Below are 72,089 nucleotides of genomic sequence, written 5' to 3'. Positions count from 1 at the left end.
TGATTTTACCGAGCATAAGTTGCGGTCTAACCCTGGCCTCAAGTTCTCTAGACTGGCCCAACACCAAAACACAAAATATTCATCTCGTACCTCGTTCATGAAATCATAAGGTAGCGATGCATAACTGATACAGAGTGCTCCATTGCGCACATGAATGCGTGGAAGGAATTCAAATAGTTATATTTCAAGCTTAATTAATTTCGCATGATAAGGAGATAGAGATGTAAAGTGTATCCTAAAATGCCTTGTAGCCTCTCGAAGATAAGTATGGACGTCATCATACCGATCCGCAAGACTTTACTAGACACTTACTCATGACTCGTGCGACCAAATATGAAGACCCGGTCGGTCGTTTTGAGTATTACAGCAGTGTTCCCTCATTTACTTATCAATTTATGCTTTACAGTTGTTATGTGACTTGTCGAGGAAATTGGTTTGGGTCCGGTGAGGATTTGAAATGAATTGATACACTTATAGCATGTTTGGCCAAGCTTTTAAAATCAGCTTATTTTGAGAAGTGCTTTTCTCAAAAGTACTTTTCAAAAAAGTGTTTTTGGTGAGAAGTTGTTTGTGTTTGGATAATTAATTTGAAAAGAACTTTTGATCAGTAATTAGTATTTGGCCAAGCTTTTGAAACTGCTTCTAAGTGTATTTTTCTCAAAAGTGTTTCTTAGAAAAGTGCTTTGGGAGAGAAGCTACTTTTTTCTGCTTCTCAAAAACTGCTTCTGCTTCTTCTCAAAAGCACTTTTTCCATCTAAAAGTTTGGCCAAACACCTCAATTTTTGGCCAAAAGTGCTTTTGGCCAAAAAAAAGCATTTTTGGCAAATACGCTTGGCCAAACATGCTATTAGTCTCCAAGATGAAAACATAAGTTGAAAAGATTGACCAGATATTGACTTAAGTGTAAATGACCCCATAATAGAATTTTGATGATTCCAATAGCTGTGTATGGTGATTTTGGACATAGGAGCATGTCCGGAAAATTATTTGGAGGTTCGTAGTTAAATTGGGCTTGAAATGGCTAAAATGGAAATTTAAGTTGGGAAGTTTTATCGGGAAGTTGACTTTTTGATATCGGAGTTGGAATCCGATTATGGAAATTTTCATAGGCCTGTTAAGTCATTTATGACTTATGTGCCAAAATTTTAGGTCAATCAGACTTGATTTAATAGGTTTCGGTATCGAATGTAGAAGTTAGAATTTCTTAGTTTCATTAGGCTTGAATTGGGGTATGATTCATGTTTTTAAGACTTGTTGGTGTATTTGGTTGAGGTCCCGGGGGCCTCGGGTGAGTTTCAAAGGGTTAACGGATCATTGTTTGTACTTGGAGCTTTGCTGGAATTTTTCTGATGCACTATCTGGTTTCCTTTATCTCGTTTACGAGAGGAGTCTCGTGTTCGCGAAGAGGAACTAAGGGGCAGGCAAGTTTTGCACTTCGGGTTCGCGAAGGAGAGGATGCATTCGCGAAGGGTTGGCCAGGTTGTGCATCGCGAACGTGAGACGGTGGTAACGTTTGCGAAGAAGAGATGGATCTGGGGTTGGACCAAACGCATTGGCCTACGCGTTCGCGTGTGAGGCTTCGCGTTCACAAAGGCCTGAGGTCGTTAATCATCGCATTCGTGAGTAGGATCTCACGTTCGTGAAGAAGAAATTGGGGCAGCAGATTTGTGTGCTTCGCGAACGTGAGGCAAGGGCCTCGTTCGCGAAGGAGGAATTCTGGGCAGCCCAAAATGTGCTTCGCGAACGCGAGGCAGAGGCCGCGTTCGCGAACAAGAAAAAACCTAGACAGAATGTTTAAGTTCTGTTGTCGCATTTTCCATTTTTGACGATTTGGAGATCGGGAATAGGCAATTTTCGGGAGATTTTCAAGAAAAACAATAGGGTAAGTGTTCTTAACTCAATTTTGGTCAAATTACCAAATCCTTGGTTGTTTTCAACATTTAATTGGTGATTTAAGTTGGAAAATTGTGAAAATCCTCTTGGGATAATTTGAGGATTTGAGGGTTGAGTTATTATCGGAAATTAGTAATTTTGGTATGGTTAGACTTGTGGTTGAAAGGGCGTTCATATTTTGTAACTTTTGTCGGGTTCTGAAATGTGGGCCCCACAGGAAATTTTTGGGTACAAATTTCGAATTTTGTTGAAAATTTAGTATTTTCATATGGTATTAATTCCTATAATTTGTATTGACTGAATCGGATTAATTATGACTAGATTCGAGGCTTTTGGAGACCAATTCGCGAGGCAAGGGAATAGCGGAGTAAGAAATTACACGATTTGAGGTAAGTAACACTTTTAAACTTGGTTTTGAGGGTATAATCCCCGAATTTGGTGTTATATAAATTGTTTGGAGGTGACGCACACGATAGGTAAGGAGCGCATGGACGTGCACCATAGAAATTGTGACTTGAATAAATCTTGTGAAGTTTTAAAATTTAAGAATCATGTTATTATTCGCATATTCTCCACGTGTTAGGAAATTGAGCTGCGACTCGTATTAAATATCATGATTAGGCTACGTGCCGGTATTTTGGGACCCATAGGGCTGTGTTGCTTTTAAATTTAATTTTTTTTAAAATGTATATTTCATAGTCGGTCATGTTCATCCATTGTGAGGACCGCCTACAGCACACCATATCGGCTTTATATATATTATTATTCTATGGAACGCGGCTACCCGCCTAAGCAGGCCTTATAGGCTTTATCATTATATGAATCAGGGTTGCCCGCCTTCAGCAGGCCATATCGGCTTTATATCACGCTTGGGCTGAAGGAGCCCCTCCGGAGTCTGCACCACCCACAGTGAGTGTAGATGATTTATATACGGGATGGACTTCCTAGGGCATGAACTTGTCGTACTTAGATGATTTATATTCAGGATGGATTTCCCAGGGCATGAACTTGCCTTACTGAGATGATTTATATTCGGGATGGACTTCCCAGGGCATGGACTTGCCTTACTTATTTATATATGGTCGGGGTGGACTTCCCAAGGCATGGACTTGCCTTACTTATTTATATATGTTCGGGATGGACTTCCCACGGAAGGGACTTGCCATATTTATATTTGTGATGAATTTCCCTTGACATAGATCTTGTCCGAATAATTTACATTTGGGGATAAATTACCCTAGTGCTGGATTGGCCTTATACGGTACTGAGTGACTGATTGTCAGTCAAGGTATATATATATATATATATATATATATATATATATATATATATATATATATATATATATATATACAGGATGGAATGTCCCTGGTCTGGATTGGCCATAAATCGTACCGAGTGACCGAGCGATAAGTGATCAGGAGTACACGAGGTTTTCCACTGAGAGGTCATATCCCTCATATCATGCAGTGTTGATATATCTTATTTGTACTAATTTTAACTGTTGAACTTGAAAAAATGCTTACATATTGGTACCGTTATTTATATATTGGATTGTACCTGCGGAGCTCGTCACTACTTTCACCCCAGAGGTTATTCTTATTACTTATTGAGTTGGTTGTACTCATACTACACTCTGCATCTCGTGTGCATATCCAGATGCTTCCAGAGACGGCGACTGTTAAATCTCAAAGTGTTATCAGTTGGTGACTATCAAGGTAGATGCCTAGCGTCTGCTGACCTTGACTCTCTCTTCCTTTCAATTATTGTACTGTTCTATATTTTCAGACAGTGTTTTTATCAATGAGACTTTGTTATCATTTAGATGCTCGTGTACTCAGTGACACCAGGTTTTGGGAGTGTTTTGTATCTGAAATCGTGAGGTTTTTCTATAGAATTTAAATATTATGTTTTCAAACGTGAAAGAAATTGAGTTTTTATGGATATTGTCTTGCCTAGTATTGAGATAGGCGCCATCACGACAGGTTGGGATTTTTGGTCGTGACAAGTTGGTATTAGAGCCTAGGTTACATAGGTCTCACGAGTCATGAGCAAGTGTCTAGTAGAGTCTTGCGGATCGGTATGCTGACGTCCATACTTATCTTCGAGAGGCTACAGGGCATTTAAGGATAAACTCCACATCTTTCTCTCCTTATTGTGCGGAATTGATTAATATTGAAATATAACTCTTTGAATTCCTTCCACGCATTCATGTGCGCATGTGAGCGCTCGGTATCAGTTATGCATCGCTCGCTTATGATTTCATGAACGAGGTACGAGATGAGTATTCTATGTTTTGGTGTTGGGATAGTCTGGAGGACTTGAGGCAAGGGTTAGACCGCAGCTTAAGGTCGGTAACATCAGTTGTAACTGGTACATTTGGACTCATATGTTCGGTAATGTCCTTACGAGTGGAATTTATGGCTCGATGAGCGGTGGAATGGCTTGGTGATGAGTATGATGTGACTGCGGGATGTGATAAGACGATTTGAATGTGACGAGAAGTGTTTCCTTGAAATGTAAATAGAGGGCCATTGGGTGCTTGATTTTCATTTTGATGTGACGTACAGTCTCGAGTATGAATATTTTGAAGGATCTTTCACGTTGTTAAATTTTGGGACAAATTAAATTCTCATGTCTTATTAATGAGTTTGGACTCAGAAAGATTAAGTAATTGCATAGTAATTGTGACTGTGAAAGGGTATAACAAGATGCCAATTTGAGGCTAAGCAGGTGGGTTATCCCCTGCGTTGTAATCTACGTAGGCGTGTTCTTTATAATTTTGAGTGAAGAGTTTCTTTTCTGCCAGCGAGGCATATATGTTGAGATTTGAATTTGAATCTGATTGAGAAAGTTGACTTGAGTGTCAAGAGAATCAATGCGAGCTTAGCGGATGATTGAGGTATTTTTATGGTTGGCATTGCATGGGCTTGAGAAAAATTTTCATTAAACTGACTGCAGTATTATGGCAGTAATAGAGTATGGGTATTGTGAGTTATCGAGTGTTTTAATCTATGCCTTTGAGCAAGTGGGGGAGCCTGCTATTGATAATTCAATTCATGGTTATATGTTAAATTTTAGTTTTGGTCTGAGGCATACTTGTGGATTAGTTATGACTTGCAGAGGTTGAGATCAAGGATGACTCGAGTACTGAAATTCCTAAATACGGGTAATATTGCGCTTTATGAGTATATGAAAATCATGTGATGAGTGAGTTATTATTTATGAATGATGTAGTGCTCACGAAGTATGAATTTGATCGGTGGTGTTAAGGAAAATTTACCTCTTTGAGTGTTGTTGTGCTAATGGGGCACCTGTCTTTCAGCTCGTTTGGGCGGTGAAATTTATATTTGAGCAAGTGGGTGACTCCCAAAAAGGTTCTAATGGGTTCGAGATTTATATATAGCAATCGAGAGTTTTTTCGGATTTGTTTATGTATAGAATCTGAGATTTACATTTAATGGTACCGGACTTGAGGTAATTTTGTTTGACTATGGATTCTACATTTTAGTATAAGAAAGGTAAGATGAACAATTTTAAATTCACATAAGGTATTTTCAGAGTGGGTGTTATGGTTGTGGTATTTGTGGAGGTGCTTAAGAAGAATACAATGGATTATGGGCCTTAAGGCGGTGTGGTTTTATGTTAGAATGTCTTGTAGTGAGCTTTGGGTAAGGATCGTGGAATTTTGATAGGGACAAGTGTCAACTTGAGGGTAATTCAGAAGCAACTCGGAGAAGATAGAATGACTGGGTAGTACGCTGGACCAGTATGGTTTGATCGGTTCTTTGGGTACCTATTAAGTGGTGAAGCTCTACGGATGTTTTAGTGGAAATATTCTTAGGTTGGTGACCTACGTGGCTTGGTCGAGTTAGAAGAATTTAGTTCTGATATCTTGGTTATGTGCATATGGATTTCAAAGTGTTCTTGATGGTTTCTACCATGGTTCGAACCAGATATTGTCTACTGGTGTGGGGGACATGTTGTGTATTGTGATTTCCTCCTACATAAAATCAAATAGAAGGTTTCTAACTAACCGGGTATGCAATTTGTTGGTGACTTAGAGTTGATAATGAAATTCTCGTTCTTCTCACATGATTGCATGATAGATGCGGCGTGTTGTTGTCACGACCCAATTAAAACCACAACAATATTTAAATAGAATCTCTTAAAATTCCCAAAACCGGTAGTAGAAGTCATAAGCTCTACGGAGTGTTTGCTAGAAAACTTCTAAATACAACTCTCCAGAAATAAGAATAAACAGTGCAAAACGAAAACTGGAAGGTGACTCCAAAGCCTGCGAACGAAGCAGCAGGTTTACCTTGAGTCTCTACAGCAACAGTCCACACAGCTAGCTAAAGAACAAGTACCTAGATATGCACAAAAATGTGCAGAAGAGACACCCACTGGTCTAATATACCGAACAGATATAAGTACATGAATAACATAAGTATGATGTCTACATAAAGACTATGCAATATGGCTCACAATACAAGTAATGGCATTAAAGTAAGAAACAACAAGTATCAGCGGAATATCATGAAAATGACGCAGACAAAGTGAATGGAACACATCCTAAATCTGGAATCACGAATACAGCAAGGACAAGTAATAACTCAGTAATTACAACCGTTTTTACATCAGGTTTTAGTCAACAACTCCACGAGGTACCGAACCTCGGACAATTCACAACTCTCGGGTCTCAATACCAGAACCCTAACACTTGGCATCCTGTGCCCTCATAATACCTCATAACCACACTGACGACTCACGTGCCAATAGAGCTATTCTCACATAAAAGACAAGTAAACAAGGGTGAGCATCTATACTCAACAATATCAAGAACACCTCTTATCCGATAACAGTGCTTAACTACGTGTATACTTGTGCAAGTGTCCTAACATAGTCCATACCAGCAAATAAGCATAAGGAAGAAGAAGAACGGACAACACGTAGAATATTTTCTCACAACTTTCACAAGATAAAACTCACACAGGTATGTATACCACTTCACAAATATCAACAACAAGAATGCCCCCAGGCCACAAATCATCACAAATCAATCCTTGACACAGCCCACCTTGTCTCGCCACGTTGCAATAGTAACATAAATGCCCGCCTTGTTTCGCCACACGTGCATAATAATGTTCCCACCTTGTCTCACCACATGCGCAACCCCACACACACACACACACACACACACACACACACACACACACACACATATATATATATATATATATATATATATATATATATATATATATATATATCCCACCTTGTCACGACGCATGTGCAAATATCAATAGTAATAATAGCACAGCAGAAACCTCGTGCAACCCCATAATAATAACCGCATGGCAGAAACCTCATGCAACCCCATAACAACAACCTCACGGCAGAAACCTCGTGCATCACAATAATAACAACCGCACGGCAGAAACCTCGTGCCTCACCACAACAAATACAACAACAACAATAGCAATAATACAAAGTACGACAAGTAAGTCATCTCTAGAACTTTTAAATCACAAGAAAATGTGGGACCAAATCACAAGGAATAACCACAGTAAAGAATGCTAGGCGTAAAGAGAACAACTCAACAAAGGGAAACTAATGTGTATCAACTATCCCACAATATACATTGCAACAACAGGGAAACTAACACGAGTCAAATAATTCCAAATAAAACAAGTCGACTAAGATATAGAATATCTAAAACTTCTTTTAAGGTTGAGGAATTTCTAAGGATTTTCAACAATTTAACTAAGGATAAGCAGCGGAAAAATAATCCTAACCTCAATTTAAGACTGAACAAATTATAAGATGATACAATAATAATTTCAAATAAATATGAGCAGTTATGAAAAGATAGCATGACAATAGAGGAGGTAAAATCTTCAGTTAAGTCAAATAAGAGTCAAATACGCAATAAGAGCGAATCCTGAAAGCAATAAATTATAATTAAAGCATGTAGAGGCGAAACTAGTAATAAGGAACTTAATCATATCAAGAACAACTTCATACTCAGTGAATATATATCCTAAAAGGCCAAGTTTCCACAAATACGTTCGTGCACGCATTCCCTTTCAATATGAACACCCATTCACTGACGAGTCCAACTATATAAGAATTACTCAAATCCGACCACAAATTCCCTTTCAAAACTCAAAATCTTATTGAAGAAGTTCTTCCAATATTTCCCAATTTCAACCCCAAAAATCCGAAACTAAATGGAGAAGACAACTATAGATTAATACAATACAACCAAAAACGAGTTAGGAATCGTTACCCCAAAGCTTCCTCTGAAAATCCCTTGAAATATCGCCAAATTTCGAGCTCTCAAGTCCAAAAACGAAGAATGAAACGAAACCCTCGAATTTCTCTTTTCTGCCCAAGCGTGACCGCACCTGCGCATAATTAGCCGCATATGTGCAACCGCAGGTGCGCACGTCCAAACCGCACCTGCACTTCCTCTCACTTTTGCTCGCCAAAATCCGCTTCTGCGGAGCCGCTGATGCGCACAAATTCTTGCACCTGCGGAGACTGTCAAGTCCATCACTTCTCGCACATGCGCCTCAATCTTCACATCTGTGGGCATCGCATATGCGTAATTTTCCTCGCACCTGCAACCCCTGGCACTCCTCCACTTTGCCGCTTATGCGCTTGCTTCTCCGCACGTGTGCTCCCGCACCTGCAGTCTCTTCACCGCATGTGAGAAAATACCATAAGCCTGAAGACTTAGCAGTAACACAAATCAAACATTTAATCTGTTAAGCAATCGAAACTCACCCGAGGCCCCCGGGACCTCAACCAAACATACCAACCAATCCAAAAAAACCATACGAACTTAGTCGAGCCCACATATCACATCAACTAATGTTGGAATTACGCATCGCACCATGAATCAAACTTATAAATTTTTAAATCTTTCGACTTCTAAAACTCGTGCCGAAACCTATCAAATCAACCCGCAATGACGTCAAATTTTGTAGGCAAGTCCCAAATAACATAACGGAGTAGTTCCAACTCTCGGAATCGCATTCCGACCCCGATATAAAAAAGTCCACTTCGGGTTCAAATCTCCAAAAATTCGACTTTCGCCATTTCAAGCCTAAATCAGCTATAGACCTCGGATTTACAGTTCGGACACGCTCCTAAGTCCAAAATCACCCAACTGAGCTAATGGAACCAACAGAACTCCATTCCGGAGTTGTCTTCACATAGCTCCAACTACGGTCAAAATCCTAAGACTTAAGCTTCCGTTTTAGGGACTAAGTGTCCCAAATCACTATGAAATATCTGATAACCGAATTCAACCACGCACGCAGGTCAATACACATAATATAAAGTTGTTCAGGGCCTTATGACACTGAACGAGACTTAAATTCTCAAAACGACCGGCCGAGTTGTTACATCCTTCCTCTCTTAAACAAACGTTTGTCCTCAAACGTGCTAAGCATCGCCTCGAAGTCTTGAAATCACTTAAAGTACATACCCAACACACACCCGTGGGTGACCCCACGTCACCCCAAATCCGCATAATCCTGACGACACCATCTCAACTATAATTTATCCTTTCTGCCAACACCGATAAGCTTTAGAGTCAAAAAAAATTCTCACCTTTCATTTATCTTCAAAAGACCCGATTCTAAATCCATAACCGGTATCAGTCTCAACCATCTGTAACAACTCATGCCTACATCCACAAGGTACGACCACACAACAAGACACACTACATATAGGCCCATATCCATTAGCAACCCGTTTCAAACCACCACAACGCTGACAATGATGCAAGAAACACGAAGACCTCATAACTATACACCCGAATCAACAAGTCACTACTAACACCACCGGGCACACACCCAGCAAGCCAAAACTTAAGAAGCACATAACGAAAATGACTGAATATGTAAAGAGAAACACATAAGAGAAATATCAAATAAGTTCGACAGGCACAATTCTCTAACAGTACCATACTACGAATCAATTTAAAAAGAAAAACTCAAAGTACATGAACAAATCATAAGGATCTCATCATGGTATAACCTCCATCACGGCACGCAGCCTGGCTCAAACATATCAAATCATGTGGAATCACGAGGGTCTCGCCTTTAACTCTGAATCACAAGTCTAATACACATCATACCAATGGAAATCCTCCACTAACTCAATTCTGCCAATAAAATCTCAACACTTGTTAAATTCTCACCCCGGTAGAGTATCAAACCACAAATTATAACCAATTTACCCAGGAATCACATCAACCTGCCATAATGGACAACATGAATTCACTTCTAGTCTCGTAATAATGAATAGAAATAAATGATAGACACGGGCTACCACTCATAGAGTCTCCCAATAAGGGTAAACACCTAAACATAATACTAAGTCATAAAGTCACCCATAGGTGGGACAACAAGTAGCGGAACTCGCCCCAATAAGCAGGACCGAATAAAAATACGAATGGTGCCCCTCTGTAACAAATCAAAAGAATACATGTATGACATCATCTGGCGCAGTGGCCTCAAGCCTACTATGTGAAACATATCAACGGGCTGAGCCTTCAGCTCTTGGGCACCCTCTACTCGCCTGAATACTCCGCTGTGACACGCATGTCGAGAGTCTAGGACAATCTCTCACCTTGTGGCTAGTATCTCCACACTTGAAGCAACCTCTCTGCTGACGTGGCTGTCGAAACTGTGCGGTACGGGTACTCTGAGACCCATGAGCAATTGAAACACTGTGTGAAGCCTAAAGTGCAAACTGAACTGGCTGACCCACAAAACCTCTACCATGTTGTACCCTGCCTCCAAAATAATGACCAGTAGATCTCTCCGGTCTACGAGGCCTCCTCACCTCCCTGTCCTTTCTATCCTGATCTCGCTTATACTCTCTCTCATGGCCTCGCCTATCTTCTCTCTCCTGGTCCCACATTCCCTCTACTCGGCGGGCAATCCCTACCACCTGCTGAAATGAAACATCTGACTCTAGGTCACGATCCATGCTGAACCGAATATCATGTTTGAGTCCCACAATGAACCTACGGACACGCTCTCTAACTGTGGCGACCAAAGCAGGTGCATGCCTGGCCAAATCATCGAATCTCACGGCATACTCTGACACTGACATAGTGCCCTAGCACAGCTGCTCAAACTCTGCATGCCATGCATCTCGAAGCGACTGAGCTACAAACTCTCACAGGAATATCTCTGAAAACTGAACCCATGTAAGTGAAGCTAACTCGGCTGGGCTACCCAACTCATATGCCCGCCACCACTGGTAAGCCGCTCCCCTGAGCTCGAACGTAGTAAAAGCAACCCCGCTCATCTCCACAATACCCATAGTACGGAGAATGCGGTGACACTTCTCCAGAAAACCATGTGCTCTCTTTGAAGCCAAACCACTAAATGTAGGAGGGCCATATTTCTTGATCCTTGCAAGTCTAAGCTGCTCTTCCTCAGATGCTGCTGCCCTGACCATGGGTTGAACTGGGACCACAGGATGTGTCGCCATGACACCTGGAACCTGACCTGAACTCGTTGCTCTGGGGTGTGGGCGACGGGAGTCAGGGCTCCTCCCCCGGTCTGTGAAATAGTTGGTGCAACCGGAATTAACCCCACCTGAGCCAATGTACCAAATAGTCTCAGGAACTGTGCTAAGGTCTCCTAAAGTCCGGGGGTAACAGCAGGCACCTCCGGTACCTGCTCCCCAACTAGAACTACTGGCGGCTCCTCAACTGCTGCCTTGGTAGATGCTCTGGTTGTGGCACTTACTCCTCGTTGGCTTCTGCCTCTAGCGATACCTGCTCCGGGAGCAACGTCGTCGATAACTGCAGCTCGTGTCCTCACTATCTGTGAGAGAATGGAATGATAAAAGTTCAAACTCCAAGATCAATAAGCTCGCATGATAGGAATGAAAGAAGTGAGTTTGTCCTAATAGTTCTGTAGCCTCTCGAAGATAAGTACAGACGTCTCCGTACTTATCCGCAAGACTCTACCAAACTCGCTTATGACTTGTAGCACCTATGAACCTAGAGCTCTGATACCAACTTGTCACGACCCAATTTTTCCTTCGTTGGGCATCGTGATGGCACCTAGTCTTAGGGACTAGGTAAGCCTAACAATAATTAAAACAACAACATTATTTAAATAGAATCTCTTAAAATTTCCAAAACCGGTAGTACAAGTCATACGTTCTATAGAGTGTTTGCTAGAAAACTTCTAAATACAACTGTCCAGAAATAAGAATAAACTGTGCAAAACAAAAATTGGAAGGTGACTCCGAAGCCTGCGAAAGCAGTAGCAGATTTACCTTGAATCTCCACAGCAACAGTCCACACAGCTAGCTAACGAACAAGTACCTAGATCTGCACAAAAATGTGCAGAAGAGACACCCACTGGTCTAATAAACTGAACAGATATAAGTACATGAATAACAGAAGTATGATGTCTACATAAAGACTATGCAATATGGATCACAATACAGTAATGGCATTAAAGCAAGAAACAACAAGTATCAGCGGAATATCATGAAAATGACGCAGACAAAGTGAATGGAACACATCCTAAATCCGGAATCACGAATACAGCAAGGACAAGTAATAACCCAGTAATTACAACCGCTTTTACATCAGGTTTTAGTCAAAAACTCCACAAGGTACCGAACCTCGGACAATTCACAACTCAGGGGTCTCAATACCTGAACCCTAAAACTTGGCATCTTGTGCACTCATAACACCTCATAACCACACTGACAGCTCACGTGCCAATAGAGCTATTCTCACATAGAAGACAAGTAAACAAAGGTGAGCATCTATACTCAACAATATCAAGAATATCTCTTATCCGATAAGAGTGATTAACTATGTGTATGCTTGTGCAAGTGTCCTAACATAGTCCATACCAGCAAATAAGCATAAGGAAGAAGAAGAACGGACAACACGTAGAATATTTTCTCACAGCTTTCACAAGATAAAGCTCACATGGATATGTATACCACTTCACAAATATCAACAACAAGAATGCCCCCAGGCCATAAATCATCACAAATCAATCCCTGACACAGCCCACCTTGTCTCGCCACGTGTGCAATAGTAACATAAATGCCCGCCTTGTCTCGCCACACGAGCATAATAATGTTCCCACTTTGTCTCGCCACATGCGCAACCTATATATATATATATATATATATATCCCACCTTGTCACACTGCATGTGCAAATATCAATAGTAACAATAGCACGGCAGAAACCTCTTGCAACCCCATAACTACAACCGCACGGCAAAAACCTCGTGCAACCCCATAACAACAATCGCACGGCAGAAACCTCGTGCATCACAATAATAACAACCGCAGGGCAGAAACCTCGTGCATCACCACAACATATACAACAACAACAATAGCAATAATACAAAGTAGGACAAGTAAGTCAATTCAGAACTTTTAAATCACAGGAAAATGTGGGACCAAATCACAAGGAATAACCACAGTAAAGAATGCTAGGCGTAAAGAGAACAACTCAACAAAGGGAAACTAATGTGTATCAACGATTCCACAATATACATTTCAACAACAGGGAAACTAACACGAGTCAAATAATTCCAAGTAAAACAAGTCGACTAAGATATAGGATATCTAAAACTTCTTTTAAGGTTGAGGAGTTTCTAAGGATTTTCAACAATTTAATTAAGGATAAGCAGCGGAAAAATAATCCTAACCTCAATTAAAGACTGAACTAATTATAAGATGATACAATAATAATTTCAAATAAAGATGAGCAGTTATGAAAAGATAGCATGACAATAGAGGAGGTAAAATCTTCAGTTAAGTCAAATAAGAGTCAAATATGCAATTAGAGCGAATCCTAAAAGCAATAAATTTTGATTAAAGCATGTAGAGGGGAAACTAGTAATTAGGAACTTAATCATATCAAGAACAACTTCATACTCAGTGAATATAAGGATCTAAGGATCCTAAAAGGCCAACTTTCCACAAATAAGTCTGTGCACGCACTTGTCACCTCGTGCACACGAGCTACAATCAGTCCGTAAGAATTCCCTTTCCTTGATTATCCGACTCCTAATGGTCCAAATCTAACCAAACACAATTGCATATAATGAATACAATGATAATAGACTCATCTAATTAATGAAATCAATATTTTAACAAAAATTCCAAAATTTGCCCTAAAAGGTCGACTCGGGCCCACGTCTCAGAATCGGGTAAAAATCACAAAATATGAACACACATTCACTCACGAGTCCAACTATATAAGAATTACTCAAATCCGACCACAAATTCCCTTTCAAAACTCGAAATCTTAATTGAAGAAGTTCTTCCAATTTTTCCCAATTTCAACCCCAAAAATCCGAAACTAAATGGAGAAAACAACTATAGATTAGTGCAATACAACCAAAAATGAGTTAGGAACCGTTACCCCAAATCTTCCTCTGAAAATCCCTTGAAATATCGTCAAATTCCGAGCTCTCAAGTCCAAAAATGAAGAATGAAACCAAACCCTCGAATTTCTCTTTTCTGCCCAGGCGTGACCGCACCTGCGCATAATTAGCCGCATATGCGCAACCGCAGGTGCGCACGTCCAAACCGCACCTGCACTTCCTCTCACTTTTGCTCGCCAAAATCTGCTTCTGCGGAGCCGCTGATGCGCACAAATTCTCCGCACCTGCGGAGACTGTCAAGTCCAGCACTTCTCGCACATGCGCCTCAATCTTAACATCTGCGGGCATCGCATATGCGTAATTTTCCTCGCACCTGCGACCCCCTGGCACTCCTCCACTTTTCTGCTTCTACGATTTCCTCTCCGCACGTACGCTCCCGCACCTGCGGTCTCTTCACCGCAGGTGCGAAAATACCAGAAGCCTGAAGACTTAGCAGTAATACATATCAAACTTTTAATTCGTTAAGCACCCGAAACTCACCCGAGGTCCCCGGGACCTCAACCAAACATACCAACCAATCCTAAAAAACTATACGAACTTAGTCGAGCCCTCAAATCACATCAACTAATGTTGAAACTACGCATCATACCATGAATCGAACTTATAAATCTTTAAATCTTTCAAATTCTAAAACTCGTGCCAAAACCTATCAAATCAACCCGGAATGACGTCAACTTTTGTAGGCAATTCCCAAAAAACATAACAGAGATGTTCCAACTCTCGAAATCGCATTTTGACCCCGATATAAAAAAGTCCACTTCCGGTCCAAATCTCCAAAAAATCGACTTTCGCCATTTCAAGCCTAAATCAACTACAGACCTCGGATTTACAGTCTGCACATGCTCCTAAGTCCAAAATCACCCAACAGAGCTAATGGAACCTAAAGAACTCCATTCCGGAGTTGTCTTCACATAGATCCAACTACGGTCAAAATCCTAAGACTTAAGCTTCCGTTTTAGGGACTGAGTGTCCCAAATCACTCTGGAACATCTTGTAACCGAATTCAACCACACACATAAGTCAATACATATAATATGAAGTTGCTTAGGGCCTTATGCCGCCGAACAAGACTTAAATACTCAAAATAACCGGTCGGGTCATTACAGTTGTGCGAGATTAAATTTTACATGTACAAGGTGGTAGTTCAGTCTTAAAGGGAAGGTCCCGAATTTTGGACAACATGGTCAGTTTCAGATATTTAGATTAATGTTATAACTACTCGGTAATTCTTAAGAATGGTGCGCATTTCAGAAGGCGCATTGTGTTTTGACTTACGGATTTTCATTGGTATAACGGTACTCACCTAGTTGATAGACTGCTGATATTCAAATTATTGCTATGTGGGACTGAAGAATTATGGAAGTATTCCTAGTGGGATGATTGTGCATGAAGGATGTGATAGCCATTCGAGTGCAGGAGTTGTGATCCGTTACGATGGTTTATGTGTTTTATGAATTTTGGGGGGGGGGGCTAGGAGTTCTCAGAAGCAAATTATTTCAGGGTTGCGGCCTATTTGACATGAGTATTTTATTTAAACTCAGTGGAGGCACTAATTGCGTTAATTATTTATGATAATTTTGCACTACGAGTGCGTACATATGTGAGTTTTTATCCATGTGCGGGCATCGGGGCAATATTCATACTCAGAAGAATGTTTTGGCAAAGAAATTCATAGAGTTAACTGTTAAGGGTAAAGTTATAAAGTTTCTCGTATTCGTACCTTTGTCGAGAACTATCTGAGCTACACTTGAGGTTTAGAGGCTAATTCCCCGAATAAATTGGGTAGTTATTATTTCTGCGTTAACTTGCTGATTTGAGTTGTAATAGCACACTTTGCACATGCCTACTCTATGGCTTGTTATTTATACAAGTATAGGAGCATGTCACTTTGCACATGCCTACTCTATGCGGGTCAAAACATTTATGTTATCGGCACATGAGTTGTCGGTGCGGGTCCAGATATTGATACTATAGCACATGAATTGTTCGTATGGTTAATCTTAATGTGAGCTCTAAAAGAGTTGGCTGCTGTTGTTAGATTCGTGTGTCTTGGTTCTACTATATATGATGAGCTTATAGCATTGCAGTTGTAGTGGTGCTTGTTGAACCTGCAATACAGTTTTCTTATTTGAGACATTTTCCAATTTTGGGTACACGGATTGCGCAGTTGTGGCTTGAGTTATATCGGTGTGGCATGTCTATGGGATAGTTGTGTTTAATAATATATATAGTCATTGGACCTATAATGGTTACTATCAGGTTTGATTACGGTATATTTGGAAGGATGACATAGAAAGTCAGCTTAGAAAGTGATTATGGTTCTGGTTGGGGCGGGAGAGCTCCATGACTTGTTGATCTGATAATGGGTTATGAGATTCTGCGTGTATCTTTTATTATCTGCAATGCACGAAGGTTTTGGAATGAGTTTAGGCTTGATGGGGTTTAATACTCGTACTGGGTTAGTTAGGAGCAGTTACTGTGATCGGGAATGGTGTTGCAAGCATGCGAGTTGTGTAGTATGTTATGTGATTGTATCTGGGGTTATGGTTATGGCTTGTTAGTGTGTAGATGTGAGATTCATTATAACGACCCAATCAGAAGTTTTGAGCTCTAGCGCATCATTCAGCAGTTTGAGGCCATGAGTAGCTTCACTTCGGGTATTATGACTTATGCGTGTGGTCGGAATTGAAATTCGGGAAGTTAGGAGTTGATTTGGCGAGAAAATTCTAATTTCAGAAGCATTAAGATGGAGGAGTTGGCTAAAGGTTGATTTTTGAGTAAATGACCTCGGAATCCTGATTTGAAGGTTCCAACGGGTTCGTATAATGATTTTGGACTAGGGCGTATGTCCGGATCGGGTTTTGGATGACCCGGGAGCGTTTCGGTGCATATTGTGGAAAGTTGGCATTTGGAAGAATTTCATAAATTTAGGTTGAAGTGCATTTCAATGTTATCGATGTCCGTTTGTGATTCCGAGTCTGGGAATAGCTATGCATGATGATTTTGGCCTTAGGAGCGCGTTCGAAAATGGATTTGGAGGTCTGTAGGTCATTTTGGGGTCATTTGGCGAAAGTTGAAAATTTGGATGATTTTGAGAAGTTTAACGGGGAGTGGACTTCTTGATATCAGGGTCGGATTCCAATTACGAAAGTTGGAGCAGGTCAATAATGTCGGTTATGACTTGTGTGCAAAATTTGAAGTCAATCGAACTTGATTTGATAGGTTTCGGCATCGATTGTAGAAGTTTGAAGTTTCAAAGTTCATTAAGTTTGAATTGGAGGGTGATTCATGTTTTAGCATTGTTTGATGTGATTTAAAGGCTGGACTAAGTTTGTATAATGTTTTAGGACTTGTTAGTATGTTTGGTTGGGGTCCCTGGGGTTTCGGGTGAGTTTCGGATGTTTAACGGATCGATTTTTGAACTAAGTGAATGCTGGGATTTTCTGGTTGCTGGTGCAATCGCACCTGCGGAAAAAGGGACGCAGGTGTAGAGATTGGCCAAAAGGCAAAAGAGGCAAGTCAAGGGCAGAAGCAGAGATTGGCCAAAAGGCATGGGGGCGCAAACGCGCAGGTGCGCGAGCGCAGATGCGCTTGAGGATCGCGGAAGCTGAAGCGCAGATGCGGGGACTGTTGGACTGAGCTTGAAACGCACCTGCAATGGAATTTCCGCAGGAGCGGCTATTGGACTGTAGAAGCGGAAATCGTGGCTAGGCAGTGCGGTTTTTAATAAAACGGGGTTTGGCCATTTTTCATTTCATTTCCTCCATGAGAACCGACCTTGGAGCGATTTTGGAGCACCATTTTCACTGTCAATTATGAGGTAAGTGACTTCTACTACTTGTGAGTTAAATATACGAATTTAAGCTTGTAAATTCATGAAAATTTGTAGAAATTTGGGATTTTGAAGAAAAACCTAGAAATCAGTATTTTTGAATTTTTACCACGAAATTGGACATGAAATATAGAATAAATAATATAATCGAGCTCGCGGTGTTATGGGTAAAGATTATCTTTGAAAATTTTCGTAATACGTGCACATGGGCCCGAGGGTTGATTTATCGATTCTTCGAGCAGAATTGGAAATTGTTGTAAATTGAATTATAATGAGTATTAGAGTATATATTTATGGATTTTCACATTTATTGACTAGTTTTGGAGCGATGGGCATCGGTTTGCGTTGTTGGAAAGGCTTTGAAGCCGGCTATGAAACTTCGGAGCGAGGTAAGTCTTTTTTCTAACCTTGTAAGAGGGAATTAACCCTATACGTGAATTGATTTAATATGTGCTTCTATTTGTGGGGGCTACGTATGCGCGGGGTGATGAGAGTCCGTGCGTGGCTAATATTATGCTTATGTTCGGGTAGTCTAGGACCCAAATCATGTTATACTTATGATGTTTGCGCCCTACTTGTTAATTTAATTGCTTAAATCATATTGAAACTTGATAAAGGAATTTTAAAAGGTTAAACTTCATTTTCTTGACCGTTAATGAGAATTGGTATTTCTTTGAATAATTTCCCCTTAATAAATCTTGAATTAGTTGTTTTAAATGTATTTTCTCTTTTGTGGAGCGGATCGAACGCCTCGGTAGCAGATAGATACATCTATGGTTTGCGTCGCTCGACACTAATGCAGTGCACAGTTTAAATATTTATGTTGGATTGGTCCGTATGACCTCGGCATGACTTGCGCATGATAACTCTTTAGAACTAATAATACTTGGCATTGCTTCATTGGCTTGAGATATAAATTGTTAAATGATGGAAATAAAATTAGGGAATTTTTATCTAGTAAGAGGATCGTTTCATATTTTCGGTTATTGAGTTTTCAGCTATATTATGAAAATCCATTCTTAATTATAACATCGGTATTTTATTGTTAGCCCATAGTAAGTGTCGGAGTCGACCTCTCGTCACTACTTCTTTGAGGTTAGACTGGATACTTACTGGGTACGCGTTGATTTACGAACTCATACTATACTTACTGCATATTTTTGTGCAAGTACATATATATCTAGTGGCCTTGTGAGTACAGAGGTGAGATTATTGCGGTGACTTAGGTGAGCCGCATCCCTTATTACGATCCGCAGCCAACGGAGTCTCCTTCAGAGTTATTTATAGGTTTTCTGTCTAATTTGTATTCTGGAAAGATATTGTATTTTATTTTACTTCCTAGTTGATGCTCATGCACTTGTGACACCGGGTTTTGGTGGTACTTATGGGTTGTTCAGTAATGTAGTTGTGAAAACATTTCCATTTACTCTGTAAATTTTATCTCTTATTATTTAATTGAAGGAAATTATGATTTCAAAAATACTAAAATAAGTAATTAAGTTATCAATTATTGTTGGCTAGCCTGACAACGGTGTTAGGCGCTATTCATGTCTTGAAAAGAAATTCTGAATGTTAGAAATTAAATTCTAAGATTTATAGGCTAAGGTTAAATTAATGACTTTCAATTATATTGTGTTGTCAGGCCTATACAAAATAGGGTGACGTGGGATCACCTTCGGGTATGTGTATGGTAGGGTGGAACAGTGATTTAAAGGCTTAGGAACAACTCTTGGCACGTTCGAGGACGAACATATGTTTAAATGGGAGAAATTGTAACGATTCGGCCGGTCTTTTTGAGTATTATATCCATGTTCCCCCATTTACTACTCAATCTATGCTTTGCAATTTTTATGTGACTTGCCGGGGAAATTGGTTCGGGTCCGATGAGGTTTTGAAATGAATTAAGACAATTAGTCTCCAAGATAAAAATTTAAGTTGAAAAGATTAACCGGATGTTGACTTATATGTAAACAACCCCGGAATAGAATTTTGATGATTCCAATAGCTCTGTATGGTGATTTTGGACTTAGGAGCGTGTCTAGAAAATTATTTGGAGGTCCATAGTTAAATTAGGCTTGGAATGGCTAAAATAGAAATTTAAGTTTGGAAGTTTGACCGGGGAGTTGACTTTTGGATATTGGGGTCGGAATCCGATTCTGGAACTTTTCATAGGCCCATATAGTCATTTATGACTTGTGTGCAAAATGTGAGGTCAATCGGACTTGATTCGATAGGTTTCGGCATCGAATATAGAAGTTAGAATTTCTTAGTTTCATTAGGCTTGAATTGGGGTATGATTCGTGTTTTTAGCGTTGTTTAATGTGATTTGTGGTTTTGATTAAGTTTGTATGATATTTTAGGACATGTTGGTGTATTTAGTTGAGGTCACGGGGGCCTCGGGTGAGTTTCGAAGGGTTAATGGATCAATTTTTGGACTTGGAGCTTTGCTGGAATGTTTCTGATACACTATCTGGTTTCCTTCATCGCATTCGCGAGAGGATTATCGCATTCGCAAGAGGAGTATCACGTTCGCGAAGAGGAATTGAGGGGCAGGCAAGATTTGCTCTTCGCGTTCATGAAGGAGAGGACGTATTCGCGAAGGGTTGGGCAGGTTGTGCATCGTGAACGCGAGAGGGTAGTCGAGTTCGCGAAGAAAAGAGGGAGCTGGGGTTGGACCAAATGTGTTGGCCTACGCATTCGCGTGAGAGGCTTCGCATTCACGAAGGCTTGAGGTCGTTAATCATTGCATCCGCGAGTAGGATCTCGTGTTCGCGAAGAAGAAATTAGGGCAGCATATTTTTATGCTTCACGAACGCGAGGCAAGGGTCGCATTCGCGAAGGAGGAAATTTTGGGTAGCACAAGCGAACGCGAGGCAGTGGCCGTGTTCGCAGAGAAGAAAAAACCTGGACATAATGTTTAAGTTCTAAGTCGCATTTTCCATTTTTGACGATTTGGAGTTCGGGAAGAGGCGAGTTTCGGGAGATGTTCAAGAAAAACAATGGGATAAGTGTTCTAAACTCAATTTTGGTCAAATTAATTGGTTTAATTTCAGGATTTGAGGGCCGAGTTGTTATCGGAAATTAGTGATTTTGGTATGGTTGGACTCATGGTTGAAAGGGCGTTCATATTTTGTAACGTTTGTCGGGTTCCGAGATGTGGGCCCCACTGGTAATTTTTGGATGCAATTTCGGATTTTGTTGAAAATTTAGTATTTTCATATGGAATTAATGATGACTAGATTCGAGGCTTTAGGAGACCACTTCGCGATGCAAGGGCATAGAGGAGTAAAAAATTACATGATTTGAGGTAAGTAACACTTCTAAACTTGGTTCTGAGGTTATGAATCCCCGAATTTCGCGTTATATAAATTGTTTGGAGGTGACGCACACGATAGGTAACGAGCGTGTGGAAGTGCACCATAGAAATTGTGACTTGAATAAATCCTGTGAAGTTATAAAATTTAAGAATCATGTTATTATTCGCCTATTCTCCACATATTAGGAAATTGAGCTGAGACTCGTATTAAAGATCATGATTAGGCTATGTGCCGATATTTTGGGACCCACATGGTTATGTTGCTATTGAATTTAATTATTTTAAAAATGTATATTTCATACTCAGTCATGTTCATCCATTGTGAGGATATATATGGGATCGGGTTTCCCGCCTGCAGTAGACCATATCGGCTTACATATATATTATTATTATTATAAGGAACGGGGTTGCCTGCGTGCAGCAGGCCTTATAGGCTTTATCATTATATGGATCGGGGTTGCCCGCCTACAACAGACCGTATCGGCTTTATATCACGCTTGAGCTGAAGGAGCCCCTCCTGAGTCTGCACCTCCACAGTGAGCGTAGATGATTTATATTCGGGGTGGACCTCCCAGGGCATGGACTTGCTTTACTTAAATGATTTATATTCGGGATGGACTTCCTAGGCCATGAACTTGCCTTACTTATTTATATATGTTCGGGATGGACTTCCTAGGGCATGGACTTGCCTTACTTGTTTATATATGTTCGGGATGGACTTCCTAGGGTAGGGACTTGCCTTACTTATTTATATTTGTAATGAATTTCCCTCGACATGGATCTTGTCCGAATCATTTACATTTGGGGATAAATTATCCCAAGGCTGGATTGGCCTTATACGGTACTAAGTGACTGGCTGTCAGTCAAGGTATATATATATATATATATATATATATATATATATATATATATATATATATATATATATATAAGGGATGGAATATCCCTAGGTTGGATTAGCCATAAAAAGTACCGAGTGACCAAGCGATTAGTGATCAGGAGTACACGCGGTTTTTCACTGAGAGGTCATATCTCTCATATCATGCAGTATTGATCTATCTTACTTGCATTGATTTTAACTCTTGAACTTGAAAGCATGCCCATATTTCTGTACCGTTATTTATATATTGGATTGTACCTGTAGAGCTCCTCACTACTTTCAACCTAGAGGTTAGTCTTGTTACTTAGTGAGTTTGTTGAACTCATACTACACTCTGCACCTCGTGTGCAGATCCAGGTGCTTCCGGACACGGCGACTGTTAGATCTCAGGGTGTTATTAGTTGTAGACTATCAAGGTAGTTGTTTGGCGTCCGCTGACCTTGACTCGCTCTTCCTTTCAATTATTGTATTGTTCTATATTTTCATACAATATTGTTATCAGTCATACTTTGTTATCATTTAGATGCTCATGTACTCGGCGACACTGGGTATTGGGAGTATTTTGTATCTGAAATCGTGAGGTTTTTCTATGGAATTTAAATATTATGTTTTCAAACGTGAAAGAAATTGAGTTTTATGGAGATTGTCGGCTTGCCTAGTATTGAGATAGGCACCATCACGACAGGTTAGGATTTTGAGTCGTGACACCTATGTAATCTACGCTCTGATACCAACTTGTCACGACCCAAAATCCTGACGTGTCGTGATGGCGCATATCTGAATACTAGGCAAGTCGACAACCTCATCAAAACACAATATATATTAAGTTTGAAAACATAATATTTGAATTCAATAGAAAACCTCACTTTTTTATACAAAAGACTCCCAAAACCCGGTGTCACTGAGTACATGACCATCCAATTGATACAAAGTCTGACTAATAAAAACAATATCTAAAAATATAGAACATTATAATAACTGAAAGGAAAGAGAGTCAAGGTTAGTGGATGCCAAGCAGCTACCTTGATAGTGTAACGACCCGAAATTCCTACTTTTGGGACCGTGATGGCGCCTAACATTTCACTTGCTAGGCAAGCCAACGTTAGAATAATTTTAACCATTTTTTTAACAATTTAATTTAATTAATAATAAAGAAACTAATAACTGGAATAAAATCTGAAATAAAGTGAGTAAACCATAATAATAGCGATGTCTAAATACCATCCCAGAACTCGTGTCACAATTCCACGAGTTACTAGAATAATACGAACAAGTGTCTGAATGAAAATAAAATGGTCTGACAGAAATACACAGCTAAAATAAAGTAGATGGGGACTTTAGAAATGCGAACGTCGTGCAGCTATACCTCAAGTCTCCTGTGGATAGCGGAATCCGAGCAAATCTATTGTACGCCATTGGGACCAACTCTAGTATCTGCACAAGATATGCAGAGTGTAGTATGAGTACAACTGACCCCATGTACGCAGTAAGTGCCGAGCCTAACCTCGACGAAGTAGTGACGAGGCTAAGCAGGTCACTTACATTAACTTGTACGCAATAATAATAATAATAACAACAATATAGGAGATTAGAAATAAAAATTAAATCGGTAAATCATATCAACAATCAAGTCAACTCGGCAGTCATAATCAATTATTACTTAAATCACTTTCCATTGCGGCGTGCAACCCGATCCCACAATATATTCATATTCAATTTCGTTGATGCGTGTAACCCGATCTCACAATATATTCATTTTCATTTAATTCCGTTGCGGCGTGCAACCCGATCCTCAATATATCTTTTTAATCAATTCTGTTGTGGCGTGCAACCCGCTCCTCCAATGTATTCACTTTCAATGAATTCTGTTGTGGCGTGCAACCCGCTCCTCAATAATATAATTTACGAATTCTTATAAAAGAAATTATTCCAATAAATACAACAATTAATATGAAATTGTAAAACAACAAGCATATAATAATTATGATTTATTTAGAAACAAGTGATGACAAGTAGCAATTAATTATGAAATTTAAGAAGGAAATAGGAAATTTAATATTTAGTATGCTAAATGTCAAGTAAACAATTAAGTCACATAAATCAAATAAGCATGTAGCAAATATAGCATGGATTCAAGGCATAATATTGAGAAAGGAATATGAGAGAAATTATTAATATAATAATTAATTCATGATTTCGAATAATTTATGATTTCCATATAAATGTGCAAATAATCAATTTGATGACGTATAGGCACTCGCCACCTCGCCTATACGTCGTTACATATGAAATTCACGTAAAAATAATTCAAGGGTTCTATTCCCTCAAGTCAAGGTTAACCACGACACTTACTTCGCCTCGCAACCAAATTCAAGATTCCAATAAATCTTTTCCTCATGAATTTATGTCTGAAATCTTCAAATCTAGTCACAAACAATTTAATATTCTCAACATGAATCGTGGGATATAATTCCATATGAAATTACTAATTTTTCGGATTAAAATCCAAAATTCGTTTCAAAAACTGACAATGGGCCCCACGTCTCGAATCCCGAAAAAAACTCACAAAATTCGAACACCCGTTCCGATATGAGTTCAATCATACAGAAATTATCGAATTCTGACATCGGATTGGCTTCCAAATCTTAAATTTTTGTTTTTGGATGATTTTATAAAAATCTGATTTTTCTTCCATAAATTCACGGATTCATAAGGTAAATGAGTATGGAATCATGAAATATAACTAATTGGGATAAAGAATACTTACCCAACTCAAACTTGTGAAAATGCCTCTAAAATCACCCAAAACCGAGGTCTAAAAATGAACAAAAATGTTGGACTCCGGACATATATATTCTGTCCAGGCGACTTGTCTCAAAAGTTTCAAGCCAAAAACTGCAGTACTAGCCTTCAGTCAATAAATCATAATTATCTGTACAAATGTCCAAATGATGAATGATTTATCTTTGTAGAAATTAGAATCAAAGGGCTACAATCTTCATGTTTTGATAATTTCCAGATTCCTTAGATTGTGAGATATAAGCTTCCAAAGTCAGCCCTGTGCATCAAAATTTCTGGTGATGCGCACTGCTAGGCAAACAAAAACTGCATTACTAGCCTTCAGTCAATCGATCATAACCTTTCGTATAAATTTCCAAATGATGAATGATTTATCGTTCTGGAAACTAGAATCAAAGAGATACAACTTTCATGTTTAGATAATTTTCATATTTCTTATAGATTGCGAGATATAAGCTTCTAAAGTCAGCTCTGCGCATCAGAAATTTCGTACACTACTGTCAAAAACCAGCAGTTACAAATGACCTAGATATGGTCTAAAACCACTCTGAAACTCACCCGAGCCCAACGGAAATCCGTCCGAACATACCAACAAGTCTCAAAACATATTATGGACCTATTCGATGTCTCAAATCACACATAACAACTGCGAAACTACAAATCGCGCGTCGATTCAGACTTATGAGTTTATGAAATTTTCAATTCTATAACTCGCGCCGAAACATGCCAAATCAATTCGGAATGAACTCAAACTTTGCATGCAAGTCATAAATGACATAATGGATATGTTCCAATTTCCATAATTTAATTTCGACCATCATATCAATTAAGTCAACTCCCGGTCAAACTTTTCAAAACACTTCTATTTTCCAACTTTCGCCAAAATGCGCCAAATTGTCCTACGGACTTCCAAATACAAATCCGAACATGCGTATCAGTCCACAATCACCATACGAAGCTATTTGAATCATCAAAATTCCATTCTGGGATCATTTGCTCAAAAGTCAAATCTCAGGTCAAACTTTAGAAATTCAAGCTTTATAAAATCAAACCTTTTAAATTTTTCAAAAACAAATGGAAAATAAGCCTACGTACCTCGGAATAACTTCAAATAATGTACATAATTTATAAATGTGGTTATGAAGCTGATCAAACTCTCGGATTCTAAATCGGGACCCGGTATCAACAAAAACCCAATTATGACCAAATTTAGGAATTCTTAAACCTTTAAATTCTAGTTTCTGTTAAATGCCGATAATTTGACCTAGGGACCTTCGAATTCGATTTCGGGCATACTCCAAAGTCCCAAATCATGATACAGAATTACCGGAACTGTCAAAAAACTGATCCGGGTCCGTTGTCTCAAAACGTTGACCGAAGTCAACTCAGATGAGTTTTAAAGCTATATTTCACATTTTAATCAATTTTCATATAAAAACTTTCCGAAAATATTTACGGATTGTGCGCACAAGTCGAGGAATGTTGAATAGTGCTTTTCGAGGTCTCAAAAAATAGAAATAAATGTTTAGAATTAAATATGATATATTGGGTCATCACATGTCTCCAACTACTAATACTCTGAGATCTAACAATCGCCGCATCCGGAAGCACCTGGATCTACACACGCGGTGCAAGGTGTAGTATGAGTACAACGAACTCAATAAGTAACAAGACTAGCCTTTGGGCTGAAAGTAGTGACGAGCTCAGCAGGTACAGTCCAGTATAGAAATAACAGTACAAAAATATCGGCATGCTTTCAAGTTCAACAGTTAAAACTCAGTACTGTATATGGCCAATCAAGCCCATGGAAGATCCATCCCATATATATATATATATATATATATATATATATATATATATATATATATATATATATATATATATATATACGCATACACACACACACATCAACTGCCATGCAGTGACTCAGTACCATATAAGGCCAATCAAGCTCTGGGGTAAATTTATCCCCAAATATAAATGACTATGGCAAGATCCATGTCCAGGGAAAATTCATCACAATTATAAATCAATAAAAAAGTCCATGCCCTGGGACGTCCATCCCGAACATATAGAAATAAGGAAACTCCATGCCCTAGGAAGTCCATCCTGAATATAAATAAATAAGGCAAGTCCATGCCCTGGAAAGTCCATCCCGAATATAAATCATCTATGCTCACTGTGGGAGGTACAGACTCCGGAGGGGCTCATTCAGCCCAAACGTGATATAAAACCTATATGGACTACTGTAGGCGGGCATCCCCGATCCACATAATAATAAAGCCTATAAGGCCTGCTGCACCCGATCCATATAATAATAATATATATAAAGCCAATATGGCTTGCTGCGATGCGCAGCTCGATCCCATAAATATCCTCACAATGGATGAACATGTCTGAATATGAAATGTATATTTTAAACAATTAAATTCAATAGCAACACGACCCTATGGGTCCCAAAATATCAGCATGTAGCCTAAACATGACCTTTAATACGAGTCTCCGCTCAATTTCTCTTACACGTGGAGAATATGCGGATAATAACATGATTCTTTAATTTTATAAGTCCGCAAAATTTATTTAATTCACAATTTCTATGGTGCACGCCAACATGCTCGTCACCTAACATGTGCATCACCCCCAACAATTGATATAACATAAAATTCAGGGACTCATACCCTCAGAACCAAGTTTAGAAATGTTACTTACCTCAAACCATGTTATTCTTTACTCCGCTATGACTTTGCCTCGCGAATTGGCCTCTGAAAGCCTCGAATCTAGTCACAATTAATTCAATTCACTCAATACAAATCGTACATATTTATTCCATATGAAACTACTAATTTTCCAACAAAATCCAAAATCCAACAAAGTTACAAAATATGAACGTCCATTCAACCACAAGTCCAACCATACCAAATTTACCAAATTCCGACATCAACTCGACCTCCAAATTTTAAGTTCTTATTTTGACATCCCTAGGCCCAAATCCTCTAATTTCACCTCAAAAACATGTAATCAAGTCGAAATACTCAATGATAATCCAATAGTATTGACTAACAATGATCACAAGTGACTTACCTCAAGATTTCCCATGCATTCTCTCTGAAAATCGCCCCACAATCGTGATGGAAATGTCCAAAAATGGCAAAACTTGAAACCCCTTCGAAATGTATATTGTCTGGGGGTTCCGCACATGTGACTCACTTAGTAGCTTTTGCAGTCTCACAGGTGCAAGAAACCAACCTCTTCTGCAGTTTACAAGGCCTACACTGCCTCCGTTTCTGCGTCCTTGAAGCCTATAACGATCCGGCCAGTCATTTTAAAAGTTGTAGCCTCATTCCCCTATTTAATGCTCATTTTGTACTTTATAACTCTTATGTGGCTTGTCGTGGTAGTAGGTTCGGGTTCGGAGAGATTTCGGTATGAATTGAGACACTTAGTCTCAAGGCTGAAAGCTTAAGTTGAAAAGGTTGACTGGATGTGGACTTATATGTAAACGACCCTAGAATAGAGTTTTGATGATTCCAACAGCTCTGTATGGTGATTTTGGACTTAGGAGTGTGTCCTGAATTTTATTTGAAAGCCCGTAGTTAAATTAGACTTGAAATGGCAGAAATAGGAATTTAAGTTTGGAAGTTTGACCGGGGATTTGACTTTTTGATATCGGGGTCGGAATCCAGTTCTGAAATTTTCATAGCTTCATTATGTCATTTATGACTTGTGTGCAAAATTTGAGGTCAATCGGAATTGATTTGATAGGTTTCCGCATTGAATGTAGAAGTCGGAAATTCTTAAGTTTCTTAAGCTTGAATTGGGGTATGATTTGTGGTTTTAGCTTTGTTTGATGTGATTTAAGGTTTCGACTAAGTTTGTATTATGTTTTAGGACTTGTTAGGGTATTTGGTTGAGGTCCCGGGGGACTCGGGTGAGTTTCAAATGGTTAACGGATCAAATTCAGACTTAGAAAATAATCTGAAAGTTTCTACCATCTGATGTAACCGCACTTGCAGGCGAAGGAGCGCATAAGAGAGCTCGCAGGTGCGAGCTGGGTTGCGTAAAAGCTGAGGGCACAGAGGCGGAAGAAACTTCGTAGGTGCGTACTCGCGCCTGCACGTGGATTATCGCAGAAGCGACATTTGGCTTGGGAGCCGCCAGTCCGCAGAAGCGGATATTTTCGCGCAGATGCGCACCCGCAGAAGTGGGAGTTTTTCTGTAGAAGCGGGATTAGCTGCAGAAGTGGTAGCTTGGCCACAGAAGCGGCTTAATGAGCCGCAGGTGCGAAAGAGCTGACCAGATTACAAAACGGAGGGGTTCTGACATTTTTGTCATTTTGGACATTTTCAATACGGTTTTGGACGATATTTCAGAGATAATTCCCAGGGAAACTTGAGGTAAGTCATATGTGATAATTTTTAGTCAATAATATTGGATTATCATTGAGCATTTCGACTAGATTACATGTTTTTTAGGTGAAATTAGAGGATTTGGGCCTAGGGATTTTAAAATAAGAATTTGAAATTTGGAGGTCAAATTGATGTCGGATTTTAGTAAAACTTGTATGGTTGGACTCGTGGTTGAATGGGCGTTTACATTCTATAACTTTTGTCGGGTTCCGAGACATGGGCCCTACTGGCGATATTTGGGTTAAATTGGTATTTACATATGACATTTATTCCTATAATTTGTATTGATTGAATCGAATTAATTATGATTAGATTTGAGCTGATCAGAGTCGGAAAATCGAGGAAAAGGCATACTACTTGACCGATTGAGCGCGGTTTGAGGTAAGTGACTTGTCTAACCTTGTGTGAGGGAAATTCAACCTAGGATTGGTATTGATGTGATAATTGTAATGTGTTGAAAGTCGTGTACATGAGGTGATGAGTGTGTACACATGCTAAATGTGAAAGATTATGTCTTTAAATTATGTAGATTACTGATGCATATTAATTAAATTATTTTATCCAATTATATTCATCATCATTGATCTATTTTATATTCTTAAATTTTCCTGACATTTTTCCTGCTAATTGTTTTACCTGTTTAGTTGAAACTTTATTTCTTTTATTCTGTGCATTATTTGAAGGTTGAATTTCTTTAATTTAAATATTATTAATATGAAGTATTTGATATTTTAAAATTTGTATTGAGGCAACGTGTTAAAAATTATGAAATATTATTTTTACTGAGCTATTTATTCCCGAATATTTTGTGAGATTTTGTACTTGTTGTGATTGAGTCATGAGCTCCCTATTGTGGAAAATATTGTTGTTGTTGATTTATTTTGGCAAATTGAAATATTTGAGCATTTGAGGTGCAAATTGTGATGTATTGTGATATAGATACGCAGGCGGTGGTATAAGGTCTGGGTGTTGAAACGCATGCGGTAAGATAAGGGTGGCTTAAAACGTGTGACTAATATGGGAACTACTAGAAGCCATACGGTGTGATAAGGGTGGCCAAAACACGGGATGCTATTTCGGGAAAAAAATTTTCTTTAAAATTAAATGTGAGCGGTGATATAAGGAAATGAGATATTATGAATTTATTTATGATTTGCGTCTACGAAGCGGTACCTCGGGAGTTCATCCAGTGTTCCATGTTTCCATGCTCCGAAATATCACGGCGATCCATCTCATGTGTTACACTTCAGCTCAGTCCAGTTGGACAAGGATCTATCTTATGTGAAGGAACCAGTGACTATTTTGGACAAACGGGTTAGAAAGCTAAGATCGAAGAGCATTGCTTCAGTAAAGGTACAGTGGAGGGGTCATCCGGTCAAGGAGGCAACTTAGGAAACCAAGCATGATATGCGCAACTGTTATCCTCATCTTTTTACCACTCCAGGTACAATTCTAAACTCGTTCGAGGACGAACGTTTTTTTAAAAGTGGGAGGATGTAACGACCCGACCAGTTGTTTTAAAATTTGTAGCCTCGTTCCCCCCATTTACTGATCATTTTGTACTTTATAACTGTTATGTGACTTGCCGGGGTAGTAGATTCAGGTCTGGAGAGATTTCGGAATGAATTGAGACACTTAGTCTCAAGGTTGAAAGCTTAGTTGAAAAGGATGACTGGATGTAGACTTATGTGTAAACGACCCCAAAATAGAGTTTTGATGATTCATAGGTCTGTTATGTCATTTATGACTTGTGTGCAAAATTTGAGGTTAATCAGACTTGATTTGATAGGTTTCGGCATCGAATGTAGAAATTGAAAATTCTTAGTTTCATTAAGCTTGAATGGGAGTATGATTCATGTTTGTTTTAGCGTTGTTTGATGTGATTTGAGGCTTCGACTCAGTTTATATGATATTTTAGGACTTGTTGGAGTATTTGGTTGAGGTCTCGGGAGCCTCGGGTGAATTTCAAATGGTTAATGGATCGAATTCGGACTTAGAACAAAATATGAAAGTTTCTACCATATGATGTAACCACACTTGCGGGCGAATGAGCGCAGAAGCGAGCTCGTCGGTGTGAGCTGGGTTACGCAGAAGCAGAGGGCGCAGAGGCGGAAGAAACTTTGCAGGTGCGGACTCGCACCTGCGCGTGGAGGATCACAAAAGTGACATTTGGCATGGGAACCGATGGTCCGCAGAAGCAGATATTTTCGCGCAGAAGCGGGATTTGGTCCGCAAAAGCGGCTTAATAAGTTGCGGGTGCGAAAGCACTGACCAGATTACAAAATAGAGGAGTTCCGATTTTTTTGTCATTTTGGACATTTTCAACACGAGTTTGGGCGATTTGTCAGAGATAATTCACGCGGAAACTTGAGGTACGTCACATGTGATCATTTGTAATCAATAATATTGGATTATCATTGAGTATTTCGACTTGATTACATATTTTTGAGGTGAAATTAGAGGATTTGGGCCTAGGGATTTCAAAATACGAATTTGAGATTTGGAGGGGGAGTTGATGTCGTATTTTAGTAAAAATTGTATGGTTGGACTCGTGGTTGAATGGGTGTTCGTATTTTGTAACTTTTGTCAGATTCCGAGATGTGGACCCCACTGGGGAGTTTTGGGTTAAATTTTGGATTTTGTTAGAAAATTGGCATTTTCATATGGAATTTATTCCTATAATTTGTATTGATTGAATCGAATTAATTATGATTCAATGCGAGCAGATCGAAGTTGGAAAATAGAGAAAAAGGCATACTACTTGACTGATTGAGCGCGGTTTGAGGTAAGAGACTAATTTGTATTTAAAATTGGTATTGAGGCCACGTGTTAAAAGATAGTGAAATATTATTTTTGCTGAGCGATTTATTGCCGAATATTTTGTGAGATTTTGTACTCATTGTGATTGAGTCGTGAGCTCCCTATTGTGGAAAATATTGTTGTTGTTGATTTATTTTGGAAAATTAAAATATTTAAGAACTAGAGAAAATTGAAAAGTAGGAACCCCTCTATTTTGTAATATGGTCAGTGCTTTCTCACCTGCAGCTCATTAAGCCTCTATTGCGGCCAAGCTGCCGCTTCTGCGAACCAAATCCCGCTTCTGCGTGAAACTATCCGCTTCTGCGGACTAGCGGCTCCCAAGCCAAATGTCTCTTCTGTGATCCTCCACGCGCAAGTGCGAGTACGCACCTGCGAAGTTTCTTCCACCTCTGCGCCCTCCGCTTCTGCGCAACCCAACTCGCACCTGCGATCTCACTTCTATGCTCCTTCGCCAGCATGTGCGGTTACATTAGATGGCAGAAACTTTCAGATTTTGTTCTAATTCCAAATTTGATCCGTTAACCATCCGAAACTCACCCGAGGCCACCGGAACCTCAACCAAATATACCAATAAGTCCTAAAACATCATATGAACTTAGTCGAAGCCTCAAATCACATCAAACAGCACTAAAAAGTACGAACCATACTCCAATTCAAGCTTAATGAAGCTAAGAATTTTCAACTTCTACATTCGATACCGAAACCTATCAAATCAAGTCCAATTAACCTTAAATTTTGCACATAAGTAATAAATGATATAACGGACCTATGAATATTTTCAGAACTGAATTCCGTCCCCGATATCAATAAGTCAACTCTCTGGTCAAACTTCTAAACTTCAATTTTTATTTTAGCCATTTCAAGCCTAATTTAACTACGGACTTCCAAATACTTTTTTGGACACGCTCCTAAGCCCAAAATCACCATACGAAGCTATTAGAATCATCAAAATTCTATTCTGGGATCGTTTACACAAAAGTCAAATATCCGGTCAACCTTTTCAACTTAAGCTTTCATCCTTGAGTCTAAGTGTATCAATTCATTCTGAAACCTCACCGTACCCGAACCAATTACCCCGACAAGTCACATAACCATTATAAAGCACAAATTGAGTAGAAAATCGGGGAACGAGCCTGTAATACTCAAAATGATTGGCTGGGTCGTTACTCTCTCTCTCTCTCTCTCTCTCTCTCTCTCTCTCTCTCTCTATATATATATATATATATATATATATATATATATATATATATATATATATATATATATATATATATGTCTAAATATTAAATGTAATTTGTTATATTATAAAAACATCAATAACCAAAAAATATTGTATAAGTATGAAAGTAGTCCCAATATTATTTTAAATGTATTATCTATATTGGAAGTTCTAAACAAAATGATTGATTAACTTTTTTGTAACGACCCGACTGGTCGTTTTGAGCTCCAGCATGTCGTTCCGCTGTTTGAGGCCCTGAGCAGCTTCACTTCAGGTATTATGACTTGTGCACGCAGTCAGAATTTAATTTCGGGAAGTTCAGAGTTGATTTGGAAAAAGAATTCTAAATTCGGAAGCCTTAAGATGGAGGAATTGACTAAGGTGTGAATTTTAAGTAAACAAGCTCGGAATCGGAATTTGAAGGTTCCAACAGGTTCATATGATTATTTTGGACTTGGGCGTATGTCCAGATCGAGTATTGGATGACCCAGAAGCGTTTCGACGCCTATTATGGAAGTTGGCATTTTGGAAAATTGTCATAAGTTTGAGTTCAAGTGTATTTCAATGTTATCAATGTCCGTTTGGGATTTCGAGTCTGGGAATAGCTCCGTATGGTGATTTTGGTATTGGGAGCTCGTCCGAAAGTGGATTTGGAGGTCCGTAAGTCATTTCGGGGTCATTTGGCGAAAGTTAGAAATTTGAAGGTTTTTGAGAAGTTTGACCGGAAGTGGACTTTTTGATATCGGGGTCGGATTCTGATTCCGAAAGTTGGAATATGTATGTAATGTCGAATGTGACTTGTGTGCAAAATATTAGGCCAATCGTACGTGATCTGATGGATTTCGGCATCGAATGTAGAAGTTTGAAGTTCTAAAGTTCATTGAGCTCGAATTGTGTTCCGGGGTGGTTTCGGGTCGAATTGGATGTAAAGTTGTAGCTGGTTTGCTGGTGTTGTTATTCGCGAACATGGGGGAAGGGGCATGATGTGATGACCCAAAATATCATCTTTAAATTTAATAAGTAATTCTGTATTCTAAGACCTCGAAAAGCACTATTTATCATTCCTCGACTTGCGTGCACAGTCCGAAAAATTTTCCTAAAAGTTTTAATGTGAAAAATGGATTAAAATGTGAAATAGAGCTTTAAAACTCAATTGAGTTGACTTTGATCAACCTTTTCAGAAAACAGACTCGGATCAATGTTTTGATAGTTCTGGTAGCTCCGTATCGTGATTTGGGACTTGGGCGTATGCCCGAAATTTAATTTAGAGATTCCTAGCTAAAGTTATGACCATTTGATGGAACTAGCAATTTAAAGGCTAAAAATTTCCAAGTTTGACCACGGGGTTGACTTTTTGATATCGGAGCCGGAATCTGATTCTGGAAATTTGAACAGCTCTGTTATGTTATTTATGACTTGTGTGCCAAATTTGAAGTCATTCCGGATTCATTTAATATGTTTTGGCACGAGATTTGCAAATTGAAAAGTTTAAAACTCAAAGTTCGAATTGAGGTGTGAATTGCAATTTCGATGTTATTTGACGTGATTTTAGACCCCGAGTAACTCCGTATTATGTTACGGGACTTGTTGGTATATTTGGACGGGGTCCCGAGTGTGATTCAAATCGAAATCGAAACAAGAATTGGACTTAAGCAAAAATCTGAAATTTGGCCTTCTGGTGTAATCGTAACTGCAGATTTTTTACCACAAGTGCGAGCTCGCAGAAGCGAGCTTTTCAACGTAGATGCACCCAGGCATGTCAAGGCTTCGATCACAGAAGATGACAGCTTCTCGCAGAAGCGTGTCCGCAGATGCGCACCAAATCACGCAGATGCGGGACTGGGCTGGCCTGGGGTCTTCGCAGGTGCGGCCTTTTTGCGCAGAATGCGACAGGAGTGTCCGCAGATGCGAAACTTCACCTGGCAGCCTGGAATCACAAATGCGAGCTTTGTCTCACAAATGCGAGTCCGCAAATGCGGAACGTTTATCCGCAGAAGCAAAAATGACTTGGCAGAGCCCATAAATTCAGAAGTCACCATTTTTACTCATTTTTGAGTTTCAAGTCTCGGATTTTGGCGATTTCAAGGGGGATTTTCATGACTTTGAATTGGGTAAGTGTTCTTTAACCAAAAGTGATTATATTTCACAAATCCATGTCTATATTCATCATTTATTTCGGATTTAGATGAAAGAAATTTGATTTTTTATAAAATCTTACAAAAACGAAAAGTTAAGATTTGAAGGTCCATTTGATATCGGAATTGAAAAATTTTTGTATGGTTGAACTCGTATCGGAACGGGATCCCACTATCGAATAATTAAATAAATTTCAAATTTTTATCCGAAAAACTTGTAAATTCATATGGAATTAATTCCTATGATTAGTATTGAATATATCGAATTGTTTGTAAATAGATTTGAAGATTTCGGAGACAAATTTAAAAGGAAAAGTTGTGGTTGAGTAATTGATTTGAATTTGCAAAGCGAGGTAAATGTCGTGGTTAACCTTGACTTGAGAGAATATAACTCTTAAATTATTTGTTATATGAATTGCATGTGAACGACGTATAGGCGAGGTGACGAGTGTCTATACGTCGTCAAATTAATTGTTTGCATGCTTACTTGAAAAATCATAAATTATTTTAAATCATAAATTAATTATTATAATAATTGTATCTCTCCTATTCTTTGTTAAATATTAATTCTTGAATTCCTACATTAATTGTTACATGCTATTTGAATTATGTGTTTTATTTGTTATTTGACATTTAGCATATTAAATATTAAACTACCTAATTTCTCTATGATTTTCATAGTAAATTGTTATTTGTCATTGTTTGGTTCATAAATAAATTATAATTATTGTGTGTCTTGATGCTTAATAATTTCTCATTGGACGTGGTATTTATTGGAGTAAGTTTTATTATATTTATGAGTTGTTTAAAATTATATTGGGGGAACGGGTTGCACGCCACAACGGAAATGAAAGTATATATATTGGGGGATCGGATTGCACGCCGTAATAGACTTATTTAAAAGACAATATTGGGGGATCGGATTGCACCCCGCAATAGACTTATTTAAAAGTCAATATTGGGGGATCGAATTGCATGCCGCAACAGACTTATTTAAAAGTCAATATTGGGGGATCGGATTGCACACCGCAACAGACTTATTCAAAAGTCTATATATATACTTCATTGAAATAAATATATGACAGACTTGATTAAAAGGAATATATTGGGAGATCGGATTGCACGCTGTAACAGAACTAAATGCGAATATATTGTGAGAGCGGGTTGCACGCTGCAACAGAATTGGGTGAAATAATAATGGATTATAGCTGCTGAGTTGGCTTCAATTATTATAAATGAGTTACCTGATTTTATTTCTATTATTTGTTGTTGTTATTAATATTGCATACAGGTTAACGTAAGTGAACCGTCTTAGCCTTGTCACTACTTTGTTGAGGTTAGGCTTAGCACTTCCCAGTACATGGGGTCGGTTGTACTTATACTACACTCTGCACCTCTTGTGCAGATTTCGGAGTTAGTCCCAGTTGCGTTTCATAGACTTGCTCGGATTTCAGCTATTCGGAGGAGACTTGAGGTATAACTGCACGGCGTCCGCAGTTCTGAAGTCCCCGTCTATTTTACTTTAGCTGTGTGTTTATTTTCAGACAGCATTATTTTATTCAGACCTTTATTTGTATTATTCTAGAAGCTCGTGCACTTGTGATACCAACTCTGGGATGGTAATTAGACATGGTTGTTTTTATGGATTATTTCACTATATTTCAAACTTTGCTTCCGCTTTTGTTTCCTCGATTATTAATAATTTAAAAATTGTTTAAAATTGGTTAATATTATTCTAACGTTGGCTTGCCTAGAAAGTAAAATGTTAGGCCCCATCACGGTCCGAAGGAGGGAATTTCGGGTCGTGACAGTTGGTATCAGAGCACTAGGTTACATATGGCTCACGAGTCACGAGCAAGCTTAGTAAAGTCTGAAGGATCGGTACGGAGACGTCTGTACGTATCTCTTAGAGGCTATGAAGTTTAGGAACAATATCACTTATTTCTTATTCTGTCGTGCGATTCTTTTCTATCATCGATGATTGAACCATTCTACTCTTATTCTCTCGCAGATGGTGAGAAAACATAATACCTCTACCGATGGTCAGGGACCAAAACCCCAGGTGGAAACTATGGCCAGAGGTAGAGGTCGAGGCCGAGGTCATGCTAGAGGCCAAGGTAGAGCTCAGTCCAGAGCTCGAGCAGCTGCACCTGTTGTAGAACCTCAGGTGGATCTTCAGGAGGAGGTTCCAGTTCAGAATGTACCAGTTGGACCAGTTCAGGACCCGGAAGGATTCATTGCCACTCCAGTACTTCAAGATGCTCTAGTCCGTTTGGTAAGTCTTATGGAGGGCGTGGCCTAGAATGGTACATTTTCAGTGGCACCAACCGTCTCACAGGCTGGGGGAGGAGCACAAACTCCCACTACTTCCGCTCCGGAGCAGATGGATCCCCAGAATCAGGCTCCAGCAGCCCCGCCAGTTGGGGTAGTTCAGCAGTTGTTGCGGCACAGATCGGTGATAGGCCTGCCATGTCTTTTGAAGCCTTATTAAGACTCGATAAGTTTACCAGGCTCTTTCCAGTTCACTTCAGTGGTACACCTTCTGAGGACCCATAGGATTATCTTGAACGCTGCCATGAGGTGCTGCAGAACATGGGTATAGTTGAGACCAATGGGGTCGATTTTGCTGTATTTCAGATGACGGGTTCCGCCAAGAGGTGGTGGAAATATTTTATACATTGACCCGACCAGTCGGATCACCTGCACTTACATGGGAGAAGTTCTCTCAGCTATTTTTGGAAAAGTTCCTCCCTATTACACTGAGAGAGGAATTCTGCAAGCAATTTGAGCATTTACAGCAGGGCAATATGACTGTTACTCAGGCTATTGTGGATTTGGCCCGTCATGCTCTCCTTTTACTACCTATGGAAGGATAAAGAGTGAGGAGGTTTATTGAGGGACTCACTCACCCTATCAAACTTCAGATGGCCAGAGAGACCGGAAGTGAAATTTCTTTTCAGGCGGCTCTTAATGTCGCAAGAAAAATCGAGATGGTTCTTTCACAGGAGAGAGGGCAGAGGTCTGATAAGAGGCATCATCAGTTCGATGGTTTCAGTGGTGCCTCGTCTGGAGGCAAGGGTAATTTTGGTAGGGGTCATCCTCCCAGACCGTTTCATTCAGCACTTCATGCATCTACCGGTGCTTCAGGGAGTCACGGTCCTATTATGCCTTACTATGGACATCCAGCATTTACCGCACATTTAGTTCCTATCAGTGCACCGCCACTCCAGAGTTATTACAGCGGTTATCCAGTCCATTTGGGCCAGCTTCAGCTTCAGCTTCAGCAACCACGGCATCAGGATGGGTGTTATGAGTGTGGGAACATTGGTCACATCAGGAAGTATTGCCCTAGATTGGCGAGTAACAAATCTCGGCAAGATACTCGTGCCATCATATCGGCACCGGTTACTTCACTGCTTGCTCAGCCAGCTAGAGGTAGGGGTCAGGCAGCTATAGGTGGAGGTCAGGCTATTAGAAGTGGAGGTCAGGCCATTAGAGGTGGAGGTCAGATCGTTAGAGGTGGAGGCCAGCCAGTCAGAGGCCATCCCAGGGACGCAGTTCAAAGTAGTGGGGCCCAGTCCTGATTTTATGCTTTTCCAGCTAGTCCTGAGGCCGAGTCATATGATGCTGTGATCACAGGTATTATTTCAGTTTGCCATAGAGATACTTCAGTTCTATTTGATCCAGGATCTACTTATTCCTATGTGTCCTCCTATTTTGCTTCATATTTAGTTGTGCCTTGTGATTCTCTGAGTGCTTCTGTGTGTGTATCTACACCAGTGTGAGACTCTGTTGTAGTAGATCATGTCTATCATTCGTGTGTGGTTACTATTGGTGATCTTGAGACTAGTGTGGATATTCCACTTCTTGATATGGTAGATTTTGATGTCATCTTGGGTATGGATTAGCTGTCCCCTTATAATGCTATATTGGATTGTCATGCCAAGATAGTGACCCTAGCTATGTCGAGATTACCTCGGTTAGAGTGGAAAGGAACTCCTGGTCATTCTGCCAGCAGGGTTATTTCTTATATAAAAGCTCGGCGTATGGTAGAGAAAGGGTGTCTAGCGTATTTGGCTTATATTCGCGATCCGAGTGCGGATGCTCCTTCTATGGACTCAGAACCAGTTGTTCATGAATTTCCAGAAGTATTTCCTGCAGATTTGTCGGGGTTGCCACCCGACAGAGATATTGACTTCTGTATTGAATTGGCTCCGGGCACTCAGCCCATTTCTATTCCACCATACCGTATTGCCCCGCCGGAGTTGAAAGAATTGAAAGAGCAGTTACAAGACTTGCTTGATCAGAGATTCATTAGACCCAGTGTCTCACCCTGGGGTGCACCAGTATTATTTGTAAAGAAGAAAGATGGCTCTATACGGATGTGTATAGATTATCGACAGTTGAACAAGGCCACTATCAAAAACAAATATCCGCTGCCAAGAATTGATGACTTATTTGATGAGCTTCAGGGTGCCAAGGTATTTTCGAAGATCGATTTGAGGTCTGGTTACCATCAGTTGAAGATTAGGGCATCTGATATCCCTAAAACAGCTTTTTGAACTCGGTATGGGCATTACAAATTCCTAGTGATGTCATTTGGGTTGACAAATGCCCTAGCAGCATTTATGGATTTGATTAATCGGGTGTTCAAGCCTTATTTGGATTCTTTTGTGGTTGTATTCATTGATGATATATTGATTTACTCCAGCAGTCAAGAGGAACGTGAGCAGCATCTTCGAAGTGTGCTTCCCACCTTGAAGAATAATCAGTTATATGCCAAGTTTTCAAAATATGATTTTTGGTTAGACTCGGTTGCCTTTTTGGGGCATGTTGTATCGGTAGAAGGCATAAAGGTGGATCCTAAGAAGATTGAGGTTGTTCATAATTGGCCCAGACCTACTTCAGTTATAGAGATCCGGAGTTTCCTAGGTTTAGCAGGTTATTATCGTCGGTTCATGGAAGGGTTTTCATCTATAGCAAGCACACTTACCAGAATAACCCAGAAGGATGTCCCATTCATATGGTCAGGCGAGTGTGAGTTGAGATTTCAGAAGCTCAAGACCGCTTTACCTACAACGCCAGTATTGGTATTACCCACAGGTTCAGGATCGTATACGGTATATTGTGACGCATCTCACATTAGGCTTGGTATAGTATTAATGCAAGATGGCTAGGTAGTTGCATATGTGTCGCGGCAGTTGAAAGTTCACGAGAAGAATTATCCTGTTCATGACATAGAATTGGCAACCATTGTTCATGCGCTGAAGATTTGGAGGCATTACCTCTACGGTGTCTCGTGTGAGGTATTTGCTGATTATCGCAGCCTTCAGTATCTGTTCAAACAAAAAGATCTTAATTTGAGACAGAGAAGATGGTTGGAGCTGTTTAAAGACTATGATATCACCATTTTGTATCACTCCGGAAAGGCCAATGTGGTGGCCGATGCTTTGAGTAGAAAGGCTGTGAGTATGGGCAGTCTTGCGTATATTCCGGTTGGTGAGAGGCCATTAGCTGCAGATGTTCAGACGTTGGCTAATCAGTTCGTGAGGTTAGATGTTTCGGAACCCAGTCGGGTTCTAGCTTGCACAATCGCTCGGTCTTTTTTATATGAGTGCATCAGAGAGAGGCAGTATGATGATCCTCATTTACTTGTCCTTAAGGACACGGTGCGGGACGGTGATGCCAAACCGGTTGCTATGGGGGAAGATGGGGTTCTGCGAATGCAGGGTTGTATTTGTGTTCCTAATGTGGATGGGCTTTGTGAATTAATTCTTGAAGAAGCACACAGTTCCAGGTATTCTATTCATCCAGATACCGCCAAAATGTATCAAGATTTGCGGCAACATTATTGGTGGAGGGGAATGAAAAAGGATATAGTTGCACATGTAGCTCGGTGTCTGAATTGTCAGCAAGTTAAGTACGAGCATCAGAGACCTGGTGGTTTGCTTCAGAAGTTAGAAATTCCTGAGTGGAAGTAGGAGCGTATCACTATGGATATTGTTGTTGAGCTCCGACAGACTCAGAGAAAATTTGACGCAATTTGGGTCATTATGGACAGGTTAACCAGATCGGCACATTTCATTCCAGTGGCAGTTACCTATTCTTCAGAGAGGTTAGCTGAAATTTTTATTCGTGAGATTGTCCGCCTTCACGGTGTGCCCGTGTCTATTATTTAAGATCGAGGTACGCAGTTTACCTCACATTGCTGGAGAGCTGTACAGCGTGAGTTAGGCACGCGGGTGGAGTTGAGTACAACATTTCATCCACAGACAGACGGACAGTCAGAGCGCACTATTCAGATATTGGAAGATATGCTTCGTGCTTGTGTTATAGACTTTGGAGGTTCTTGGGATCATTTCTTGCCACTTGCGGAGTTTGCTTATAATAATAGCTACCAGTCGAGTATTCGGATGGCTCCATATGAGGCATTATACGGAAGGTGATGCCGATCGCCAGTTGGTTGGTTTGAACCGGGAGAGGCTCGGTTTTTGGGTACCGATTTGGTACAGGATGCCTTGGATAAGGTCAAGATTATTTAGGATCGACTTCGCACAGCTCAGTCTAGGCAAAAGAGTTATGTCGACCGTAAAGTTCGTGATATTGCATTCATGGTTGGAGAAAGAATATGGCTCTGGGTTTCACCTATAAAAGGTGTTATGAGGTGTAGAAAGAAGGGCAAGTTGAGCCATAGGTATATCGGACCCTTTGAAATTCTTGAAAAGGTGGGTGAAGTAGCCTACAGGATTGTATTATCACCTAGTTTATCATCGGTTCATCTGGTGTTCCATGTGTCTATGCTCCAAAAATATCATGGTGATCCATCCCATGTGTTAGATTTCAACTCAGTCCAATTGGAAAAAGATTTGACTTACGAGGAGAAGTCGGTGGCTATTCTAGCCCGGCAGGTCCGACAGTTGAGGTCTAAGAGTTATCCTTCAGTTCGGGTGCGATGGAAAGGTCAGCCGGTAGAGGCATCTACCTGGGAGTCCGAGTCGGACATGCGGAGTAAATATCCACACCTTTTCTCCAGCTCAGGTACCTTTGTTTCTAACTCTATTCGAGGGCGAATGTTTGTTTTAGAGGTGGAGAATGTGATGACCCAAAATATTATCTTTAAATTTAATAAGTAATTATGTGTTCTAAGACCTCGAAAAGCACCATTTATCATTTCTCGACTTGTGTGCGCAGTCCGAAAAATTTTCTGGAAAGTTTTTATGTGAAAAATGGATTAAAATGTGAAATATAGCTTTAAAACTCAACTGAGTTGACTTTGGTCAACATTTTCAGCAAACAGACCCGCATCAGTGTTTTGACAGTTCTGGTAGCTCCGTATCTTGATTTGGGACTTGGGCGTATGCCCGGAATTTAATTTGGAGGTTCCTAGCTCAAGTTATGACCATTTTGACGAAACTAGCAATTTAAAGGCTAAAGATTTCCAAGATTGATCACGGGGTTGACTTTTTGATATCGGAGTCGGAATCCGATTCTGGAAATTTGAAAAGCTCCGTTATGTCATTTATGACTTGTGTGCCAAATTTGAAGTCATTCCGGATTCATTTAATATGTTTTGGCACGAGATTTGCAAATTGAAAAGTTTAAAACTCAAAGTTCGAATTGAGGTGTGAATTGCAATTTCAATGTTATTTGACGTGATTTTAGACCCCGAGTAAGTGCGTATTATGTTACGGGACTTGTTGGTATATTTGTACGGGGTCCCGAGTGTGGTTCGAATCGAAATCGGAACAAGAATTGGACTTAAGCAAAAATCTGAAATTTGGCCTTCTGGTGTAATCGCACCTGCGGATTTTTGACCGCAGGTACGAGCTAGCAGAAGCGAGCTTTCGCAGATGCGCCCAGGCGTGTCTAGGCTTCGATCGCAGAAGCGGACAGCTTCTCGCAGAAGCATGCCCGCAGATGCGCACCAAATCACGCAGATGCGGGACTGGGCTGGCCTAAGGTCTTCTCAGGTGCGGCCTTTTTGCGCAAAAGCAGATGTCGCAGTTGCGACAGGAGTGTCCACAGATGCGTAACTTCACCTGGCAGCCTGGCATCACAAATGCGAGCTTTGTCTTGCAAATGCAGAACTTTTATCCACAGATGCGAAAATGACTGGGCATAGCCCATAAATTCGGAAGTCGCTATTTTTACTCATTTTTGAGTTTTAAGTCTCGGATTTGGGCGATTTCAAGGGGAATTTTCACGACTTTAAATTGGTTAAGTGTTTTTTAACCAAAAGTGATTATATTTCACAAATCCATGTCTATATTCATCATTTATTTCGGATTTAGATGGAAGAAATCGGATTTTTATAAAACCTTTCAAAAACGAAAAGTTAAGATTTGAAGGTCCATTTTATATCGGAATTGGACAATTTTTGTATGATTGAACTCGTATCGAATGGTGATCAGATTTCGCGAGTTTTTTCGGGATTTGAGACGTGGGTCCCACAATCGAATAATTAAATGAATTTCTAATTTTTATCCGGAAAATTTGTAAATTCATATGGAATTAATTCCTATGATTATTATTGAATATATCAAATTGTTTGTGAATAGATTTGAAGCTTTCGGAGACAAATTTAAAAGGAAAAGCTATGGTTGAGTAATTGATTTGAATTTGCAAAGCGAGGTAAGTGTCGTAGTTAACCTTGACTTGAGGGAATATAACCCTTATATTATTTGTTATGTGAATTGCATGTGAGCAACGTATAGGCGAGGTGACGAGTATCTATACATCGTCAAATTAATTGTTTGTCTGCTTACTTGAAAAATCATAAATTATTTTAAATTATAAATTAATTATTATAATAATTATTTCTCTCCTATTCTTTGTCAAATATTAATTCTTGAATTCCTACATTAATTGTTACATGCTATTTGAATTATGTGTTTTAATTGTTATTTGACATTTAGCATATTAAATATTAAACTACCTAATTTCTCTATGATTTTCATAATAAATTGTTGTTTGTCATTTTTTGGTTCATAAATAAATTATAACTATTGTGTTCCTTGATGCTTAATAATTTCTCATTGGATGTGGTATTTATTGGAGTAAGTTTTATTACATTTATGAGTTGTTTAAAATTATATTGGGGGAACGGGTTGCACGCCGCAACGAAAATGAAAGTATATATATATATATATATATATATATATATATATATATATATATATATATATATATATATTGGGGGATCGGATAGCACGCCGTAATAGACATATTTAAAAGTCAATATTGGGGGATCGGATTGCACGCCGCAACAGACTTATTTAAAAGTCTATATATATACTTCATTGAAATAAATATATGACAGACTTGATTAAAAGGAATATATTAGGAGAGCGGGTTACATGCTGCAACAGAATTGAATATGAATATATTGTGAGAGCGGGTTGCACGCTGCAACAGAATTGGATAAAATAATAATGGATTATGACTGTTGAGTTGGCTTCAATTATTATAAATGAGTTACCTGATTTATTTCTATTATTTGTTGTTGTTATTAATATTGCGTGCAGGTTAACGTAAGTGAACTGCCTTAGCCTTGTCACTACTTCGTCGAGGTTAGGCTCAGCACTTCCCAGTACATGGGATCGGTTGTATTGATACTACACTCTGCACCTCTTGTGCAGATTTCGGAGTTAGTCCCAGTGTCGTTTCATAGACTTGCTCGGATTTCAGCTATTCGGAGGAGACTTGAGGTATAACTGTACGGCGTCCGTAGTTCTGAAGTCCCCGTCTATTTTACTTTAGCTGTGTGTTTATTTTCAGACAGCTTTATTTTATTCAGACCTTTATTTGTATTATTCTAGAAGCTTGTGCACTTGTGAGACCGGTTCTGGGATGGTAATTAGACACGGTTGTTTTTATGGATTATTTTACTATATTTCAAACTTTGCTTCCGCTTTTGTTTCCTCGATTATTAATAATTTAAAAATTATTTAAAAATTGATTAATTTTATTCTAATGTTAGCTTGCCTAGCAAGTGAAATGGTAGGCGCCATCACGGTCCGTATGAGGGAATTTTGGGTCGTGACACACGATCGCGAAGAAGGATTTCTGGGCTAGTGATTTTTCCCTACGCGAACGCGGTGATGGGCTTGCGAACATGTAGATGGGTCTGGCAGTGCTTCACGAACGCGGAGGCCCAACTGTGAACGTGAAGAGGAGATAAGGGAGCGGGGCCTGGAGCAGTTGGCCTTCGCAAACTCGGCGGGTGGAACGCGAACGCGCAGGGTGGTGGTCTCAAATATTCGCGAACGCGACCAAGATGACGCGAACGCGAAGAGAAAATTGGAGGTAGTGTTTCATTGACCTTCGCGATCGCGAAGAAGGTCGCCTGGGTAGTGAGGTTTTAAAAATGGAAGTTTGGCCATTTTCATTTCATTTTTCTCCATGGGAGCCGACCTAGGAGCGATTTTGGAGCACCACTTTCATCACCAAGCATGAGGTAAGTGATATCTACTAGTTGTGAGTTTCATACAAGGTTTATACATAGATTTAGGCATAAAAATTAGTAGAAATTGTGGGATATTTGGTAAAAAATCTAAAATTTGGTATTTTTAGATTTTGACCACGCATTTCGACATGGAATTGAGAATAAATTATATAGTTGAGTTCGTGAGGTTATGGGTGAAGTTTATCGTCAAAAATTTTCAGAATCCGGGCACGTGGGAACGTGGGCCCGAGAGTGATTTTATTGACCTTTTACGCGGAGTTGAAAATTATTGTAAATTGATTAATTATGAGTATTAGAACATATTTTGATTGGGTTGCATCTTATTTGACTAGTTTTGAAGCGTTGAGCATTGGTTCGAGTTGTTGGAATGGCTTTGGAGCCGGTAATGGAATTTCGGAGCGAGGTAAGTCTCTTTTCTAACCTTGTAAGAGGAAACTTACCCTATAGATGAACTTAATTAATATGTGATGTTATTTGTGGGGGCTACATACACACGAAGTGATGAGAGTTCGTACGTAGCTACTATTCCTGTTTATGTCCGGGTAATTAAGATTTACACCATGCTTGTGGACACCGTTATTTGATTATATTTGTCAATTGTATCAAATGCTTGTCTCTATTTTTAAAAGAATCAAGAAAGGTTTATGATTTAATATAAATTTATATTTGACCGCGACGCATGTATGTTCCGCGAGCGGGGTAATAGATGCTTTAAAAGCTTCAAGTCGAATTGTCTTTATTTTGAAAAGAATCAAGAAAGGGTTATAATTTACTGATAAATTTATATTTGACCGCGTCGCATGTATGATCCACGAGTGGGGTAATACATGCATCTATGGTCCGTGTCGTTTGACCCTCGGCAGTGCATAGTTTATATTTATATATTGGAACGGGTTGTACGACCTCGGCATGACTTGTGCATGATTGCATTAATTGCTTTGGAAATTATAATAATTGATACTGCTTCATTGGCCTGAGATATAAATTGTTAAATGATGAAAATGAATTTGGAGAAATTTTTTATTAACAAAAGAATTATTTACTTATTTCATGATATTGGGAATACAGTCGTCCTAATTGATCCATGCTTAATTATATCATTGGTATATTAATTATAGCCCATAGTAGGTGTCTGAGTCGACCCCTCATCACTAGTTCCTCGAGATTAGGCGGGATACTTATTGGGTACGCATTGATTTACGTACTCATACTATACTTGCTGCATATTTTTGTGCAGGTATATATATGTCTAGAGGCCTTGTGGGCGCAGAGGCACGATTATTGCGAGGTCTTAGGTGAGTTGCACTCTCTACTACGATCCGCAGCGAGTAGGGTCTCCTTCAGAGTATTTATATTTCTCATATCCAAACTTGTATTTCGGACCGACGTTGTATTTTATTTTACCTCCTAGTTGATGCTCATGCACTTGTGACACCGGGTTTTGGGGTGATTATGGGTTGTCCTGTATTGAACTTGTTGAAAACATTATTATTTATCTTATAAATTTCATCTTTTACTATTTAATTGAAGGAAAAATATGATTTCAAAATATTAAAAACGAGAACCAAATTGAGTATTTATTGTTGGCTTGCCTGACAGCAGTGTTCGGCGCCATCACGATCTTTAATGGATTTTGGGTCGTGATATTTTTATTCTTATATTGGATAAAATGGTAATTAGTATGATTTTATAAAAACATATATCTTTAGAGAAATATTATACCAAAAGTCAAGAATTTTTTTCCCGTTAGTATCAAGGACTTAAAATCCAAAAGTTGAAGCCAACAATTTGTACTTTGACTACATTTGTGAATTCGCTGCTTGTTTCTTCTAAAAGAAACAAAAAGTTGGGTTACTTAAGTATTCCTTCATGTTTATCAGAAGTATAAGATATATTAGGTTATATATTCTGCTAAAAGTAACATAAATATTAAGAAAACTAATATAGAAGGTATTATATAAGGTAAAATGTTAATAGAATTTACGGTCCTAAATATTAGGAGTTTTTACTTAACTCAAATAATGAAAGATTTAATAACCAAAATATATTTTAAAGGGTAAAAAAGGCTAACGACAATTCGCTATTTTAGGTAATCTCAGATTCCTAAATATTAGGAAAATTATTTAAATTATAATTTTATCCAATGTGAAATATATTTTAAGGGGTAATCTAACGGCATTCCGCTAAGGTACTTCGTGCTTTTAATATATTATGGATAAACATGTATGAAGTAATGTAACTTAAATTCGGTAAAATATTTATAAAACGTACATTGTATAACCACATATGTTTTTATTTAATAATTTTATATTCTATTACATTTGAATATAACAGTTACAGATTCACCGTATCTTTCTAGAATAAATTTAAACATTTACGTTATTTTTTTAGTATGAATTTGTCTTAATAAATTTAAAAATATTTTATGCCATGATTTTCTCTTCCTTTTCACTATTTTCTCTCCCTTCCACAAAATTCAATCACTAAATAAAATGAAAGGCTTTAAACGTGAAGCATTCATGAGTCATTTTTACACTTTATATATAATAGTAATATTATATAATATTTAAACAACTACAATGTGCCCTAAATATATAATATTTATACAATAAATATGTGGTATATTTTATATTATAAAATTTAATATTCTGAATATACGTCGTATGTATTTATCATATTGAGATAAAGAATTATATACTATGTATATCCAAATAAAATAATATTTTATACTAATAATATTTAATTTATACTTCATATTATAACTTATTAAATAAAAACTAATGTATTATACAAATTATATAATATGTATAATATCTAAATATTATAAATATCACTTATTCATCCAAGTATGCACTATTATACAAACATTCACATTTATCAATAAAATATAGTTATACAACCAAATAAAACGTTACCATAATTGAAATAGAGAGAAAGTGGCTAGTTGTCATAATTAATGACAATTTCATTATTAGATGAGAAATTGAAACCCTTTGGTTTAATATTAAGGAAATGAACACTTTAGATGCGTGATTGTAGGTAAGGGTTTAAAACTTTCTGCTAGGAATATAATTATTTAGTTACCTTGTATGTAAAATATGTATTGCTGCTACGTTTGTGAAATTTGTTCTTAAATTTTGTCTATTTATGTTGTTTTGCCAAGAAAACCCAATCAACCTGAGGCCCAAAGGAGCTAGGACTACAAGTCTACAACTAGAAAATAGTAGAAATAGTATCAACTAGCCACTTTTCAGTCATGTCTTTGGAAAATAGTCATTATCATCATGAACTTTCAATTTCCACAAGTAAAACTTCGTGACATTCTTCTGGAGTTTCACTTGTAGAAGTTAAAACTTCAGAACATTAGATTTTTTGTTTTACTGTTAGAAGTTGAAACTCGAGGACATTGAATATTTTTCAATTACAGAAATTGAAGTAATTGAAAAGCGGCTATTTATGAATTTTTTTCTTACAAAATACGCTTTATGTGAATGAACTAGGACGGCTTCAAACCTAAATGTTCATTATCAACTTGATGCCAATCCAACCATGAACACGTTATACTTTTTCATTTTTTTAATTTGTTTTTTAACTTTTTGGTTGAGGTTTTGCTATAAGTTGTATTCGTCGCCCTTCCAATCTAGTAATCTTTAATTTGGGGGAAGAAAGCGGAGGGTGATCAGTTTAGGGGATCCCATATAAAAAAAGGAACCTTAATCCTCACTGAATAGTAAGCAATCATGTATTCGCACTCCGCAATATTCAAAAGGAAGAAACGATACCTAAAGTGGAAAGATTACCGTTAGGATCGGGAATTTGGGTAGTGCGAAATTTAGTCAAACAACATATGACAATAACAAAGTCAATGCATGTTGATAATAACGGAAATTAAAGTAGATAAAGAAGACACAAATTTAACGTGGTTCGGTCAAGGTGATCTACGTCCACAAGCGGAGATGAGCAATTTGACTATATCAATAAGAGTACAAAATTAGAGTAAATACTCTAAATAATCCTAAAAATCCTAAGAGAATCATCTCACTAGATCACTCCAAAGAAAGGGTTCACACAAGTATTTTCCAACACTTAACTCTCACACAAAACACTCTTAATAAAGGAGGAAAGGAAAAAACAAAAAATGAAGACTCAAGTCTCGTTAGTGTGTTTAAAATAAACTATTGTCCTTTCCTTTTATAGGCGAAAAAGTCTTGGCATCTTAGTTGTAAAAGAAAAAATATAACTTGTGCAAATAATATCCACCACTCAATGCAATATTTTGGGTCCTGAAGAATATTGTCAATAAAGTCTACACTTTGCGAATATACTTATACTTATATGAGATGGACTCCATTAGCCAAAATATTGGCCATATTATAAATCTCCACATTGGCCTAAGTTTGGCTGATATAGTAAATTTGCTACATCCTCTCCGCAAAAAGCCCCAATGGACATATGTCAAAATTTAATGCCATCAAAATCATACACGTTGTCTGATACCGAAACTGTAGTAGAGCCTATAACAGTGGATCCCAATAAAGTATACAACGAACCAGATCAGTGTGCTTTCATGATCACAAGAGCACCATCAGAAACTTTCAGAATTCCACCTTCACCTGCGTACTGGCACCCAAGAGATTCTAGAGTGCCCAAAGAGATGAGATTTTTTTTCAAGTCAGGAACATGTCTAACATCGGTGAAAATTCTCACCACACCATCGTGCATTTTGATTCGGACTGTACTTTTTCTAAAAACTTTGCGTGCAGCATTGTTGCCCATCAAGACAACTCCACCTCCAATAGATTCATATGTGGTAAACAAATCCCGATTGGAACACATATGATAAGAATAACCCGGATCTAAAATTCACTCATTGTTAGATTTGAAACTATTATTAGTTGCTAAAAAAATAGTTCCCTTAGTCTCATCAGCAGCTACACTTGCTTCGGCAGTGTCAGTATTTTTGTGCTCATTTTTCCTTTCCTTATGCTTTTCTTTATTTTTTAGCTTATAGCATTCGGAGATAATGTGACATTTCTTATGACAATAGCGACACTCTAAATTATTGTATCTGGATATGGAGTCGAATTTGCCCCTAACAAACAAGCCAACTTTCGCTTGAGTTCCACTAGCTTCCCCACTAATATCACTATCTATTTGTTCTATTGATTTTAAGATAGATTTAATATCCTTATAAGAGATATTATCCTTTGCATAAAACATATTATCTCTTATATGCTTAAAAGATGGGGGTAGAGAACAAAACAGTAACACGACTTGATCCTCATCTTTAATTTCAACATCTATATTACTCAAATCCATAAGAATAGAATCGAAGGTGTCAAGATGAAAGAGAATAGAGGTACCTTCACCAATACTAAATGTATAAAGCTTCTGCTTCAGGTAAAGTCTATTTTCCACTGCCCTCTTCATATATAAGGTTTTTAAATTTTTCCCACATGCCTTTGGCTGTGGTTTCTACAGAAACTTCGCGTAAAACCTCATTTGAGAGATTTAAAATGATACCTACTTTTGTCTTTTTGTCTATGACGACAAACTCTCATTCCGTCATTTTATCCGGCTTCTTCTCCTTTCCTTGCAACGCCAAATCTAAGTCATCCTGAATTAGGATAGCTTCCACCTTTAATTGCCACATTTTAAATTTTGCACTTCGATCAAATTTCTCAATATAAGTCTTTGTTAAAGTCATATTGGCTACTGAAATAAACCCGGTTAGATCCGGCTCTGATACCAATTTGTTAGGATCTGGAACCTAGGTAGTGCGAAATTTAGTCAAACAACGTTATAATGACAATAACAAAGACAATGTAGGTTGATAATAACGTCAATTAAAGTAGATAAAGAAGACACAAATTTAACGTGATTCGGTCAAGGTGACCTACGTCCACACGCGGAGAGGAGCAATTTCACTATACCAATAAGAGTACAAAAGAGAGTACAAAATTAGAGTAAATACTCTAATTAATCCCAAAAAAACCTAAGAGAATAACCTCACAAGGTCACTCCAAAGAAAGGGTTCAAACAAGTGTTTCCCAACACTTAACTCTCATACAAAACACTCTAAATAAAGGAAAAAAGGAAAAAATAAGAAATGAAGACTCAAGTCTTGTTGGTGTGTTTAAAATGAACTAATGTCCTTTCCTTTTAAAGGCAAAAAAATTTTGGCATCTTAGTTGTAAAAGAAAAGATACAACTTGTGCAAATGATATCCACCACACAATGCAATATTTTTGAATCACAGAAAATATTGCCAACAAAGTCTACACTTTATAAATATGCTTATGCTTATGTAAGATGGACTCCATTAGCTAAAATATTGGCCATATTACAATTATAATTATCCCACCACACCTTTGATAGTAAATACCAATGAATTGTGTGTATAAAGTTGTCCAATAACATTCTTTCTCTTACTTTTTTAATTGTGTGTATCGTATTTGGGAAAGCTTGCTTCATGGCGAAGGCGAGGAGTATTTAGCAAAGCCAACAACCAAAAAAAGAGACAAAAAAGTAGTCTGACCGGAACGAAAGGGCAGTCCGGTGCACAAAACATTCACGTAGGGTTCAGGGAAAGCTCGCACCCCTAGGAGTGTGATGTAGACAACCTACCTTAATGCAAGCATTAATGGCTACTTTCACGACTCAAATCCGTGACATTTTGGTTACACAGAGACAATTTTAATGTTGTTTTAAGGCTTCCTTCCAGCTAATTTGGTCAGCTGGAATTCATGCTGGCTAATTAACAAAAAGCAATAAACGCCAACTGCAAGAAGGAAAATAAATTCTAGTCATTTATGCGGCAGTCAAGAGATTTTGTGATCGAATGCCACTAACCATAAAACTCTATTTATTATTCATACCCATTTCCAGAATTAGAATAAGGTATGAGTGTATCAGCCTGGCGAGTGTGCACTTGCAAATTTGAGTAATGCATATATGGTATGTATAAATTTTATCGGCATATAGTGCAAGGGAAACATTTCTGGTATGCAATAATTGGACAATAAATTCGCATATATTATATGGAAAATGATACTGATGTTGTTACTCTTCTCTTTTCTAAGGTTAAGTTAATAAAATTAGATAAATACTTATTTGTGCCGAATATTTATATTTAAATAAATAATTAACTTTAAAAGTTAACAAATTAAAGTAAACATATATATATTATCACTTAATCATGATTTAATGGTATTTTTGATATATACCAAAAATATTTTCTCTTCCCAACTTTTCCGGTTAGTCAAACACGCCACAAGAAAGAAGATTACTTAATTTCAATAGGTGCGGTCAGATTTTCTTGACCTTAATCAGTTATCTCAAATTAGAATCAAATATTGAATAACTTCTTGATAAAGAACGTTCTACCCCCTAACGGAGACATACCTAACATAAATCTGCATCAATGATCAGGACAGTGAATTTCGGATGCAGCGCCAAAAGAAAAAAGAGCAAAAAAAAAAAAAAGATAAGTTGCATATACCCAAAATAAAAATAAAAAATATCTGGTCAACCATTGGAATAAGTGAAAAGTCAACGTTTTCTTTTTTTGAGTTACATCAATTTGCTTCTTCTTCTTTCCTGACTCCCCCAAAAAATATTTATCTACCCCTCCCCACCCGGTTCCAGTCAATTCTCCTAGATTCCCTCCTCTTCTTATATATTTTTTCGTACCAATTTATTTTATGTGACGTAGTTAGAATTTTGGGAGTTAAACTTTTTAATTTTAATCATAAAATCTAATATAAAACTTTTAAGTTATTGAAATAAAATATAAATATTTGAAAACTATGTAAGAATACCGTAGCCCCACAATAATTGACAACTTAAAATATTCAAAGGCATATGAAAAAATTACGATAAGAGAAAACTAGTTTAACTATCGAAATTCGAACGGATAGAGGGAGTACATGGATATATCACTCCGACGAACGGATAGAGTGAGTATTAAAGAATCTCTTTTTAGTTGCTCTAGAACAATTAGAAGATTCTCTAGAAGAAATATGAGGTTTTGCTTCTGACGGTAACATACTGGGGCGGAGCTAGGGGTAGAAGGGGGTTCAGCCAACCCCCATCGCTGAAAATTATACTAAATATATATTATAAGATTAGTTTTTTTTCTTCATGTATATATATATATGTATTAGATGTTGAATCACCGACATTAACTTCTTAGCGCATTTATTATTATTAGTTGTTGAGTCCCTCGATAAAAATTCTGCCTTCCGCCACTGAGTACCAGTATATATGTATGTCATATATTCTATGTATAATATATGATGATTCCCCTATTTTTACCTTCCCTTCATTCTCCTCGTCTCCTCTCTTTCTTCTTGTTATAATACTTCTTCAACTTCACCAAAGACTTCAACATGGTGCTAGCTACAACCTCTGAGAAAATACGAGATATTGAGCTTCCAATCATTGACCTTTCATTAGAAAGATCTGAAGTATTAAAACATATAGTGAAAGCTTCTGAGGAGTTTGGTTTTTTCAAAGTTATTAACCATAATATCCCTGAATTCATCATTAAAAGAATGGAAGATGAAAGTTACAGCTTCTTTTCCAAAACTTCCTTACAAAAACAGTGTGCTGGTCCAGCTAATCCTTATGGCTATGGTTGCAAAAACATAGGGTTTAATGGAGATAATGGAGAAGTTGAATATTTGTTACTTCATGCCAATCCTTTATCTATTTCTCAAACGTCGAAAACTATTTCCAGTGATCCAATCACGTTCAGGTATCTTTCGAACTTGCTAAATTATAGAATACGTCATCTATATATATATATATATATATTGTTGTATCTTGTAAAACTGAGTATATGAATTAGATAGTATGTTGTTCATGACTTTTTTGAAATTTTGAAGGGACATTATTTAGTCCAAAAGGCATAATTTTCCTTTCTTTGTATTACCATATGTTATTGTTGGGGTGGACTTGTAATTAGTAATTACGTATGCATTAAACTTTGAGCTTTGTGCCTTTGTGTGTAATTTATTTGTTGTTCAGTTACCGTAGCACTACCATGAGTAGAATAAGCACCCTTCGGTCTTTAACTAAATACTTCGGATTCGATCTTTAGGATAAAAACTTTTTTTTGGTAGAGAACACTTCTTCCTTTACCGGGCCTTACACGACGTGAGTGCAGATTAGTCGGGTCCTTAATGTGAAAATATCGAACATTGGATAGGAAACCGAAAACAGTTACCATAGCACTAATGTAGGAGGATCATGTAATATCAAACTTCCTTGGTAGATTCCAAAACGAAGCCATAGTCTTTATTTATACATGCCATGAAACCTTGGAGTAATTTTTGGGAAGATTATAGACCTGCACGTGAGAGGCTTGTAAAACATGATATAATTAAGTGACTTATTTTTTGTAACGCTTTAAACTTTTAAACGAGATAATTACACACTTGATCATTAGGAAAACTTTTTGTTTTGTTTCATTGGATCTTATCATTAAACATCTCATATATATATATATATATATATATATATATATATATCATACAAGTACCAGGATTCTCAGTACTAGATGGATGGCTTTTCATTATCAAGGTAAAATGTTGTTACTGGTGCAATTTAAGGGAATTAGGAAGCAAAAGATTTTTTTTTTTTAAATTATACAAGTGTGATGTTTTGGTCAATTTACACGCACTTCGATCAATTACAAGATATACATATTATCTCTTACCTGTATCGAGTGATTATCTCTCACCAAAATTTGGACAAATAAGAACAAATCACCTAATTTTTTGCTTCCTCTAGGATTTGAAACTATCTTGATTTATTAGTTAGGGAGAGATTGAATTTGAGATAGTACATACGTCAATATCTAGGTTAAGGGGTATGGACCTAGTTTCTGTTGTATTTGTATAGTTGTTCCAGCTGTATGAACATTGAGCCTGACTTCCCCAGAGGCCATGTTTCATCTTTTTTAGGGAATCCTACTTAGCTAGACATCATCATCGCTACTTATATTTCAAAACATCTTGCAAATCTTGTCTTCCATCTTTTCTTTCTCTTGGCTGGCTTTCTCCTTTGATGTCCAATCTTATTGCTCTAAACCTTGGCTGGCAAAGTTTTCTGGTATCTGCCGGCCGCTGATGAGAGGTAACAAATATCAATAAAATAGTTGAGGTGCGTGTAACCTAACCGAATATTATCAGTATCAAAATATATTTAGGAATAATGACATGAGAGTTACATTGGTATTGTTTTCTTGTGTCACAAGTAATAAGGTTGATAATTAACTTTAGGTAAGAAATAAAAAAGGAAAGGTAAGGAGCACCTTGATCAGCTCAAGTACTTTGAATTTCGGAATTCTTGAGTTATTATACAATTGTAGCAGCAATACAATTAGACAAGTTGCTTGAAACTGGTTTTATTTAGGTGTATTAGTACAGAAAATTGCAATCATTTCAAACGAGTTAAAATCACTTGACAAATAGACAGTAGAAATTCAGTAGGAAAAGAGAGCTGCTTCAAGAATTAGTTTATAATACGAGTTTTAAAGTGATTTGCATGTAAATAATTAGAATACTTTGAATGGTGCATACATATAAATCTCATCAGGGAGATATATAAATATCTGTACATTAAATAGACCATATATAAATTGGTATTAATTGTTGCCAAATTGCTTGTGAATAAGAATATGGAGTATTTTAAAAGGAGGGAAATTATCTACTACTTTTGTAAAGTCCACCCTTCTTCTGCCTAGAGGAAGGAACACAGAGAAAGACATTTTAAAAAATAAATAAGAATAATACTAGTGAGAAAATATATTTTAAACAATAAATAGGAATAAAGATATACTTTTAGGTTGGTAAATAGCCATGACAAAAATGATATTAATGAAATTTATTTGGCCAAAAGGTGTTCCTACTTCCTCGCATATGGGGAGTTGACATGTGGGCATGTGCAATGGGTAAAAAATTACATATACTCGTTGTTTATATCATATCAATACTAATATTCTCAGGTTATTAAATTAATTAGCTATCATAAGTTGATATTATAACTATTACTATACTATTTACTAGCGCAATGGGCATTTTGTCATGGGCGGCTTTCCAGCCATGCCCCATGATCCCTTGGACGCGCCCCGTGGCGTCCTGGCCAGCCTCCCAACGCCCGTCGCCACGGTCGGCCCCGTGGTCTCGGCAGCTCCAAGTGACAAGCGCGCATGTGCCTCTGTCGCCCCACCGATAGCCATCGCCAGCGCCCAGCCACAGGCAAAAGCCGACAGCGCCGCGCGCGCAGACAATGCCGCGCGCGCAGACCCTGATGCTAAAGACAAAGTTGCTGCCAACGGACTTGCTGCTGCTTTGTAGAAGACTAAGTCCTTTTCATTGTAAATATAGAGTAGTTTTGCTGCATTTTCTTTAAGTGTGATTTTCCAGCTTTCATAGGTCTAGTCATGTAACTTTGGTTTATTTTTTTAAGCATTATTAAGGGGGACCAAGCAATCAAAACTTTCAAGCAAGCAAACAATTCTCTGTACTGGTGTCTCTCCCCCCCGACACCGTCTTGTTTTCTGTAATAGCTTTCATTCAATGCAATCAAGCTTTCTTTCATTCTCAATTCTCTTTTCTGCTCTCTTTCAATTGCTCATGACATTGGTTTTCCCGTACGGCACTGACAATCTAGTCTAGCGTACGGAGGGGACCTCAGTTGGCGGACAGCAACCGTACTGACATCGGTTGCCTAGCCTTACGTCGCCCTTCCAAGGAACTTCAGGAAGGCGCCGCGTAACAGTTGGTATCAGAGCCTAGGCTCGACATCGGACGAGGGATCACATTGCAATTACCACCATTTCTGACCATGGTGAATTATGGGGATCGCATCGCGACCCTTGAGGGAACGGTTGACGCATTACGGCCCATCGTGGAAATGGTGCCCGATCTAAAAACCAGCCTAGTGCAAAGGTTGGACGACCTGGACCGCAGACTCATCCAGGCCGAAGTTGACATAGAAAACATCAGCCGCGACTCTGAAGGAGACCGGCAAACAGCAGCCACAGAGGCAGCTGAAATTTTTGGTAAATTTGAGGTCCTCCAGCAGGAGCGTGCCGAGGATTTAGCCAACAGGGAACAAGAGGCAGACAGGGTGACTGCCATGCAACAAACCATTGACAACTTGACAGGCCAGCTCAATGTTGTCAATGCTGCTTTACAAGGCCTACTTCGAGGAGGCGGAAACCAATTTGGGGGTGGTGTGAACCTCGCCCCCATGGCACAAAAGCTGAAAATTCCTGAGCCAAAGCCATACAGTGGAGCTCGAAATGCCAAAGAAGTGGAAAATTTCATTTTCGACATCGAGCAATACTTCGATGCCGTGGGAAGCCTGGAAGAAGCTAAGAAGGTAGCAACTGCTGCCATGTATCTTCAGGGTGATGCCAAACTCTGGTGGCGAGTGAAGTACGAAGCCATCAAGGCAGGTGAAGATGCCCTCGACACATGGGCGGAACTGAAGGCAGCCATACGCCTACAGTTCTTCCCCGAAAATGTTGAGTACAATGCCAGGAGAAAGTTGCGGGAGCTCCGCCAGACCAAATCAGTGCGAGATTACGTGCGGGAATTCTCCGCGCTCATGCTGAACATCCGGGACATGGGGGACAAAGACAAACTCTTCACCTTCCTGGAAGGGTTGAAACCTTATGCCCGGATGGAGTTGCAGAGACAAAGGGTAGACACGTTGCCTAAGGCAATCCAAGCAGCAGAGTGCCTTGGGGATTACCAAGTGGAAGCCCGGAAGGATAGGCCTCAACAGCCTGTCCGAGGAGGATACAAAGGGGGCCAACCAAACACTAGTGGCCCTAGCAGAAGTGGAGGAGACCGGAGTGCACCCAAATCCAAGACTCCCTCTTCCGGCAGTACTAGTGCTGCATCTAACAACAATGATCGGGGGAGGAAGCCCCCCTCAGGATGTCGCCATTGCGGCGGACCACATTGGAATAATGAATGTCCACATGCACAGATGAATGCCCATCAAGCTTTTGAGGATGGGACGGATGACGACGCCGATGATGCGGACCAGACCGAGCCAGTAGGTGCATTCAATGCAATTGTTGGCTCCATTTCTGAGCCCTTAGCGGGTACCAGTGCCGGTATCCGCAAGAAGAAGGACCCCTGTCCAATTGCCAGGAAAGGAAATAAGAAGGCGAATTTGAGGACTCCTCCTCATCAAGAGAGGACCCTAATGTTCGTTGACATGAAGGTAAATGGCAAGCCCATTCGGGCAATGATAGACACAGGTGCCACCCACAACTACTTAGCCTCGACTCAGGTGGAGCGTCTTGGACTAGTCGTAGGAAAGGGCAAAGGTCGTGTGAAGGCTATCAACTCACCACCTCAACCAGTGGGTGGAATAGCCAAAGAAGTACCAGTGAAGCTTGGCCCTTATGAAGGAAAGTTCAACCTGCGCGTAGTGATCATAGATGACTTTGAGTTAATCGTGGGGTTGGAATTCCTGAGACAGACCAATACCATGCCCGCACCGTATGCAGACATGCTGCTGATGATGGGGGCAAATGGGGCCAAGCCCTGCATTATTCCGTGCATTCCCATGAAGATGGCAGCCGAGAACATCTCGGCCTTGCAGTTGAAGAAGGGGGTAAAAAGACATGAACCCACGTTCCTGGCTACCCTCTGCATGGAAGATATAGAACGCTCCTCGGGTCCCATTCCTGCACCCGTGAAGGAGTTACTTCTGGAATTTGAAGACATCATGCCACAAGACATGCCAAAGCGTCTTCCGCCTAGGCGAACTGTGGACCATGAGATTGAGTTGGTGCCGGGTGCGAAGCCACCTGCCCGGGCGCCATACAGAATGTCACAACCCGAACTCGCCGAGCTTCGGAGACAATTGACGGAAATGCTAGACACAGGGATCATTGTGCCCTCTAAGTCCCCATACGGGTCCCCTGTGCTATTCCAAAAGAAACATGATGGTAGTTTGCGACTCTGCGTGGATTACCGGGCTCTAAACAAAATCACCGTGAAAAACAAGTACCCTATTCCGCTAATGGCAGACTTGTTTGATAGACTGGGTGGTGCGACGGTATTCACCAAAATAGACCTGAGGACAGGTTATTGGCAAGTTCGGATTGCCGATGGTGATGAGCACAAGACGACCTGTGTGACAAGATATGGGTCGTACGACTTCCTGGTTATGCCCTTTGGCCTGACTAACGCGCCAGCCACATTTTGCACCTTGATGAACCAAGTCTTCCGAGAATACATTGACGAATTCGTCGTGGTTTATTTGGATGACATTGTGGTATATAGCCAGACACTAGAAGAACACCTGGAGCATTTGCGGAAGGTCCTAGCCCGATTGCGGGAGCACGAACTATATGCGAAGCTATCCAAGTGCTCCTTTGCTCAGAAACAAATTGACTTCCTCGGACATGTCATCGAGGAAGGGAGGATCAAGATGGACCAGCAGAAGATTCAGGCCATTACAGAATGGCCGCCTCCTAAGGATATACATGCCTTGAGGTCGTTCCTTGGCCTATGCAACTTCTATCGGCGGTTTGTGAAAAGTTACTCCCTCATTGCAGTGCCGCTGACAGAACTTCTCAAGAAGGCCACCCCGTGGGATTGGGGCCCCAAGCGGGCAAAGGCCTTCGACGCATTGAAGATGGCTATGTCCAGTAGCCCAGTCTTGGCCCTCCCTGACTTGGCCAAGCCATTCGAAGTGCAAACGGATGCCTCCGACTATGCACTTGGTGGAGTATTGCTACAAGAAGGGCATCCCGTAGCGTACGAGAGCCGGAAACTGAAGGATGCAGAGCGACGCTATGCCGCCCATGAGAAAGAATTATTGGCTGTCGTTCATTGCTTACGCCTTTGGAGGCATTATCTACTGGGAGCCCCATTCGTGGTCAAGACAGACAATACAGCCGTTAGCCATTTCATGACCCAGCCAAAGCTGAATGGACGACAGGCTAGGTGGCAGGAACTCCTAGCGGAATTTCACTTCAACCTGGAGTACCGAAGTGGAAAGACCAATCATGTTGCTGATGCACTCAGTCGGAGAGCTGATCTAGCATCGATGTGTGTTCTCGCCGCCCTAAAGGGAAGCGAAGTAACCACCACCATAAAAGACCAGATACAGGATCTACTCATCAAGGATCCTGCTGCACAGTATTTGGTTGATTTGGTAGGACAGGGCAAGACTCGCCAGTTCTACACCGAAGATGGGTTCCTGAAGGTGAAAGGGAACCGACTTTATGTTCCTAAAGGAGGAGATCTGCGACGGACTCTTCTTGCAGAATGCCACGATACTTTGTGGGCCGGTCATCCCGGCGAGGAACGCACCATGGCATTGCTTCGCCGTGCATATTATTGGCCTCAAATGGTCGATGACGTCGCTCAGTATGTGAAGACTTGTCTAGTATGCCAAAAAGATAAGTCAGACCGCTTGACGCAGGCAGGGCTCTTGGAACCACTAGCTGTACCAAAAAGACCTTGGGAAAGCGTTTCCCTGGACTTCATCACCGGATTGCCCAAGGTCGGAGATCTCACAACTATCTTGGTTGTGGTGGATCGGTTTTCCAAGTATGCTACCTTTATAGCAGCCCCACAATATATATCAGCAGAAGATACAGCTCGACTATTCTTCTCTCATGTCGTCAAGTATTGGGGCTTACCTAAAGACATTGTTAGTGATCGCGACTCACGCTTCACTAGCAATTTTTGGACCCAACTCTTTAAGTGCCTCGGGTCAAAATTGAGTCATAGCTCAAGTTTTCATCCGCAATCTGATGGCCAGACGGAGCGATTCAATGGCATGCTAGAGGAATATCTCCGGCACTTCGTGACCGGATCGCAGAAGAATTGGGTGAAGCTTCTGGATGCTGCTCAACTGTGTTTCAATTCACAAAAGAGCTCAAGTACCAACAAAAGCGCTTTTGAAATTGTTACCGGACAGCAACCGCTACTCCCACACACAGTGAACGCACCAAACATGTCAAAATCTCCTCGGGCTGCCAGCTTCTCAAAAGAATGGAAGCAAAATTTGGAGATAGTGCGGAGCTATCTTGTCAAAGCCCAAAAGCGGATGAAGAGGCATGCTGATCAGAATCGCCGCTTTGTGGAATACCAGGTGGGAGACAAAGTGATGGTCAAAATCCCAAAGCGGTACTTGTTTGCAGGGGTCCATGACCCTCGCCTATTGCAAAAATATATTGGACCCTTGTCCATTGAAAGGCGCATTGGGAAAGTTGCATACCGGGTGGATACCCCAGCTTGGTGGAAAATCCATCCTGTTTTCCATGTCAGTCTCCTGAAACCTTTTCGGGAAGATGTGGAGGATCCTTCACGAAGCCAACTCACAATACCAAGTATTCGAGGCCCCAATTCAACCGGAAAAAGGCGTGCTGAAGCTATTCTTGATGATCGAGTGATTCACGCCTCAAGAAAAGATCACCAGGAGTTCTTGGTGAAATGGCAGGGATGTGATGCAGAGGAGAATACTTGGGAGAGGGGAACAAACCTCAAAGCCTACAAGAGCCTGATTGATGATTACCTTGCAAGGAAGGCGCCGAGGACGTCGCCAACTCAGGTGGGGGAGAATGTCATGGGCGGCTTTCCAGCCATGCCCCATGATCCCTTGGACGCGCCCCGTGGCGTCCTGGCCAGCCTCCCAACGCCCGTCGCCACGGTCGGCCCCGTGGTCTCGGCAGCTCCAAGTGACAAGCGCGCATGTGCCTCTGTCGCCCCACCGATAGCCATCGCCAGCGCCCAGCCACAGGCAAAAGCCGACAGCGCCGCGCGCGCAGACAATGCCGCGCGCGCAGACCCTGATGCTAAAGACAAAGTTGCTGCCAACGGACTTGCTGCTGCTTTGTAGAAGACTAAGTCCTTTTCATTGTAAATATAGAGTAGTTTTGCTGCATTTTCTTTAAGTGTGATTTTCCAGCTTTCATAGGTCTAGTCATGTAACTTTGGTTTATTTTTTTAAGCATTATTAAGGGGGACCAAGCAATCAAAACTTTCAAGCAAGCAAACAATTCTCTGTACTGGTGTCTCTCCCCCCCGACACCGTCTTGTTTTCTGTAATAGCTTTCATTCAATGCAATCAAGCTTTCTTTCATTCTCAATTCTCTTTTCTGCTCTCTTTCAATTGCTCATGACATTGGTTTTCCCGTACGGCACTGACAATCTAGTCTAGCGTACGGAGGGGACCTCAGTTGGCGGACAGCAACCGTACTGACATCGGTTGCTTAGCCTTACGTCGCCCTTCCAAGGAACTTCAGGAAGGCGCCGCGTAACAATTTGTGTTTATCTCTAAAAAAGAGTACGGAACCATAAATGCAAAATCAGGATCGAATTTATATGATGTACCTCTGATAGGTGCTACCCTATTGTACAGTCAGATTTTGTACTCAGAGATGTCAGAACATTAAAAAGATGATCAAATTGACAAGACAAACTTATACACATATATCATATCAACATCATAGAGATTAACAAATTACTTTTATAGTAGCATGTAATTTAAATTTGGAAGCTTGAAAGTAGAAACCTCCTAGAAATGGTGAAAGCCAACGGTCAACTTTTTATACTGAATCAAAAAAAAAAACATGTAATTAACCCTCACTATTGAGTTTTTCTCTATTTGTATGGTTTTTAGCCAATTGCCTTCTTACAAGTTAACATTTGTAATTGAGTAAGGTCGAAGTTCATATTCTTAATAGTTAATATGATGTTATAACAAGATTCATTTATATTCTTGATTTACTTAAATGTTGGGCTTCTATGTTATATTACTCGCATTTCAAGCCGACGATGCAGATCTATATGGGAGGGTGGGTTCACGTGAACTCAGGCTTCCCTCCTAGACTATATATAACACTTGCATTTTTCTGATTTTGTTCTTATACAAGTATGTGTGAACCTATGCTTAAGTGAGCACCGTTTCCCCCCCCCCCCAAGGTTAGGGGTTCGATTCCGACTCGCTCCCCTAGACTTTTTAATTAAAAATGTTTGTGTTTCTTCTTCTTTTTTTTTCTTGAAGATTATTACTGATATAGCAGGTTTTTAGTGTTCATTGAAAAACAGGACTTCAAAATTGAAAGGTTAATCTCTCAAAAAAGTTTATATTTAGTCAAGAAATAAAGTACCATAAGAAGATAATAAAATTATCTTAAACTCTCACCAATAATCAAAAACTAATAATGCAAAACACATATCTACAGGAAAATAGAAGTACTTAAAAAGATCTATGTAATATGTTGGATGAAGAATATTTTAATAAATTTTAAGGTTGCTAAATAAATCATAAGATATTTAAAATTATAAGTAATGATGTTATTATTGATAGTACTTTTTAAAGTATGAAAACTCGTCGAGAATGTAAATAATGCTAATAATATCAATTAGAGTTTGTACGTCAACTTGGATCATCGTAAAAAAAAAAAGTATATTGTCAGATCATATATTTATTTAAAGATAGTGGTGCATCCATTCTCTTAAAATCCCGAATAAATCTCTGAATTTCCAAGTGTTTGATGTTGAGCCTAACTTCCGAAAGTTAGAATATCCCACATTAGTGAGTAGATGATATATATGTTGTTTCATCATATAATGTTGGACAATCCTAGCGCCAAATTTTAACTCTACTGCCTACTTTTACACTGTTTTGTTACCATGAAAATCTATTGAAATGTATTTTAAATTTCCTCTTCTACAGCATGCTGTAGCCATTTCTGAGTTGCTTAAACAATGGCAGAATAAAAGAGGGGAATCAGCTCTTCATTTTCTTTCTTTATTGGTTTTGTGACAGCTCTGCAGTGAATGGTTATGTAGAGGAAGTTAAGGAGTTGGCATGTGAGATATTAGAACTGATGGCACAAGGATTAAGGGTCCCCCACATCTCTGTCTTCAGTAAACTTCTCAGAGACCTTAATTCTGACTCTCTCGTCAGGCTCAATCACTATCCTCCTTTGATCACTAATAATATTCATCAACTCCTTATTCATGATGTTCATGAGGATCAGAATACGGACGTGTCACTTATCAGTAACGATAGAGCCAGAATTTTCAGTAAGGAAGTTCAGAATATAACGACACGTTATCATCATCATCAACAATGTAAGATTGGTTTTGGAGAGCATACTGACCCTCAGATCTTGACCATCTTAAGATCGAATGACGTTGGTGGTCTTCAAATTTCACCTCAAGACGGTTTGTGGATACCTGTCTCACCTCATCCCAATACTTCTTTCTCTGTCTTTGTTGGTGACACTTTACAGGTAAGCATTCCTTCTCTATGTGACAGTTACCAAATTGATTTTTTTTCTTTTAAATGTCAATCATTCCTTAGCAAAGGCCATGCTAATCTTTTATGTATCATTTACATTTTATCATATGTTTCCAAAGGGACATGTCAGGCACGTGAAATTCTTTTTAGTAATCAGTAACAATAAGAATTGAACTCTAGAACGTTTGGAAGTGCGAGAAAGGGATTGCTACTGGTTCAGAATTTTCATAATTATTGGAATTGATTTATTTGTAATGTTTATTTACCGCTTAAGGGTGTGGGGAAATGTTTTTCTCTGTGGTTAACCAGAGGTCTTGGTTTGACCTATTGATAGAAAGTGCTAAAAAATTCCATAGTAGATTATAAGCTTATAAAAGAAATTGGTCCCGGGCACCGGATGATTAATACCGTTCTCATAATGTTGTAGGTAAGAAGTAGTAGTTGTCTCTGTGTGATCTATAGGTCACAAGTTCGAGTCGTGAAAGCAGTCACTAATGCTTGCTTTAGGATAAGTTGTCGACATCACACCCCTTGGGGGGTGTTGTCCTTCCTAAGACCTTGTGTGAATGCGAGATACTTTGTGCACCGGGCTACCCTTTAGCAGCACTAGTAGTCATATATGGTTATCATAAATCCATCCCTCATGATCAGAAATAAAAGTGAGAAATAGACTGATGAGCTGAAGAATCATAGTTTGAATATGACCTAATTAAGTGATAGCTACTTGTGCTTTGGGGGAACTGAAACTGAAGTGATTAAGTTAACCACAGGTTTCATTCAATCCCTAGCCATGCTAAGATTTCACGTGATAATAACTGATCAGATTTCAGTGATGAGCTGATCATCTCTGCATATTTTTTGGAGGGCCCCTATCGAATGACTTCTCATCCAGTTAGAATCTCACTGCCCTTTATTTATGGTTTGCATTGGGAACTGACTTAGTTTTTGAATACGAAAAAGAGCTACTTAGCTTTATATCGTTTTTTATATACTATATGTTGAATCCTTTTGAATTGTTTTTATTTTTTTGAATGTTTAATTTTGTATATTTTGACACTTCTTATCAAAAAATCTTGGATCCGTCACTTGCAGGCTCTGACCAACGGAAGGTTTAAGAGTGTCAGGCACAGGGCCATGGTGAATTCGTGCAAAACTAGGATGTCAATGGTCTATTTTGGTGCCCCAGCACCCCATGCCAGAATTTCTTGTCCCTCAGAGTTGGTCACACCACACAAATCTTATCTCTACAGGCCTTTCACTTGGGCTGAGTATAAGAAAGCTACTTATTCCAGAAGACTTGGGGACACTCGTCTTCAGTGTTTCAGGGTACAATCGGATAATTCTGATGAAATTGTAAGCGAATGATCCTACTCTATGTAGCTCGAATTCTTCGAAAATATCGTTGGGTGCGCATCGAATCTTCTGTATAAGTACAGTAGCAATTTTGAAAAGTCTGGGAAACGTTGATCCTGCTTTTACAAAGAATGAGGCTTGAATGGGTTCTATAATATCTCCAAAGGGGAGTTTTGCACCCTCTCATTCCCTCTATTTTGTTGGCCTACTATAGGATTAACTAGGGAAAGTGTTAAAGAAAACGTGTATGTTGGGTTTTTTTTCCTTGTAATTTCAAGGTTAATACAACTTTCTTTAGAAGCTTGACCGGCACTAGAGTTCAATTTCTAACTCAAGTTTTTACGAAAAAATAATCCATGTAGTAAGAACTAAGAAGCAAATTACACTAGAACAATTGCGCGGTAATTGAATATGTTTATGGTAATCTTATATCCGTTCACAACATTTCTTGTATAATTATTCCTTGCATAACAACAAATACATTATTACTCAATGTATAACAATCTATATTTATTTTTGGATTTTCCAATACCATGTTTGAGGTCAAGCATCAAGCAATTGTCCATATCTTGACTTTATCGAGCTTGGTTCTATACAGGGCAGACTCAGGATTTGAAACTGTCGGGGGCATCATTATCGAATATAAGTTGAGCAAATGCTAGAGTTGGAACTAAACCCAAATTGTGCATTACAAGTTAAGTTGTACCTCTAAATAGATCTATGGAGATGTCTATACTTTAAAATTTATTGTGTCAATATATATATATATATATATATATATATATATATATATATATATATATATATATATATATATATATATATTTCCGAAGTTTTCATAGGCCTGTGACCCCTCTACCCAAAGAGTAGGTTTGCCTCACTTCCATATAAATGTATTATTATATTTGGTCCAGTGGTCCATTGAAAGCCCCTTTTCAGCCTTGCCTTTCATAGTTTCATGTTCCTTGCTACTGAATTCTCTTCCTATTTTAATGCAGAAAGCATAACCTAGAAAATGAAAAATAAAATATGGTTAGAGAATTTATCGAGATATTCAAGATATCAATATCATTAAAATTCTATTCGGATTGCATATCTACATCGGCCAGCTTAAAGTTCATTTTCCAAAATGGTACAAAGGTACATGAAATAGTGACGGTATGTAATAAAAATATTAGGGATAAATATAGAAAATGACACCGCCTACAACTACAATAAGTTATTTATTTGTTCATTTCTTCAAATTGTGACACCGCTTATGAAAAATTCTGTATACGCTACCGACGGAATGTACCTACCATTGGCCAAGACTCTTAATTATGATTGGACCATGGGCTGAACAACAACACATTGACAGACTATCTAAATGTTCTAAGGAGCACATTTGGTTGTAACAATAAGGAAAATTAATTCCCTCGTTAAATTCAGCATAACTTACAACAACAACAACAACAACAACAGCAATAACAATAATAACAATAAATTCAATGTGATTACACAAATGGGTCTAAGAAGAATGTGGTGTATGCAGACCATACGCCTATGTTGTATGAGGTAGAAAAACTATTTTCAATAGACACTAGACTCAAGAAATTCAGAATAACTTATCCACGTTATTTGGTTGCTTGAATAAGGAGAATTAGTCTTCTCAGTTATTAAATTCCTTGTTTGACTGCAATTTTCACTCTTTTTATAAATAATACATATCTAAACTATGCAGATGTTTATGTATTATTTTATGGGGTATATGAAATAAGAAAATATAACTATTAGCAATACATGGACTAAAAATAAAATAAAATAACAACGATGTCTTATCTCTTTAAACTCGTATATCTTTTAATATTAATACAACGAACCAAAAATATAACAAGAAATAACTCTTACATTATAATGTATGCATTACTAATTCCTGCATATAGGGGTGTACATAGGTCGGGTTGGTTCGGGTTTTGCAATAACCAAACCAAACTAATTGTGTCAGGTTAGTAAATCTAAAGACCAAACCAAACCAATAAAACTCGAGTTTTTCAATCTCGGTTTTTCTCGGATTTTCGGGTTATTCGGATTTTTTCGGGTTTTCTTTCCGGTAAAATCTTCGTAGCACAAAACATATAACACATGCTCCAAATATTTCTTTAATTCTAGTAAGATACAACTATATAAGGTGTTTCTCAAGAAAATAATATAAAATATGAGATGTGTCAAGGCAATAAAATATTGCTAATTAACAATAAAGACAATAAAATCATGTAATATAAATATTGCTAATTAAAAATCTATAATAAAAATAAACATAATCTAAAAGTACTAAGTCATGCTAAAATAAGTAGACTAATAAGGGAGTATTAATTACATGACTAAACGCTAAAAAAATAAAAAATAGGTTATGCATTTTTATCTAAATCATTGCAAAACAACCAATAGATATTCAATACATTGTCATTCCTAGTATTGAATTGAATGTCTTTTGTTAGCATCAGTATTGATTTGATTTTGCTTTGAGCTTTTGTTAACATTATTTGAGTTACAAACATTAATGGCTATAAAACTTATTGGAACATTCAGAAGTTCTAAGTTCAACCTTGAAATAATATCTTAAAAGATAAAATTATGAAAAAGTTTAAAAAATATTTATAAATTACATCACAATAAGTATATTTATGTATTAAATATATCTAAAAATTCTATATATGTAATGTCGGGTTGGTTTGGTTTCGGTTTGACTTTTTTTAGTTAAAACCAAACTAAATCAATTATGGTCGGGTTTTTTTTTCCAACACCAAACCAAATCAAACCGAACCATAGTCGGGTTTTTTTCTCGATTTGACTCGAATTATCGATTTGGTGCGGTTTGTCGGTTTCTTTTGTACAACCCTTCATGCATATCTTATCTCAAAACCAAAACTTGAACCCATAAAGTTCAAATCTTGAATTCACCTCTGCTACTACCTACTAGTAGTAACCAGAATCTTTCTTGATAAATGAAAGGAAAATAAAAATAAAAATAAAAATCAAAGTAATCAACAGAAAAGCAAACTAAAAGAATGGTAAAGCATGATCCTAGAAACTTATAGCCATTTCAATATTAATATCCATATTTAAGGATTTTGGAGAAAGGAAACAGAAATACAAATGCAATATTTAACAATATTTACTTGTCAATATTAACACAGGCCAGCCCAACCCCATGAGGCCAGCGGGAAATTTTAATGGGCTAGAAAATACGAGCCCAACCTAAACCAGCTAACGGGTTTCGTCAAAATGGCCCGTGGTCCAAGTCTAAAGCTACAGAGTATATTTGGGCTTATCTCCGAGTTAAATAAATTTTGTCGACTAATATTTTTAGGGAGATTTTCATATTACCTATAGATTCTAAAAATATTTCGTAATCTATGACTAGTAATAGAATAACATATTCTACAATAAATGTTAAAATATATACACTAAAAAAAAGATAGATTTCCTAATAAAGGGGAATTCTAATTTGCAACGTATCCCATAATTAGCTCCTAAAATTCTTTAATTTATTAATCATTGATTATCACTATAAATACATTAGGTTACCATTATAACACTATCTCATACCCACACTACATCCTCCATAAAAATAGGGACTCACCTTGCATAATTTCGGATGAAAATTTCTCTATTCTTTCATCATTTCATCATCTATATAGTATTAATATACAATATACTCTCTATTATATTCTCTATTATACAATATACAAATATATATATATATATATTTATTGTATATTATATATACGAATAATAATATACAGCATATATAATACATATATTATATATAACTATACAATATACAAATATTAATTAACACTTTGCAAAAATGCATAGAACAGTTTTAATATAGTCTACCTTTAATTTATAGTAAAGTGTATATACATAAATAAGTATTATACAATATCCGAGATATAATATATAATATTGTGGGGAGAAGACAAGTTGGGTGATAATATGATAATTTTAAATTTAATGTAGTGATATGCTTTAATTGGTATAATCCCTATTTTTTTAGGTTTAATAATGAGTTTTAAGATCGATATTAGGGATGAAAAGTTATATATAATTTAATTAAAAATGTGAGATTTTAAAATAAGTTGTATTATATGTAATTTTCAAGAAGTAGTTGCAAGTTATTTAAATAAGTCTTAAATATGTTGCATTCTATGTAAATTCCTCTTATTTTTATAAACGGCTAAAAATATTCATTTCTCATAATTGGGTCCCCATAGAACTGAATATCTGTTTTGGTTCCGACAAAGTAATATTTTTCTTGTTGAGTTTAAGTAATTTATATCGTTAGTGTCTGAAATTTTTATATCATCGTGTCATATTTTCATGTTGTAATAGATAATTTATTTTATTTTCAAGAACACACATTCTAACAAGATTTACTAAATATCTTTTGAATTATCTGATAGCGTAAAAGAAAAGTTTTCATTCATGATATCTATAAATTAAACTCTCTTTTATTTTGGAGTTGCCAAACACTTTATGGGATTAGGATTTGAAGAATATTAGATGAAAATGAGAACACTTAGTATGCCATGTGAGAATTGAAAAAGCTTTGCAACTTGCAATTTTGCAGCTCAAAAATACTAACAAAATGACATAATTAAAGAAGAATTGTCACAGTAACGTACGTAAGCGATGATCTTATCATCCAAACTTCAGCTATAATAAAATGAGCTAGTTACTAGCTATTTGACCCATGTTTTTTCCATAACAGAGTATGTCATTTTTAAGTAATAATATCTTATTATTATTCGTAAATATCTTAGTCCTGTTCAAAGTTATAGGCTGCTGATTTATTATTTTTTATTGCATTATTCATCCAGGTCTAAAATATCCTTTTACAAGCAAAAGATTCTAAGACTAGGTCTAGGAACTCTATTATATTCTTTAAATCCAAATTGTTCTTATATTGGCTTACCATTGTTTTCTAAACTTTCCATGAGTTGAATGATCCACTAAAGTTTTCTAAATGTTTCAAGAGTTGAACGATCTGTTAAGTGAAAAATCACCGAGGATTATAATGGGATGAATAGGACCCCTCAGCTCTTAATCTAGTGAAAAATCTTGGGTTCAAGCTTTGAAAATAAAAAAATAAAAAAAAATCTAGTAGAAAGCGCTTCCCTCTTTAAGGAACTTTATGTAACGCGAATTTGAATTATTCGGAACCCCA

At 38.5% G+C, this 72,089-nt stretch overlaps 2 protein-coding genes and 1 non-coding gene across 3 annotated transcripts; 2 read left to right on the top strand and 1 right to left on the bottom strand.

The window, feature by feature from the left end:
* The first annotated feature begins 37,834 nt into the window (after positions 1–37,834).
* Positions 37,835–39,347, top strand: LOC138891893 (uncharacterized). Its single transcript, XM_070175578.1, has 2 exons — positions 37,835–38,038; positions 38,724–39,347. The coding sequence occupies exons 1-2, from the start codon at positions 37,835–37,837 to the stop codon at positions 39,345–39,347; spliced, it is 828 nt and encodes a 275-aa protein (XP_070031679.1).
* Positions 39,348–54,425: 15,078 nt separating this feature from the next.
* On the top strand, positions 54,426–67,192 carry LOC104112813 (gibberellin 2-beta-dioxygenase 2-like). The gene is made up of 3 exons (XM_070201972.1): positions 54,426–54,986; positions 65,051–65,519; positions 66,620–67,192. Exons 1-3 carry the CDS (start codon positions 54,619–54,621, stop codon positions 66,890–66,892), a joined length of 1,110 nt encoding a protein of 369 aa, XP_070058073.1. The 5' UTR covers positions 54,426–54,618; the 3' UTR covers positions 66,893–67,192.
* LOC117280724 (U6 spliceosomal RNA) lies at positions 65,549–65,650 on the bottom strand. Its single transcript, XR_004511294.1, has one exon. It is a non-coding gene; the product is annotated as a U6 spliceosomal RNA (small nuclear RNA).
* Positions 67,193–72,089: the final 4,897 nt, after the last annotated feature.

Source organism: Nicotiana tomentosiformis, chromosome 5 (genome assembly GCF_000390325.3).
Source record: "Nicotiana tomentosiformis chromosome 5, ASM39032v3, whole genome shotgun sequence".
In the NCBI taxonomy this organism is placed as follows: domain Eukaryota; kingdom Viridiplantae; phylum Streptophyta; class Magnoliopsida; order Solanales; family Solanaceae; genus Nicotiana; species Nicotiana tomentosiformis.
Note: the sequence above shows the minus strand (reverse complement) of the source record. Positions and strands in the feature narration are given on the sequence as shown.

What these genes read in the sequence shown, in the direction of transcription:
- LOC138891893 (XM_070175578.1), top strand. Translation starts at nt 37,835, where the DNA reads ATGGCCAGAGGTAGAGGTCGAGGCCGAGGTCATGCTAGAGGCCAAGGT. An exon ending in AAGATGCTCTAGTCCGTTTG is followed by an intron (nt 38,039 to 38,723) that starts GTAAGTCTTATG and finishes ATTTCTTTTCAG; the next exon opens with GCGGCTCTTAATGTCGCAAG.
- LOC104112813 (XM_070201972.1), top strand. Translation starts at nt 54,619, where the DNA reads ATGGTGCTAGCTACAACCTCTGAGAAAATACGAGATATTGAGCTTCCA. An exon ending in AGTGATCCAATCACGTTCAG is followed by an intron (nt 54,987 to 65,050) that starts GTATCTTTCGAA and finishes GTTTTGTGACAG; the next exon opens with CTCTGCAGTGAATGGTTATG. An exon ending in TTGTTGGTGACACTTTACAG is followed by an intron (nt 65,520 to 66,619) that starts GTAAGCATTCCT and finishes CGTCACTTGCAG; the next exon opens with GCTCTGACCAACGGAAGGTT.